This window comes from Corylus avellana, chromosome ca11, assembly GCF_901000735.1.
Source record: "Corylus avellana chromosome ca11, CavTom2PMs-1.0".
Taxonomy (NCBI): domain Eukaryota; kingdom Viridiplantae; phylum Streptophyta; class Magnoliopsida; order Fagales; family Betulaceae; genus Corylus; species Corylus avellana.
This window is the reverse complement of record NC_081551.1, coordinates 20994422-21056669: the sequence shown is the minus strand read 5'-3', so window position 1 is coordinate 21056669 and position 62248 is coordinate 20994422. Positions and strand designations below refer to the sequence as shown.

The following is a 62248-nucleotide window of genomic DNA, read 5'->3' as shown; positions in this document are numbered from 1 at the left end:
ATTTCAAATTTTTTTTTTTTTTTTTGGACTTTTTTATTTTAAAAATGATCAAAACGCACTTTTGGCGAAAGCTTAAAAATAAAGCTTTTGTTAAAAAATGATTTTTGACTTAAAAAGTCTATTACTCAAACGCAGTTTCAAACAGACTCTTAGACTTTAGCATAAATCACAATAGAATTCCTGTCGGCATTAAATAACTGCACTTGAGAGTTGAGTATATCTATATCGGTTTCTTGGGTAAGTGGTATTCAAGAATTAAGGACATATCATACATCCTCCAACATAGTACATAATTAAGGACATATCATACATCCTCCAACATAGTGTTTATGTACGGTGTTTTTTTGTTGTTGCCAAAAGTACATGAAAAACAAAATTATTTTATCATAAGAATAATGCTATATACTATATTTTTGTCTTCTAACTATCCTACAGAGATATATAGATAATCTGATAGTCTCTACTAACCAACTCTTGGGAAACATGAGTAAGAAATTAAGAAACAAAATTTTGACATGTAAATTTAATTGTGTTAACGGTTGACTTGGACTGTTATGTCCGTTTGTAAATAACTTGTAGTAAAATTATATAGTACTCTAATAGCAATTGCAATTTTAATTTTTTAAAAAATGGTAATGACTTTATGGTCTTCTTATTCCTATCACTTACAGCAGCAATAGAGGAGTTGATGGTTTTGCAAGATGATGTTCATGCCACAACATTGGAAACAATTTAACTATTAATTCATGAGTAACGCTAAAAGAAATTATATTTTTATTTTACAATGCTGAAATGATAGTTTTAATCAATTTTGAATTTTGAATTTTTTTAATAACTACTAAATTACATTAGCATTATTGAACAATAATTGCAAGATAAAAATGTATTTTTCAACTTTACTCTAATTCAACCTTTTTAACTTCTGCATTTGTCTTGGTGCTAATCTTATTTCTCACGGTTCTAAAAAGCAACCAAACAGGCAACAAGTAATCTTCCAATGCACCTCTCTAGCAAGAATGGTTGGTCATGTCTTGTCATTCTAATTAATTATTTAGTTGTAGACTTGTAGTTGATATAATTTTTACAAACATAACTTTCATACTAGACTAACATCTCATTCCAACTAGCTTTAAGACAAATATATAATTTAAAATTTATTTTATTTTTATATTCAATTTATCCAATTCCTTAAAATTATTTTAGATGAATTCTTAGTTTTTCCAAGATATAATGCTATCAATATAGTTCTTTAATTTTGAACTTACTTATACTTCTATGAGAAATTAACACAAAATAAAATAATAAAGTTCAAAAAAGTACGTACAAATATATAATATTATTATTATTATTATTTTTTTTCAAAGAGTAGTACTAGAAACTAGGATTTTATTTTACAATTATATCACGATTCTAACGTAACAGTTTTAATTAACTTTTGAATATATATTTAAAAAAAATCTAAGGATTTTTGTGATTATCACATTGTAGTGGAATATTGAGATGAAAATGTGGTATATTATTCTATTTTAAACAATGTATTTTATAATTTTAAGACATAATATCATATATTTAAAAAATCTTAATTATTGTTATAATTAAATAATTAAAATCCTATAAGTGTTTATTTATCTCTCACTGAGCACAGCTGAGATGCTGTAGTCTGAGCTAAGACTCGTGGAAGCAGAGACTAGTGAGTAGTGAGCACTGAGCAGCAAAGGCTGTAAGTTATCTTCTATCGCTTCAAAAATGGAAACCCTTGTGTGTAATTTCCATCTAGTGCTCCCAAATTCGCTAATTTTCAGAAAACCCCCTTCACCAAGAATTTTTTTTCACCAGGAGTGCATCGTCTCATCAGGCAAGCAAAGTTCCAGGAGAACCTTAAGGATGGCACAGGCTGCACAAAACCCAGGTAACAAAATTCATCATCTCAGTAATACACATCTATCTATGTATGTATCTATGCATTTATGCCCCTGTGTGTGTGTGTGTGTGAATGGGATTACTGTCTTGTTTTGGCTCTGATCAATTCTGTGTATGAGAAACAAACCGTGAAATTGAGCATGACCCATTAACGAATGATGGCAAAGGTATGGCTTTAGATGATAAAGGGTGTACTATATGCGATAGCTATAGCTGTAACCAATGGTTTTGATGCAAGAAATTTTACGATGGTGAAGATGCAGCTCAATGCAAATGAGTAAGAAACGAAATTAATGATACACCCAGTCACCCAGAGATTAATGATTAACAATTTGTGATGTATTTGTGCTTCGTACAAGGTTCTATGAAATGAATCTGATGTGGGTTTGTGGAGAATCAGTGGGATTTGATTTTTGTGACTGGCATTTGAAAAGTTCCAATTTTGTTCCTGAACAACGTCTATTAGCCGTTAATTAGTGGCTAAAGGAAGGTTGATTTTGCCATGGTTATAACTTGATATGGCATGCTCAATTGATGGACGGAAGGATGCCTTCTGAATTATCCATGGACTAAATTGAAATTTTTAAATTTCGAGGAGGAAAGTTGAAACTGGGTCAAATTCAAGGACTAAAAGTATTTTTCAGCCCAAAAATTTATTACTGATTTATGTATTTCACTGTTTCAGTGGTTCAGCGTAAAGTCATAATACCAAACAAATATGGTGAAAAACTTGTGGGCATATTGCATGAAACTGAATCTCCGGAGATTGTAATCATATGCCACGGTTATCGGTCCTCGAAGGTTGGTGTTTCTAATATGCATAAGGGATCTTTTTTGTTTCTTTGTATTTCCTGTTTCTTTTTTTTCTTTTTTTTTTTTTTCTAATACTTTTTTTTTCCCCCCACAATATTTGGATTGTTGGATTTACTATGTAAATTTTATGTATGTATATGCATTCATCATAAATTGTCTTTTTTTGGGGGGGGGTGGGGGGAAAGTTTTAGATTTCTGTTTTTCCACGTCCAGGGAGATAATATTATGGTGAACCTTGCTGTTGCATTGGAAAATGAAAGAATCAGTGCCTTCCGTTTTGACTTTGCTGGAAATGGGTAAGCTGGTAGACTTACAGAATGTAAATGTAAGATTTTATAGATTTTATAAAGATTTCTGATCTTGTATTATTTTTTTTTGGATGAATTTTACTGATGTTTTATTACTTTTATCTTCTTGTTGTTTGGAGATAGTGTGTACATATTTTTACGTAGTGTCGGCTACACACCATAGCTACTACTTTAGTAATAGAAGGCGTATAACTTATAATGGTGAATGCTTTAATATTGTGATATAAAAATACCTAAATGCAAATTCTGAGACTCCAGTTAATGATATTCTTAGCTGGTCTCATCAATCACAAAAGTATCTAGCAGTAAATAAATTTCTCTAGATAATCTAAGATCATGTGCAATTGCATCCTTGCCATCTGCCATAATTTTATCTAGTCAGTCTATGGGTTGCTGAATGGAATCATAAAAAATCCCTAAACTTGGAATTCGTTAGTCTTAATGCAATGATTTGTTTTAAAAGTTAGACTATAAGATTTTGGTTGGGGTAGAATTATTTTAATCCTACAGTTCTAGTGCCGTGGTTATCTGTGCTCTTTGATACGAGTACAGGAAAAATCCTGACCAAATGAGAAGCCATTTTCTCTTGGTTGAGTACGAATGTGAAACTTTTTGTAGGGTTGTATTTTAGCATTTCACTGATTTATCTATTTTGAATTTGTTATTGTAGCTTCTTTGTTTAGTGACGATTTTTAGTCAAATTCTTGCCATGGTTCTTAATGGGAGAGAAACCTTTTCGGACTTATAAGGGCATACTCTATTGGCAAGAAATTTTAAGGCCCATGCACTACACAGTAAGATTGCAGTTGATTTCTAGGAAAAGAAAAGCTAAGAAAGAAAGAGATGAGATTGCAATTGTGGAAAGAATGACTGCATTTATATTTTTGTTCTCCATCTCTATCATGTTTTCTTCTGTGACTTAAACATGTGGTATATGGTCTAGTTTTGAATGTCAGTCATGGGAGTTCTCACCCTACACACTGCCCTTCATGCTGATTTAGTGTTGTATCATGCTTTTTCAGTGAAAGTGAAGGTTCATTTGAGTTTGGTAACTACTGTAAAGAGGCTGATGACTTACATGCTGTAGTCAAACACTTCTCTGGTGCAAACCGTATAATAAGTGCAATCCTTGGGCATAGTAAAGGTATGTTGGATTATCAGACATAGTCAACATATGCAGGTTTACTGATAAGAAAGAACAAGTTTATAGATGGTTTGTCCCCACTTGTCATCATTATCACTGTCATCACCACACCATCTTCTTCTATCTTTATGTTTTTTGTGCCTTAGTTGCATTTGCGAGTCTCTTGGTTTCAAAGCAAGAGCTCTCTCTCTCTCTATATCTCTCATCATTTTTGAGATTGTTGCTTGGATGGAACCTACACCCCGGACAAATGTTTCCTCTAAACGCTTCCCTCTTTCTAGAACAGTTATATTACTAGTGATAATGGAAGCAGCAGTCTGGCTGTTATGGAGGAAATGAGTGTGGATGTGGTGTTTGTTGCAGCGTGCTGCTGCTGTTCATACACACAGCGATAATTGTGCTTTAGTTTGTTCTTGTGGAATATCTCCATAGTAGGAAATGTGAATAATGTCTAGCTACTTCATCTTCCCAAATGCACACATCAAAGTTTTGGTGTAGAATTCAAATTCGGAGATTCACACAGAAAAATGAGATATTTGGAATTTATTTTCTTTATATTCAAATTCTGTATGAAATGGCATCCACAACCCTTGAACAAGAAATCTCTACGTAAATACATAGCCTAGCCTTTGCCCCAAAGCTTGTCCACCTTTCATTTTTGTGTTAGTATGTTTACCCCTATATTTCTTTTAAAGGTCTGTTGCCTTCATTAAATAATGTGTTTTTTAGGTGTAATTTCGTCTCATGTAAGTGCTGAACAAATGTAATTGCAGGAGGCAATGTGGTACTACTGTATGCTTCAAAATATCATGATATCGACACAGTTGTCAATGTTTCTGGACGTTATGATCTGACGAAAGGCATTGAAGAACGCTTCGGGAAAGACTTTATGCAAAAAATCAAGGAGGATGGATTTTTTGACATTAAGGATCAAAAAGGTAACCTGTTAGTTTATGTTCAACACGGTCATGTATGCTTGAGGATCTGAAATGTTTCAGTTTGGTGAGTACTTGTTTTCACATCCTTTTCTGCCTCAACATTTTGGCCTTTGCCCAAGTTTCTTGTTCACTTCTCAGATACTTTTGGATTGAGCATAAATCCATTATTAATTGTAGCACTACATCTTAAACTGATTGTTTTCTTTCATTTGAATTTTGGAAGAGAAAATTAATTGTTACTGGTGTAAGTGACTTACAATTATAACATGGCCTATATTTTGATACTTTGTAGGAGGTGTTAATTACCGTGTGACTGAGGAAAGTTTAATGGATCGCTTACGTACAAATATGCATGAAGCATGTCTTCAGATTCCCAAAGAGTGCAGGTGAGGAAAAAAATTGTCTAACATTTTGCTTTTACTTGTTCTTTCATTTCTTGGTTGACCAAGTTTATCATGTGTTATGAAACATGATGATTCTTAACATATTATTGTGAAAACATGGTTATATAGAACATTTCTTCCTGATGGTTCATGATTGCAAACATTCTGCTAGCAATTATTGTCTTTCGAGACGATTGAGGAAAGCCTGATGGCCCATGAAGTTTAAACCATTTTTTTGTTAATTGCCCCAATTTCAGGCAGTAATTATCAGATTTATGATTAGCTAGCCAAATCTGAAATTTCAGATTTATACTCCAAGTTGTAACAAACAATGAATATCTCAATCTTAACAACAATCAAGATTAATAAAGTTATCAACTTTCAATCCAACCACAAATATCGATACCAAAATCAAGAAAGCTATAAAATAAATAAACACAGAGATTTTGGTAACGAAGTAGTAACCTTTTGAAGAACTCTTCAAAAGTAAAACTACTCCGGGAGCCAGCCAACTCTCAACTCTAAAGGAATTCATTATAAAAGACTTATGTTACATATGGTCTTACTTACAAAACTTTTGTAACTTTGAAGACCCAATTTGCAACTCTGGTAAACGACGCGTTCACCTCCCATCGCAGTGGCTCCAGAACCCCTAGCCTTCTTCTATATGGAACACCTTCATGAATGAACCTTGTTTGCTTCAAAACCGGAACTCTGGTAGTTGCGGGCTATTCTATCGTTTGAAAGGTTAAGAAGAAACTAGGAGAATATTTTGACATGTTTAGGCTCAAGAACAATAATAAACCTCGCCAAAACAATTGACAAACTGCCTCTCTTGCTGTTTGGAAGTCTTGGTATGATATGCTTATATAGAGAGAGGAAAAATCAAGGTTTTAGGTCAAAGTCGGTTAAGTTTAAAACACTCAGCAGTGGGTCTCTGTTGATCAAGCCTTAAGTTCGGTCAATCGAGAAACTAGGTTTTCAAGGAAAAATATGCGATTTCACTACCATGGTCGACTGAGGCATCGACCAACCCTCTTGGGATTTACTATCGGACTATTGTTTATCATCTTGGTCGACCAAGCCTTTGAACAAGTTGACATGTTGTCTAAGCAGCAAGCGTCCAAAACTTATCTCTCTCTCTTTTTATAATATGGGCCAGAAATGTATGAGGTGGAATAGTCTTTATGTGAAACAAAGACCAGAACATGTCTCAGTAAAACACGCATGAAACAGAGGACCAAAGGTCCGTGCGCAACTGGGAGTCTGATGCTGCGGCAATAACGTGGGCTGATGGTGGCGACTGAAGGGGACGATGGTATGGTCGAGCGGCAACTGGGAGTCAGATGATGCAGCAGCGGTGTTGGCTGATGGAGGCAGTGAAAAAGATGGCAGGCGTCGTGCAAAATCAAAGACACTCTGTGCGAGGCGGTATGAAACGATCAGGTTTGGCTTTAAACAAGAATCACAAGAATCACATAGTGAAAGTTGGGAAAAGAGAGGAGAAAGAAGTTAAAACAGGGGAAGGGAGAAGGAAAGTTGTTAAAAGGGGGAGAAAGAATGAAGCTTAAGGGGAGAGAAAAAAGAAGCTAGGGAGGAGAGAAAAACAGAGGAGTATCAATTCCATATATTTTTATTCCATCAAAGTCTGCTTTCAATGGAGTACAAAACACACTTGAATAGACTAATGACTAAACCCTAATCTAGGGCAACACCTATTTATTGAATTACAAAAAACACACTTGACTCTTGAAAATTGAATACTAATAACCCAATTATTAGTCCTAAATAAAATTAAATTAAAGAAATATTTGTGTCTTGCCCCTTGCATTAGTCGAGGGTGAGAATAGATCACTGAAAAGTCTAATACTCTTCTTAAATATTAGGGTTAAATACTATTTTGCCCCTTGTGGTTTAACAACTTTATTTTTTGTCTCGTAAGTTTTAGTTTTTATTACCGGTGGTACCTCGGTTATTTATAAAGACGGAAATGATACCTTCGTCTAACTTCCGTCCAAAGTTTGACGAAAATCCACTTCAACGCCCCTAAAAACTCGACACGTGTCCATGTACCTAATTAAAAATAAAAAAATATTTTTTTAAAAAAAAAATTAAAAACATTAAATTAAATTAAATTTTGTTTTTTAAAAAAAAGAAAAATTTTGTTTGGAAAAGGGGGTACCACCCCCAAGTTGCAAAATGGGGGTGGTTTTGGTGGCCAAAACCACCCCCAAGGCCCAAGGCTATTGAGCCACCCCCATTGGGCCTGGCGTGGTTTCGGCCAAGCCACGTGTTGAGTTTTAAAAAAATTATTATTATTTATTTATTATTTTTAACTGGGTATATGAACACGTGTTGAGTTTTTAGGGCTGCTGACGTAGATATCTCCGTCTTTATGAATAACCGAGGTACTACCTGTGATAAAAACTAAAAACTAGGGGGCAAAAAATAAAGTTGTTAAACCACAAGGGGTCAAATGTATTTAACCCTAAATATTAAGTAGATTTTGGGAACAAACTGTTTACCTCAATATTGGGCTGTAAGCCTGTACCTGTTCTTTTTTGCTTTCCCTACTAGCTAGGGACTTTCCTTACCTTGTAGAATGTTTTAATTTTGATGCTGCGTTTATTTTTTTGTGTGTATAAAGAAATTGGTTGTTTTTATACACCTAAAATTGAGGTAATCTTTTTTACAGCTGACTCTGCTGCTAATCATTATCTGTATAACTGCAGCAATTCACCAATCACGCTATGCATATGCATTTTAGGTTGTTATTGATATATGGTATTTGTACTGTATAGACTCACCAGTATTGTTTATACAGGGTCTTCACCATCCATGGATCTGCTGATGAAGTCATCCCAGTTCAAGACGCATTCGAGTTTGCCAAGATCATACCGAACCACAAATTACATATTATAGAAGGAGCTGATCATTGTTACACTTCACATCAAGCTGAATTAGCCTCAGTTGTTTTGGATTTTATAAAGGCATCTCTCCAGGAGAACAAGGATACCACTATCTAAATACTTCTGTGCGTTCAAGCATATCTAGAATGATATGAAGACAATAGCAGATTTTACAGATATTGAGCTTTCCAACCTTGTGCGGTGGAGCTTAGTGTTTCTGATGTTGATCACCTCATCGTCTTGTTGATGCAAGCTATTTGCTAGTTCTATTATCAGCTGACAAGTTAATTATGTTCTTGAATCATGCTCTGTTGCCTTAACTGTTAAGAGCTTCATAATATGAACCCTTTTGACCTCTTCGCGTGAAAGAGGATTGTGGCATTCTTCGAAGCAACTGCTGTTCAATTTCCAACTACAGGCCACACGTTTTTTTTAGTGGTCACCCGTGACATTTGGTCATTGCATCTGATCATATCTAAAGCATCTGTGATTTTCAACCCACGTTTACAAAGCTTTTAGCTGAAGTTGCCCTTTAGAAAAACAAGATAGTGTTGGGAGAAAGATATTGTTGCCATGTCTCTTCTTTTAAGAAGTTTGTCGAAGCAAAACTCGCTCAAGGGGAAACTGCTCTGCAGATTAGCAGCAGAAACGATTGATGTGGCCATCCTGCATGTACTGAGTAATAGTGAAAATTGAAGGGCAGATTAGCAACAGTATGATTTCTGTAGCAGTATGATAATAGGTTAATTTTCGGTTATGACATGGAGTGAGGGCCGATATGTAATCTTAGTTGATGTCATAAAATGATGTAGAAAATTCTAGTTAGAAATTCATAATAACACGTGTCGCGTTTTTATTGAGTATGATGTGACAAAATAATGAATTTTGTTAAGTTACTTAATAAAAATTGATTTAAGGTAATAGACTGTGATTTTTTATACCACAGGTAATGATTTATAATTTAGAGCATGTTTGAGATTGCGTTTGAGAAATAGGGTTTTAAGTTAAAAAGAGCTTTTGAGCAAAAGCTTCATTTTTAAGCGTTTGCCAAAAGTGCGTTTTGATCATTTTTAAGTTTTTTAGACCTTTAAAAGCGCTTTTAATTTTTTTATCAAACAAGTATTTTTTTCTTCAAACGGGCTTTTTGAGTGTTAAAAGCACTTTTAAGACTTTCAAACGCAATTTTAAACATGCTCTTAGGCTACTATATGAACTTATAAATTATTTGTTATATCACGACGACCAATTTTGCATTTATCCTCAAAATTTGTTCAATTTATTTATCTGTCATTGGTGGGTCCAAACAAAGCGGAGATTCTAGTCTGAGACTCTGACCAAGACTCTTGGAATCGGAGACGTGTGAGCAGCAAAGGCCGTAAGTTACCCTCTATTGCATTGGAATGGAAGCCCTTGTGTATAATTCCCGTGCAGTTCTCCCAAATTCGCTAATTTTCAGAAAACACCCTTCACCAAGAAATTTGTTTCACCAGGTGTGCATCATCTCCTCGGGCAATCAAAGTTCCAGGAGAACCTTAACAATGGCCCAGGCTGCCAACAACCCAGGTAACCAAATTTATCATCTCAGTCATACACATCTATGTATGCATGTATAATGTATCTATGCGTCGTAATGCATGTATGCCCCCGTGTGTGTGTGAATGGGATTACTTTGTTTTGGCTCTGAGCCGCTTATCATGTTTGTGTATCAGAAACAAACCGTGAAATTGAGCACGACCCATTAGCGAATTATGGCATAGGTATAGCTGTAGAGGATAGAAGATGTACTATATGCGATAGCAATAGCTGTGTCCAATGGTTTTGATGCAAGAATCTTTACGATGGTAAAGATGCAGCTCAAAGCAAATGAGCTTAATGAGACACCCACAGATTAATGATTAACTATTTGTGATGGTATTTGTGTTTCGTACAAGGTTCTATGAATTGAATCTGATGTGGGTTTGTGGAGAATTAGTAGGATTTCATTTTTGTGACCAGAATTTGAGAAATTCCAATTTTGTTCCTGAACAACGCCCGTTAGCCATTAATAAGTGGCTAAAGGAAGGTTGATTTGTCCATGGTTATAACTTGCTGTGACATGCTCAATGGATGGAAGGAAGGACGGGATTAATGCCTTTTAAATTATCAATGGACGACATTGAAATTTTTAAATCTCGAGGAGGAAAGTTTAAACTTATGTCAAATTCAAGGACTAAAGGTGTATTTCAGCCCACAAATTTGTTACTGATTTATGTATTACACTGCTTCAGTGGTTCAGCGTAAAGTCATAATACCAAACAAACATGGTGAAAAACTTGTGGGCGTATTGCATGAAACTGAATCTCCGGAGATTGTAATCTTATGCCACGGTTTCTGGTCCACGAAGGTTGGTGTTTCTAATGTGCATAATGGTTCCTTTTTGTTTCTTTGTATTTTCTTTAATTTTTCCTCTTTTCAATTTGATTAAATACTCTCTTTCAATGAGATTGGTTTGTTACTTATAAAAAAAAATTGATTAATTACTCTCATACTTAATGTCTTGCAAAAATCAACTATGCTTTGTGGTTGTTTATTCTTGTTATTTTTTTTCGCAATATTTGGATTGTTGGATTTACTATGTAAATACATGTATATTTTATGTATGCATATGCATTCATCATAAATTGTCATTTTTCTGGGGGGGAAAAGTTTTAGATTTATGTTTTTCCACGTCCAGGAAAACAATACTATGGTGAACCTTGCTTTTGCATTGGAAAATGAGAGAATCAGTGCCTTTCGTTTTGACTTTGCTGGAAATGGGTAAGCTGGTAGAATTACAGAATGTAAATGTATAAGATTTTATGCTTTTATAAAGATTTATTTTCTTGTAGTACTTTTATCTTGTAGTTGTTTACAGATAGTGTTTACATATTTTTATGTGGTGTCCGCAACACACCATAGCTACTTTTTAGTAAAAGAAGACATATAACTTGTAATGGTGGATGCTTTAGTACTTTGATATAAAAAAGGGAAAACGTCACTGATTATTCCTGATCTTTCACCACTTTTGCAATTATACCCTTAAATTTTAAAAAAGTGTCAATTTAGTGTATCCATCTTTCAATTTCACTCATCCGTTAAGATTTTTCGTTAAATCCTATCAAAATTTCCAAAATACCCTTTTTTTTTTTTATAGAATATATATATTTCAAAGATTCAGGTGTGAATATTTTTGCAAATTTCTTTAAATCTTGACCAACGCCTAAATCCTTGCAATTTTTTTCTCTTTTTTTTTTTTTTTTCCTAAAAAAGTGAGGTATTTTTGGAATTTTGACATCTCTTCATTAGGATTTAATGGAGAAGAAAAGATTGCATTTGATTTTCTGGGAAAGAAAAGCTAAGAAAGAAAGAGATAAGATTGCAATTGTGGAAAGAATAACTGCATTTATATTTTTGGTATGTGCTTGTTCCTCCATCTCTATCATGTTCTTCTTTTGTGACTTAAACATGTGGTATATGGTCTAGTTTTGAATGTCAGTCATGGTACTTCTCACCCTGCACACTGCTTTTCATGTTGATATAGTGTTCTATCATGCCTTTTCAGTGAAAGTGAAGGTTCATTTCAGTACGGTAACTACTGGAGAGAGGCTGATGACTTACATGCCGTAATCCAACATTTCTCTGGAGCAAACCGTATAATAAGTGCAATCATTGGGCATAGTAAAGGTATGTTGGATTATTTGACATAGTCAACATATGAACTTTTACTTATAAGAAAGAACAAGTTTATACATGGTTTGCCTCCTTGGTGATTACGTAGGACTAGAAGAGAGCTTATCATCATCCCCACTTGTCATCATCATCTTTGTCATCACCACCATCTTCTACTTTCTCTCTCTCACACTCACTCTCATCATTTTTGAGACTACGTTGTTTGGAAACCACATCCAGGACAAATGTTTCCTCTAAATGCTGTCCTCTTTCTAGAACAGTTATGTTACTAGTGATAGTGGAAGCCAGCTGCCGGCTATTATGGGAGAATGTCTTGGGGGGTACTATCATTGGGTTGGGGGGCTTAGTGGTTGTCAGTGTGCTGCTGTTGTTCATACGCGGTGATAATTGTGCTCTAGCTTCTGCTTGTGGAATATCGCCATAGTTGGAAATGTGAATAATGTCTAGCTACTTCATCTTCCCAAATGCACAGATAAAAAATTTGGTGTAGAATTCGAAATATATTCTAAGATTCACACAGAAAAATGAGAGATTTGGAATTTATTGTCTTGAGACTCAAATTCAGTATGAAATTGCATCCACAATTCTTGAACAACAAAATCCCTACTCATTACGTAAATAAGTTGCCTAGTATTTGCCCCAAAACTTGTCCGCCTTTCATTTTTGTGTTAGTATGTCTACCCCTAGTTTTCTTTTGAAGGTCTGTTGCCTTCATTAAATAATGTCTTCTTTTAGGTGTAATTTCCTCTCATGTAGTGCTGAAAATGTAATTGCAGGAGGCAATGTGGTACTACTGTATGCTTCAAAATATCATGAGATCCACACGGTTGTCAATGTTTCTGGCCGTTATGATTTGTCAAAAGGCATTGAAGAACGCCTGGGGAAAGACTTTATGCAAAGAATCAAGGAGGTTGGAATTCTTGAAGTCAAGAATAAAAAAGGTAATCTGTTAGTTTATGTCCAACACGGTCATGTATGCTTGAGGATCTGAAATCTTTCAGTTTGGTGAGTACTTGTTTTCACATGCTTTTCTACCTCAACGTTTTGGCCTTTGCCCAAGTTTCTTCTTCGCTTCTCCGAGGCTTTTTGATTGAGCATAAATCCATTATCAATTGTAGCACTACATCTTAAACTGCTTATTTTCTTTCATTTGAATTTTGGAAGAGAAAATTAATTGTCACTGGTGTAAGTGACTTAAAATCGTAACCAGACCTATATTTTTATGCTTTGTAGGAGTTGTTAATTACCGTGTGACTGAGGAAGGTTTAATGGATCGCTTAAGTACAAATATGCATGAAGCATGTCTTCAGATTGACAAAGAGTGCAGGTGAAGAAAAAATTCATCTGACATTTTGCTTTCATTTCTTGGTTGACCAAGTCTATCAGGTCTGATGAAACATGATGCAATATTCTTAACATATTATTGTGAAACCATAGTAATATAGAACATTCTTCGTGATTATTCATGATTGCAAACATTCTACTAGAACTGCTGTAATTTTTCTTGCTGCTGACTGATGCTAATCATATCTGTATAACTGCAGCAATTCACCAATCACACTATGCATATACCTTTTAGGTTGCTATAGACTCACCAGTATTGTTTATACAGGGTCTTGTCAGTCCATGGATCTGCTGATGTTATCGTCCCAGTTCAAGATGCGTTAGAGTTTGCCAAGATCATACCGAACCACAAATTACATATTATAGAAGGAGCTAATCATGGTTACACTTCACATCAAGCTAAATTAGCCTCAGTTATTTTGGATTTTATTAAGGCAGCCCTGCCGGAGAACAAGGATACCACTAGCTAAATACTTGTGCAGTGAATATGTGAACCCTTTTGACCTCTTCATTTGAAAGAGTATTGCGGGTGGCATTGTCCGAATTAACCACTGTTCATTGTCCAACTCCTGGCTGCACATTTTTTGTTGTCACCCGTGACATTTGGTCATGGCATCTGATCATATCTAAAGCATATGTGATTTTCAACCTATGTTTACAAAGATTTTTGCTGAAATTGCCCTTCAGAAGAACAAGATAGTAAGCGTAGGATGAAAGATATTGTTGTTTTTTATTTTTTTCGGGGTATCTAGGAACAAGATGGTAAGGTGCCATTACCAGTGTTTGGCTTACTTCAGTGAAAACATCATTGGAGATCTTCCTATACAAAAATTAACGGCCCAAAAAAAAAAAAAAAAAAAAAATCAGTTATCTATCATTGTCGGAATTATCACCGTTAATTTTTGCACAAAAAAAAGAGATGCTAGAATCCAATAAAACTTTTACATTTTACCCATCAAAATTTTAGGGGTTAAAGTGCCATTTGCTATCAACTTGGATCATGTGCCCTTTTACATCAACTTGGCAAATGGCACTTTACCACCTAGGATTTTGATGAGCAAAATGTTAAAGCTCTGGTGATTTTTTGAAGGGAGGTAAGTCAAACTCCAGTTATCATTATTATCATCATTACTACTACTACTATTGTTATTAATATTATTACTTGGGAATGTCTGCTTCCAACTAAAAATTATTAAAGTAAAACAGGGGAAAAAAGAAGGAAAAAAGAACAAAACGTAAGTCTTTGCTGAATCAATTTATATACAGCAAGAGATTTTACATGATTGCAGTTGCAAATATTTAGAAAAAAAAAATTGCTGATAACATTGTAATTATCGAAAAATCCTATCCCTACAGCAGCAGAGAAATTGAAGGCTTTACAAAATGATGCCATATTGCCATGCCATTTAGACAAACCCCCCATAAACATGCATCTGCAATGTATATTTTCTGCTATCATCTCGTACAATGCTTGGCCTCTGGAACTGATGAATTTCTTTCAAGCATCTGCAATGCTTAATCTTCTTAGCAAAAATGGATGATTAAACAGGTCCAAGCTCCATATCATGACTCCCATTGTCATATATCTGAAGATATGCCTCTTCCCCTTTATCCTGAGTCCAAGGAAAAAAAAAAAACCCGCCTAGCATGAGGAATTTAATCGGAAGAGGTTGGAACAAAGTGTCTTAAGATAAAAGAAAATATAACAAGGAAAGAAGAAAGAGGGAAAAAAAAATGAGTTCATAAATGGCTAGACTACCGAGGTGTCCAAGGGCGCATATTCTAACGTGAAACTTAATAAATACTTTTAATACATAAAAAGCTGTGAAAAAAGAAGAAGCTGGTCTGTTTTTTAATAAAAACCTCAAAAAGTACTTTTTGACTTTTTGCTCTTAAAAAGACTAAATACTTTTGAAAAAAAGCTTAAAAATGAAGATTGTTTTGAAAAAATTATTTCTAGCTTTAAAAGCTATATTTTCTAATAAAATCCCAAACAGGCTAAGAACTAATTTGGGCTAATCTGCAAAATTGCTAACTGATATTATTGGGTTGGAGTCAAATCCAAAGCGAAAATTTCACAAGAGGCACTTTGCACTAATTCATATAGAGAAGACTAGAGACTAAATGGTCAATCACCTCTTCCATGTCAGCATCAGAAACATTAGGATCATCCAATCTTGAGTACAAGGTTTTTGAGTCATCAATCTCCTTTCCATTTCTCAAATCTTCCTGAAATCAACATCAGAAATATATAAAGTAGTCGTAAGAAAAATACAATTCTTTTAGCCAAGTATTTTCTGGTAAACATCAGTCTTTGTGAAGCAATGGCTATTATACCAGTTCAGACTTCACCAACTCAATTCTCTCCTGTAAGTCTGAGATATGATGCTTAAGTGCCTGCAAAATAGGAAATCAATTAACCGGAAGCCCAAATCATATCATTTTGTGAAGAAACGCATAGGACCAAGTATTATAATTTTACCTCACGCCTCTGAAGTTCTATTGACCGAGCCAATGCCTGTCTTCTTGTCAATAGATTCTTGGGTTTTAGTGGTTGAGGCTGTAAGTAGTTTTTCCCACGATACACAATTATTGCATATCCGTTGGTAGTTTTATCTAAAGATACTAGCACCCCGCCACTCTCAGCTTCCAAAGAAATTGCAACATGCTTGACTTGTTGAAAACTTTTTCCTCTCACAATTATCTTTACCAACTCCCGATACTTCCAGTGTAAGTGCATATTTTCTACCGTACCATCATAAACCCCACGCCTACCTGAAACAGAAACACAGGATATTTGACTACTCCTAAAAACCATCAAGAAGAGAATTAAAGTGGCTGTTTTTACCTAGAAGCAGGTAGGGCTTCATGCTCAAACCCATCTTACGAAATAAAAATCTCTCCTGATCGGTTATGGTTTCTAAATCACTTGGGAGATCTGCTGGTTCCAGATACTCCTGCACTTTTGCTAAAGCCTTCTCAGCCTTTTTAAGCTTCCCTTTGCCCTAGGACCATTCAGAATTAGATATACATAAGAGCTTGGAAAAGGTTTAGAATTTTGTCTGTCTAGACACTAGAGCTGGAAAAGGGAATCTTGTAACTTACAAGAGCTAGTTTGTTCTGAAGGTATCTGACTAACAAAGCATGTCTAGTCAAGGCTGAATCTCTAATCATTTTCTGCACATCTTCACTACTTGGTTGGTTTCCCCAGCGAGATGTCGCTGCCATGGTTTCAGCAAGGGTTCCAGCAACCAATGGGCCTTTAGAAGCTTTAGCCTTTGATTCGATTAAGGCCAAGGCCTTTTGTCGTGCTTGATCTTCCTCATCTTGTTGGAGATCTGTTTGTTTCTGCCTCTCTTTCAATGCCTCTGTAACAACTGGAGGCAAGTAGTCATTACCCCTGTAAAAGACAATAAATTCCTTGTTTCTAGAAACTAGTGTGCCCCCTGTCAATTTCTGCATGCATAAAAATGAAACTGTCAAGAGAAACAAGAGATTACTGTCAAGAATGGAGTATCCACAATCTGATATGCTACAGGTCAGAAGGGATTAGACAGCTTCTAGAACAGAGAAGACAGACCAACAGTCTCAAAAGAGCTTGCAAGAAAGAATATACTGAATAGTAGCCTGTCCTTCAAGATAAGATAAATGAATAGTTGAATAGTATATCTTTAGCACTTATGAAGATGTAGCCAGAAGCAGCAGTTCTTTGGTATTCAAGTCTTTCTTTCTGGTACTAAGAACTTAGTTTTCCTTCAAATTTTCATAAAGTCAGATATCAAGAAAAAAAATCTTGAATTTGCTTAGAATTTGAAATGATATGGCATATGAATTTCCCAGTAAATTGATGAGTACTTTCCCACTGACTGCAATACTTGAATCATGAGTTAAATTATATTTCACCAAGTTATATGCAAAAGGAAAGGGAGTTTGCCCCTTCTGCTTTATATTACTTCATAAACCAATTGTATCATATAGGACTTGAGCAATGGAATAGTAAATAAAACCACAGAACTCATACTTATTAAGTCTCAGTATTAAATTTTTATTCATAAGTTCCAATCTCTTACGTGTTGCACACTCAATATATTACAATAGAGTAATACAACTTTTCACACTGGCTGACGTGACGTGGGAAGCCACTTAAAACACATTATGTCAGACAATGTGAATTAGGTATGAAGAGTCATAACAATTCCTAGACTGTATCAACTAGCTAGGGTAATGAACTACTCAAGCAGGTATTTTCTGAAAGGAGATTAAAGTTATCACTATCAGTTTTTACTAATTGGAGCCCACAGATTTACAGTTTGCAGCAATATTTAAGAAAACAAAAATCCAGATAATTGAATTCACATTGAAGTGGGATAATTATCTCAAAACAAATATAAATGATTCAAGATACTTGACACTCTACTCGAATATTCTTTTTAGCAAGTACGGTTTTGTTGAAAATACTCTTTATTCATGAAGCGGCAACATTTCTGAGGTCTCACCTTGAGTTCTTCTGCCATCCTCTCATTACGTGTATTCAATACACCACGTTTGATGGCTATCTTTGCAATAGCACTTCTTTCCCATAGCTTTACCATAGCCCTAGCCAGACCTTGCAGTTCTCTGCTCCTTCCTAAGAATAGTTAAATAAATTCAAAAGCAGCGAAAACATGATTTAGTGAATATAAACACAATAATGTCCATTAAGTATTACGTACCTAAAGCAAAATGAGGAGGCATCATTCTGGCAAGTCTACGGATAGCTGTCATCTCCCAGTTTCTTAGACAATGGCATACCCCATAAGCAAAAAGTCTCAATGGAGGTTTATATCCAGGAACCACGGCAGGAAGCAAGTCTGCATCAACAGGCAATGGCTCACGACCTGTCCAATCGGTAAACCGCGGACCCAACTCATCTAACAATTGGTTGAGATCACTAAATTCCATCAGTTCTTCTTTAGATAGATCCTTCAAATACATTGCAGAATCGGGGATAAAAGGTTCTGTAGCTCTAATTGTGTCCTTCGTGGTATTAGGCGTAGCACCACTCATGGCACCTTTTGAATCTTCCAACATATTCATATTGGTCTGGTTTTGTTTGGTATATGATTGTACACAAGAAAGTTTGTAGGCTGTTCCCCTGTACAACACAACAGAACTGCCTGACCTCCATATAACTAAACCTCCGGTTTTACGCTGATAGAGACAAAGAAATAATTAACATGAGATACTAGCAGACTCAATTTCGCAAATATCTGATAGTAAAACACAAGAAGACAGTATATGCATAATTTAAAAAAACAAAGAAAATCATAGAGTATCCAATTTAACTATAGATGTACAAGTTCTATATCTTTTTTTGATGAATAATGTGCAAGTTCTATCATTAATTGCAGTCAAATCATGATTCAATTGGGACATGAAAATATGTAAGACCCTGCAATTCACTTAAGCATAAAGTCACGAAGTCATTTTGAAACCCCAAAATCCTTGAAATGGTTCCACATGTGATATTCCAAAAGCAAAGAAACAGAAAAGATGCAATGAACCAAACAATATGCAAACACCGACCTCTAAAATCTCATGGGTCCTTTTCATGTCAACAGTAAGAGGCCCTTCAAATTTCAACTTCACCACTTCAGCAGACTTCCACTTCTCATGTATAGCATCCACCACTGCCTGTGTGATACCAGCAACTCCAACCTTTGTCCTCTCCAGCATCCTCAAAGCTACATTTCTTAGTCTCCGCAGCTCGTGTTCCGGAAGTGTTTTCTCCGCCAACTCCGTATTGCTCCTGCTCCTCCTCCCCATATCACCTTCTCCTCTCTTCCACGGTAACCCAATTGAGCCACTATTGCCATCAACAGAACCCACCATTTTTACAAAATTTTCGCCTTTCCCAGATGGCTTTTCCTTCCAAGAAACGCCATTTCCGCCACTCAAAATCTTTGTCTCCTCGTCTTCTGAAATCCCACTTGAAATTTCATCAAACACCTCACCTTCTCTCTCAAACTCGCCATCACAATCTTGTTCATGAATTTCCAATCTTTCAACAACGCCATTTGCAATACCATTCCCACAAGGCCCACCAGACCCACCAAAAGTTTTAATTTTCTCACGACTCTTCCGTGGAATTTCAGGTTCAGAATCAATCTGGAGCTTCCTGGTATTGCTTCCATGAACCCAAGGAGGCGGAACATACCGGTTCGGCAGAACAAAACTCACTGGGTCACTCACCGATTCTTTAGCACCAACTTCTGAGTCAGATACACCAACCCCAGAAGATTGCTGGCTCTCCTCTTCCTTTTCTTCCTGCTTCTCTAGCTTTTCTTGTTGTTCTGGTTCCTCCCATGGAAATCTCTCTCTCGTGGAACCGAGTTTGAGTGACCATTTCTCTTGTATTTGCTCGGAGAAGCTCGGCCTGGGCTTCCTCTTCTTCTTTGTGGTCTCAGAAGCTACCACTCTGATTCCCTGTGGTTGCTGGGTGTCAACCTGGACCGTCTGATTAGAGCAAGAAACTCTGAACCTGATGAGGGTTCTGGGATTGCTCGAAGATTGTGTTCGGGGTTGGAGAAGAAGGAAGTGGAGAGAAGGGGATAAAGGGTAAGAGCAAGCGCAAGAGGAAGGACAAGAATTCAGTGAAATTGGTGGGAGCGCCATGCTGATACGCAGAAACAATTTTAGCCATTTCTAGGACATTTCTCTGCCAAGTGAAAACTCCTAAACGACATGTATCACGAAGGTTAATTTTTTGTAATAGTAAATTTATTTTTTCAGTTAAATTACTTGCCTTGTCCAATTAGATTTTATTATAATTTTTTTCATAAATTCCATAGAGATGAGTTTTATTTTATTTTTTTATTTTTTTATATGTTCACACAAGAGAAAGAAATTCTAACTAGTTACCTCTGTTTCATGAGACATGATCTCTAATCAATTAAACTACCTCTTAAGAACAAGATGAGTGTTATATAAAGTAACAGGTGATAGACAATATTTTAGTAGTTAATATAATAAATGTCATATGGATCGTCAAGTCAATTTGTAAATGTGGTAAATGTCATGTGGATTATCTCATGACAATATAAATTTTAGTTATTAACATGATTGTTCATGTGGACTGCAACTTCGGTTTGTAAAGAATTTATAATAAAAAAAAGGAAAACTTCACTATCCCCCTGAACTTCCACTTAATTTAGAAACTTCCCTTAAACTTTCAAATATCTCATTTTGGACCTCTGAACTTTCAATTACTGTAAATGTGGACCTTTCCGTCAGATTTTAAACGTTACACGACGTTTATACCCCGCATTTTTGTATAAAATTCCAACTTTTAAAACGTTTTTTATTTAAAAAAAAAAAAAAAGAAAATCAAGGACATTTTGGTCTTTTTTTTTGTATTTTTAACTACTAAAATTAACGGAATGATACTAATTAAGAGTAATTAAAAGTTCAGGGGTCCAAAATAAGAGATTTGGAAGTTCAGAGAGTTTGTAAAATCGGATAAAAATTCAAGGGGCCAAAGTGAAGTTTCCCCTAAAAAAAATTATAATATCTCTAGGGGCTCTCCACTTACAAATCCAATATCATAATTAATTAATTTAAATAATAAAAATTAGAATAAAAATCAACACGTGTTAAACTCAAAAGTTTAGACATAAAATTAACAGATTCAAAATTAACAATAATAACTTTTCATAAATACTTCGCTGAAGTCTTTTATCACGAATTGTTCACCGATTAATACTTAATTAGCTTATGTGTATTTCTCTTCTAGTCTTCTCTGTTTTAAAACGCTTGAAGCACAAATATTTGCTTCTTCAGTAAACGACTTGTGCGTAGCTGCTTTTACCTTTTTCACTATTACCAAAAGTCGAGGTGTTACATAAAATAAAATAAAAGTAAGTCAGAGGTGTTACATAATAACACTAGTAATTTAACGTAAAAAATGAGATATTGCTTTGTACTTACGACTTAAATAGTAAGTCAAGGTGTTACATATACATTCGCGATCATTAACTGGGTTTAATCGAATTCATATGAGTATGTCTCGTTTAATAATTGAGAGTATTTTTTTGTTCATAGTCAACTCATTTGTTAAACAAATCGAGATCGAGCTAAATTTATCTGAGTTGAGACAAACTGCCTCTTCAAGAGTGGCTCTGTTTATTTAACAATATTAAACAAAGGTTTATGCGTGATGAGATTTAATGGGCAATTTAATATGAACTACCATGTTTCACTCGATCGAAGGTAAATTTGTTTAATCAAACTCAAATTTTAATGTTTATGCCAGACATTTAAAATATAAGGGGCTGATGAAGGAAAAAGTATATTTCTTCCTCACCCTTTGTTTGGGGAGGAAGAGATTCAAGGATGAGTCTCCTTTGCACTTTTTGTTTGTTATGTTAGAGTTTTTGTGTTGTTTTGTTGTCGTGTTTATAGGGTAATAATTTGTCATATATTGATGGTATTATTGTTGTTGGTGGTGAAGTGGGGATTATTTGATGTTTGATGTTGTGATGTGGAGTTTTGTATGGAAACTTTCATAGTATATATGTTCGTTGTGTTGAAATTGTAGTGATGATGTTGTGATTAGGTTTGTGTTTTTGTTTTTGTGTTTGTGTTTTTGTATTTGTGGTCGAGTAATGGTTATCGTTGAAGTGTGTGAAAAATGAGGAGTACTGAGGTTTGTAAATGGGGTTTTAAGGTTGTGTGAGGATTTGGGTTGGCGTAGTATGGTTGAGGGAGAAGTGTTGAGAAAAAAAAAAAACCAGGTGTTGGGGAGAAAATATCTCCCCATGACACATGTCCACCTTTGTTGCACCTAGGACTTTTTTCCTCTCCTACGAATCCTTCTAAGAAGGGAGGAGACTCATTTCTCCCCCTCTCCTTCTCAGAAGGATCTCTTCATCACTCACGTCTCTCTCTCTGAGACTCATCTCTCTCTCTTACGTATCTCACTAGATACACACCAATTTATGGAGATTAGATGCAAACTAGTCCTATATTTTTATTTACGTATAAGATGCTAACTTAAACAACGGAGAGTTTACGGCTTTAGCCAAAAATCCTCAACCAATTGGTTGACCAAAATGTCCCCACAATCAGCTAAAGAGGGCGGTTAAATCACCCAAAAGACCTTGAGGACGGTGCGAGGGGCTTTCACATTGGTGCAATGGTCGCGTTTCATTGGTGATTGCAAATATGCCAGACAGATGATGGTGGAATTACTGTGCGTCAGTGGGTTTTGGTGATAGTCAAAGGTGGTTAGGTCTCAAAATGGAAGAGAGAATCAAGGCAGTGTGATTGAATATTTGAATCTAGGGGCACAGAGAGGCAATGATTTATGTGAACTGCTTCTTGAATTTATAAGAAAATTATAATAAAAACACTAGTCTTCCATTAACGGACCATCAAGCGTAAATAATACATGCATATTATATATAGTTTCTACATCAAATTTCTGAAAACTACGAACGACACATACAAAAGCCCATAATGAAAACGAAAAAAGACCAAGTACGAGAAACATAAATGTAAAATTCAAACTACAAACGAAAAAGGATAGCCTTATATTTTCCCTGCAATACTTTCAATCGATCACATGTATTTATGCTTATAAATTTAACTGTTATTAAAAATTCTTTGTCCTGGTGATAGTATCATTTTGGGGTCAAATAGAGCCTTTCTCTCAAGCACAGTTCTCCACTTGATGCCAAAATGCTTTTCCCATTCTTCCTTTGTCTTGTGGTTAGGAAGATACTGCTTAACCTTAATACCAGCATCATAGCAAAACTGAAGTATGTCTTTGTTTTGTGCATCAAAGGGTTCCCACTCATCAAGCCCACTTGAATGCAAAAACCCTATGGTGTAGAAAACATCTTCATCTGGTGTTACCGCAGTCATCCTATCATCCCACCTGCAAGTAACATAAATTATATTAATATTACATATTTATTTATTCATATGTGTGTGTATATATATATATATATATGCATTCATTTACATGGTATTTCAGAAGACCTACTTGTTTCGGTTCATGGGGTAAAAAAGTACAAGTCCTGTGGTAATATTGCGCTTCAGAACAATGTCCATCAAAACACCATAATTGAAATCTGAGATCTGAGATTTTGGTACAAAGAGATTTAGCCACGGTTGAGCAAGCTTTGGCTGATCATCATCATCATCTTCATTTCCTCCAACTCTACTAATAAAATCTACATATGAGACGTCTTTCTCAAACATATATCCTGTGATAAAGCTCAACCCTTCGAATAAAACTTGGAGTTCCTATCAAGTAAAACACACACATATATTAAGAGAATATTCTAAATTAATTAAAGTAATTAATTACTGGCTGTTGATGATTATAATATGAAAAATGTTAAACTTACAAACAAATCTTTTTAAAAAAACTTTTACAACATGATGTGGCACAATATAATTGAGTTTCTCAAAAGTTAAATTTATCTCATTTCCAATCATGTTGTAAAAGTTTTTTTTGTAAAATTTGTTTGTAAGCCTAGCATTCCTCTTATAATATATGTATATATACCTCGTCCACAGACTCAAGAGTGTGATCATCATAATATTTGGCGACTTCTAGGCAGTAGATAATTCCATATTTTTTAATTAGAGAGATAATTCTGGAGTGATCGTTTGATGGAAAAAAGGACAATCTCCAATCACCAGGAGAGCCCAGAGAACCCTGATTCATGAGAAGTTGACCTTCCAGGTAATTGAGTGCATTGCTTTGCTTCCTTCCATTGGTTGAAATCAAACGTTGTTGGTCTCTAGCAAATGCTGAGAAGTCATTGTAAAGCATTCGAACCCATTTGACCTTTATAACAATATTAACAGCACATGGTAATTAATTAATAATTAATTATGGATGTAGATCTTAATCATATATAATAATGTGCTTAATTTGTAAGTACCCTCTTTGGTGATGGCTCCAGGGGGATTCTCGCTCTGGTTATAATTCCAAATTGACCTAAACCTCCAAGAACTGCATAAAAGAGATTCGTATTCTTTTCTGGAGAGCAAGTCACAAAATCTCCCGTTCCTGTATCAAACAAAGCACAAACCGGCTGATAAGTAAACCCTAATTATAGATATAGCTGCATGCAGATGCAGTAAAATTACAAGGTTACATAAATTAAGATAAATGTTTGATTTTCATTTTTTGTTCATCTTTATACAAGAAATTGTTAAATCTACCATTAATACGTGAGACTATATATAAGTCTTATAGATTCAATAGTAAATTATGAACAAAAAATAGGCAAAAGATGTATGTATAATATTTCTCTAAACTAAAATATTATATAGTGACGTGGTGTGGATATAAATAACAATAGTCCCACTCAAACAATTACATGACAAATAATTAGACAGTTCTTCCACATATCAGACAAGTCCATCAGGAATGATCACCTCTAAAGAACCTCTCCTTAAAATTAAGGGTCACTATTCTAGAAAATAGGTATATGTGCCCACTACAATCCTAAAAGGTCTTTTCGTGGCAAATAATAATTAGATAGCTTTAATTTGCACAAATTATACAACTCCATCAGGGATCACTTCCTCCAAGAAGCCTCACGTTAAAAGGGTCGTCACTATTCCAGAAAATAGGTATACGTGCTCACTAACCCGGCCTGAAAACGTACTCTCTCCACGGCAGGCAAATAGTTAGTTTTTGCACAAATTATACAACTCCAATATAAGGGATCATTTCCTCCGGGGAGCCTCACGTTAAAAGGGTCAGTATTACCAAATAATTAGACGACTCTTGCACAAATCAGACAACTTCACCAGGAATCACCACTAGGGAGTCTCACTTTAAAAGAGCCACTATTCCCCCCTTAACAAAAAAATGCATGCTCACTACAACCCTAAAAACTCTCTCCATTCAGTTTTAATCTCAAAACTATGGCCGTGTTTGTCAAGGGACTTGAAAAATGAAGTTGATTCAAACGGTAGCAGATTTGATTGATGTAAGAAAAAAAAATAAGAATGTTTTATATGAAAAAGTAAAAAATAAAAAAATAAAAAAAATAAAAATTGTTTTATAGTGATTTTTTTATTTGAATAGTAATAAAAAGTGGTTTATGTGACGTAAAAAGTACAAAAATTAGGGTTAATTTTCACAAAAATAGTAGGGTACACCAAGACTGACATTTTTCTGGTGACTTTTTCCTTATTTTACAGGAACCTGCAGTACATACATTCGGCCGTGCAAAAATCTGCTGAAACACAAAATCATGATTAAACCAAACTAACTAACCACAAATTAAACAAATGAAAGGATCCTCGTATTAGTCAACATATATGTTCGACTAGCTAGGAGCGTGGAAAAAACCTACCGACTTTTGGTTTCCAAAAACTATTTTCATACCAGTGATAACATCCATTTCAAACACGTTGTTGATCTGTGGACCAAAACGGAAGGTTTGCCCGCTAATCCCGGCATTGGATAGTGTCCCCCCAACAGTTAGGTACACGTAGTCAGTCCACGACACCGGTGAAAGTCCATGTTCTAGTGTTGCACGCAACACATCCCCCCAAAGCTGCTCCCCTCCCACATCGGCAAAAAATCCCAACGAAGGGCTCCACGAGACTACAATATTTCCACGCTCTTCCAAGGCTCTCATATTCACCACCACCCCATCACGAGCCATTGCCTGCCCGCGGACAGAATGGCTCTGCCCTGCAGCAGCTATATTAAAATGAGAAGAATTATTGTTCGCAAATTTTATCAAGGATGCAATATCATTTATGGAAGATGGGTAAAGAACTGCGGCTGGGATCTCTTTAACGATATTGCCGTAATCGCTAGAGGCTTGATTAATGGCATCAGGGTCATTGCGGAGCGTGGTTGATATGGGAAGGTTTTGAAGCTTTGGTGGGCTTGACATGATCAGAGGGCTTATATATATAAATATTATGACCATGAAATATGCTATAATTGGAAAGTTTTCTGCCATTGTTGAGAGAGGAAGAGAGGAAATGATTGAAGAAGGAGGTGATGGTTGTGGAGGGAGAGTATAAAGATTGGGTGATATATATAGAGGAAAGTTGCATGGAAATGGATGAAAGCCTTTGGCGTTTGCATATAGGAAATGAGGTCATGATCTACGTACTGTATGTTTGTTCAAAGATACGGAAGGACAAGATCTTGGATTCATTCTTCGCATCGGGAAACTACCACTTGCCTTCAATAATTTAGTTACCTCGAACTTAATTTGTAATTTTTTTTTTTTCAAATATTTTAATTTTTGAAATGTATCTTACTAATCTATTATTCAATTTGCAATATCTCTCATTTATTAGTGTTAACTTACGCAGCATGCACATGGCATGTCAGTACGTACATGTGATGTAAATTCTTGTTTTACAACCATAAAATTTATAAAATACAACTATCATGTCTCTCATAAGATGAGAGAGGTGTGTAGGAGGATTCAAACATGTAGTGACCTACCATCAAGGGTAGTGGTTAAATGGTTCAATGGTTCAAGAAAGTTTTCAAGTGGTCAGGGCATGTACTAGGGCGTGGGTTCGAATTTTTGCAATGAAAAATTTGCACATATGTTTGATTAATATTAGTCATTTTAGATTCTCATTGATGCACTGGTGGGGTTGGGTCAGATTATGGTTCAGTCAGACTTGAGAGAGAGCCTGCGGTTCTCACCGTCTAGGCCCTTCCTGTGCAGCTTTAAGCGGGTAAGTGTTAATATGATCATGTCTAAGTAGGATAGCCACAATTGGTCTTTTCGGCCTACCATTTTTGAATAAAAAAAAAATAAAAAAAATAAAAAAATAAAAAAATAAAAGAACAACTCCCTTAGAGGTCACTCACATTGACCTTATTTATTGGTATTCATATCATTTTTCTTTATTAAATGTTTTGATAATTTTTAATGAATAAGTTCCACATCATGTTGGTATCCAGTCATATATTAATAAAAGAGTTAGTATTTCTAACATTTCTCGTATTGCAAAAATGAAAAGTTTGAAAAGAGATTACAAATTTGATGGTAAATGGAGGTGAAGTTTCCTCCTCTGTCTTCCGGCCCCTACAAGTCAACGACAAAGAATTAATGCTTGTACGTAGGATTGAAATTTACATGTTAAATGTTTTTGTGTTTATGTAGGCTGTATATATGCATGATCCTGATCATCAATGAATTAGATTGGAAGCAGGAAACTATTGAAGAGGGTGTTGGGGAGGTGTTTGGTGGTACCGGCCGGTGTAGGTGAAAGTCGCAGGAAACTAGGACGCAAGAGTCTTTGGCTTTTGTATAGGAAATTAATGACGTCGTATTCTGACGCATACATGCATGTTTATTCAAAGATACGGCGGTAGGACAAGATCTTGTTCTTGGATTTCATATTTTTCTTCTCTGTCTTCCCCCAACGATATGAATTAATGCGACCGATCCTTTTACAGGATCAAATTTTGACATGTTAAACGTTTTTTTGTGTGTTTGTGTATGCATCATCATGATCATGAAGATTCGAAGCCAAACACTGGAGATTTTCTCACCAAGATCTCGATTCCCTTTTCTCTCCAAAAACGTACGTCACGAATTGATTAACATTTATATATATATATATATATATTTTTTTTTTTTATTCATGATCATGAAGATTCAAAGCCACCCACAGAAGGGGAAATAATAGGTGTTATTCTAGTATTCTTTTAGTGTTCTCCTAATTGTGATGTGGCTTTTAAAATTATTAATAAATTAAAAGTCAATAATGATAATCTCAAATTTAACGATAATTTTAAAAGTGACATCACAATTAAAAAGATACAAAAAAAAAAAAAAAAAAAAAACCTAGAAAAACGTACACTTAATATTTCCCCCACTTAAGTCTTTATTCTTGTGGGTCTATCAATGACCAACCCAGAAGAATAGAGTACCGTTTGAATCATAATCTCATGTCGCTTTTGAATGTTGTTTGCATATCTACGGGATATATGAAAACGGTCAAATTTTCAAAATTCATCACAAGGATCTTGAAGATTTCCTTTTGATTTGGCTCAGGAATTGTCACAAATCATCGGTGGGAAAAGAAGAATATTCGGGTAGACATCAAACCAGATTTTCTTCATTGTAGATGATCTTGTTTGCCTCTATCTAAGGGCTACAGGTTATCCCACCAAGTCAATTTGGATTCCTGTGATAATTAATCACCCAGGCCCAGCCGCCCGTACGTGTTGTCTCACTCCAAATTCAACGACCCTGTCAATTTTGAGTTAGGGGGCTCTTAGGCTCTGTTTGCCCATGGTAGAAATAAATAAATTCTTATACTATTTCTCTCAAAATTAACTTTTAATATTTTTATTTTTTACGTCACATTATTCACTTTTTATTACTATTTAAATAAAAAAAATCACTACAACATAATTTTTTTTTTTTTTTCACTTTTTTCATACAAATTAAAACCTTTTTTTTTTTTACCATATCAATCAAATCTGATATATAGTTGTAGACCACTTCCTTTTTTTAAGGCCATTGACAAACATAGTTTAGGGTCTTTTTACTTTTTATTTTTATTTTTTTTGTAACTATAATTTTTTACTTAAGAGTTAATATATACACATCAAAACTACATATATATCGATCTTTAATGGCTTATATACTAAAATATGCTAGTTGTTTTTTGAAGACAAGTATAAGAAGAAGTATATACCTTGATGGGGATAAGTATTCCTTGTGGGTTCCACTCTATTTGTCTCTACATACAAGATAATCAAGCTGTCAAAAGAAAATAAATCAGAATGTTCCTTCCTCATGAAAACATTGCATTAATACAGCAATTAATGCAATATATATGGAGAATCTCAATCCATAACTACAGAATCACACCCATTTAATAAGGAATACAAATTCCAAGATATCATAGACTCTCTTAGATATGCTATCTCTCCAGCTACATTGAGCTTGTAATTCAACAAGTGTAAAAACCTATACGATTTCTTTATTTTGTAGGTTGCCCATAGGCTGCATACAAAAAATACTGCACCAAAATACGTAATCTATGTTGATGACTTATTAATATAGCAAAGAAATATGATCAAGCCATAGGCACGCGGGAGAATCAGGTGGATTAACTTACAAGATTTGGTCCTGTCAGTGTACGTCAATGTTATATATTTATAACCATAGATTTTAGTTGAAGATCACAAAAGATTTTAGTTATAAAGATGTAGGCACCATGCGTCCCTATTATTTTAACACTGAAGTGTACAATTGAGAGTTGAATGTCATGCATGCGCGCGTATTCATGCATTCAAAGTCTACGTGGCGTGGTACTCTCAGCTAAAAAAGGACATAAATTTTTTTTAAATTGGTTTGGAAGAAATTTCCTTTAACCTACTTCAATAGGTGACAAGTATATATAATCTTTCACATATTTTTTAAAATATTTTTAAGAGCCATTTATTCTCATTCTACTAACCTAAGAACCTAAACATTAATCTTTTAAAAAAAAAAAAAAAAATATTGAATGACACTTGCCACTTATTGAAATAGGTTGAAGGAAATTTCCTCCAAACTGGCTTGGAGGAAATTTGTCTCCGCTAAAAAATCAATCTTCATCCACTAAATGTTATGAAAGACCATATCACATAGACTTTGGGTGGATAGGGGTAATGGGTGATCGATGTATAGTATTACTCATACGTAACCTGTTACAAAAATAACTCGTGGTTTTGTTTCGGCATAAAATATTGGGATAAATGTAAAATTGGTCATTGTGGTTGACCTAAATTACAAATCACTCTAGGTAGTATAACAAATAATTTATAGGTCCTTCTAGTTAGCCTAAATTATAAATCATTCAATGTGGTATAAAAAATAATTTATAAGTCCTTAGGGTAGGCCAAAATAACAGTTTAGTCCATGAAATCAATTTTCTTGCTCTAAAGACAAATGCCAGTTTAATAAAAAGAGTAATCAAACTTTCTCCAACTTAATTTAAAGGAAAACTTTGCCACAATTTATTAACTTGAATGTTGTTTTTATTTATTTTTTAATGATTAGAAGATGTGACTGTCAAATTATCGCAAAATGCTCCCAAATCGTGGCGAGGAAGATGAAAATGAGATAGGGTTACGTACGGAGTAAAATTTTGGGGATAGAAGAGATTATGTTAATTTATTGTAGCAGTATGACTTGAAGTGATGACTGATGTGTAATCTTAGCTGGTGTCCTAAAATGATGCTAACATATGTCGTGTTTTTATTGGGTATCACATGACAAAGTAACGGATTATGTTAAGTTATTTAATAGAAATTGATTTTAGGGAGTAAACTGTTATTTTGGCCTACCCTGGGGACCTATGAATTATTTTTTATACCACAGAGTTATTTGAAATTTAGGCCAATAATATATAACATAGATTAATTTTGCATTTATCCCTAAAGTATTTCATTCCAATGAAAATATGTATTCTTTTTTTTAGAAATATACTATTTTTTTTTTTTAAATGATCAAAATTTGAAAAATAATATCGAAACTATTTTTAGCTATTTGGCTTTCGTAGGAAATTATTACCACACCACCTAGGACTTAAGCTTTAAGTAGGACCGAAACCACCACCAAAAACCATCCCTCCATGCTCCCAAATTACATCGATTAGTAAGTGTATATAATTCATGAAATACGAAAAATATTCTTCAAAAAGAACTTTAGCTTAAAAAAAAAACAAATACATTGAACTATATATATATTTCACTAAAGACTTATCCTTTGTTACTATGTTCCACTTGTGTCATTCGATAAATGAGGTGGCTTTTAAAATTATAATTTAATTAAAAATCAATAATAATTAATTACAAATCAAATGGTAATCGATTTTAGAATAACTTCTAACATTACTCATGCATAAGTGTTTTCTTTTTCTAAGATATTTCTTCACCAAATGCCCAAGACCATGACTATCAAGTATCTGGCCCATTAGTGAAAGTTCTGAGCAGCAGGCTATGCCCAACTAGAAAACACGAGGCTGTTGTACATATTAGAGAAAATTCCAAGCAATATTAAATTATATATATATATATATATATATATATATATATATATATATGGGCTTCATAAAAATTGATAAGCTTCAAAAGGCAGCTTATCGTTATTTTAAAAAGAAAAAAAATATATATATGAAGTGTTTGTTGGATAGATAAAGTGTTTTTTTTTATAAAAATAAAAATAAAAATTGAGTTTAATTAAAGGATTAATTTCCTTTAATTTATCCGTCCTCGTGGCAAAAAGGGCTAAAAAAGCAGGGGTATATATGATATGAGAAACATAGTAGTTTAATAGTTGCAGGCATGTTATGTTATAGTCAAAGATCTTAATAATGAGGTTGTCCGAATGTTTGGATCCTGTCATGGAATTAGAGTGAAAAAGGCAGAAAAAGAAGGGTATATTGTATTAAGCACTTGAGAAAAGTCAAGGATGATTTTGGGTGGAAATTACTCATGATGTTTCCTGGTTGCCCGCGAGCTGCAATACGAGTTGGAAACATGCTTTATGGATTTACAATTAAACGTCTGTAAAACAAGTTTGTCTGTAATTAGCCCGCCTTCAGGCCGTAAAGCATGTGTTTCTTTTTTCCTAATTAATCATTACCAATTCAACCCCTCTCTCTCTCTCTCTATATATAGGCTCCCCCACCCTAGGCTGGGACTGCCTATCACTAGCTTTGGAATCTTGCCCCCTTTCTTTTTTTTTTGGATGTTGGGCAAGCCTGTGTTTTTAATTCCCTTTAATCATTATATAAAGGTTAATTTAGTGTTTATTACTGAAAAGAGAAAAAAAGGTTATGGGGATCGAGAACTTTACCTGAATTTGTGTCAAATTTGGGTGTGATTAATGACTTTTGTATGTACTAATGTACACGTATTAGTAATCTATACTCACATTTAATTTTTATTTCATTGAGTTGATATGACAATTAATATTCCTCCGCTTTTGGATCCTGCCTTATTAAAAAAAAAATTGAAAATTTGATAAACATTACCGCATCAATCCAATGAAATGAGAGTGTAATATTTAACATTGAGTAATGTTAACTAGTAGAAGATTATTATTCAACTGAGATAACGTGACAGTAAAAATTAACTCTTATTTTAATTTATTATTATTTTTTTTTTAAGTGTTCTCATCAAATTGTATAGTAATCATATAAGAATGCTAAATATAGCATTACTCTACAAGTGCCACATGACATAACACAGTAAAAAAAACCGAGTTATGCTATAAATCATATTTTTATCACACAATTATCTCACTGTGCTGATATAGAAGTCTCAACCAACCTTTGGATAAGTTGTTTTTTTTTAAAAAAAATAAATAAATTCAATAATTGATTAGGATCGATGCGATGTTAGCATTATAAGATAAAAATGTTGTATATAACAATAAAAAAAAATAAAAAAAAAAAAAAAAAAAAAGAAAAATTATGGTACTCATAGCAACCGTTGGTCTCATTCAGGTTAAAGCTCACGTAATTGAAAATAGGGCCTTTGTCATGTTTTTCTCCATAATCCTCCTGAATCCTTAACAACAAATAAGCTAGCTAGCTTAACTTCTTATCCACAGCCAGCTACCTATATATGATCACCCTTAACCAGCAAGCTAAAGATAATTGTGATAGCAACCAAGACTTTTTTTTTTTTTTCCTCGGCAGACCCGTAAACTTTTATATATATTCCTCAAACAAAAAAAGAAATAATAAAAACTTATATATATATATATATATATATATATATATTCCATATGAAGCCAACATTGTTTAAACATTACGTTATCTACAGGATTCCCATCATTAAAAACAGAACCGTGTATCAGAAGTTAGGTAAGCAACAACAGTTTGACCAAGAAAATAGCATCAAGGAAATTTTCAATGGTCATCAGTGGGTACTCCAACTGGATTTGGGGACCATTAAGTTCGAACTACATGCATGAACAATCATAATTAATATCGTCCGATAAATAAATAATTAATAAAACAAAAGGCAAGTAGAGTGAAGAATATATATGTCCAATAATATATAGCCATTAATTAATATGGACCCTCAAGAGTACAAAAGATATATTAATTATATCTCCTACATGAAATTCCTGAAAATTAAATTAACTACTCATCAACAGTGATACAAAAAACCCTCAACAAAAGAAAAAAAGGATAATTATTATAATAACCCAATTTCCCCTTCTAATTAATTCTAATTAAACTCCAATTACTGGTACTAATAATTAATAGTTGATGCACTAATTGTCATTGAAAATTCTCTGTCCTGGTGATAGAATCATTTTCGGATCAAACTGATATTTTCTCTCTTGAAAAGTTCTCCATTTCTTTCCAAAATGTTTTTTCCATTCTTCCTTTGTCCTGTAATATTTGGGAAGATATTGCTTAACCTCAATTCCAGCATTATAACAAAACAGCAGTATCTCTTTGTTTAGCACATCAAGGGCTTTCCAGTCATCAAACCCACTTGAATGCAAAAACCCTATGGTGTAGAAAACATCCTCATCTGGTACAACCGCAGACATTCTATCATCCCACTTGCTGCGGTTCAGGGGATAAACAAGAACAGGCCCTGTTGTAATATTACGGTTAAATACAATGTCCTTGAAAACACCAGAATTGAAATCCGAGATTTGAGATTTCGGCACAAAGAGATTCAGCCACGGATGAGGAACATCCCATAGTCCTTGTGACTGAAGCTTTAGCTCTCCACTTCGGACTCTATTGAGAAAATCTACATATGAGATATCTTTCTCAAATTTATATCCCGGGATAAAGCTCATTCCTTCAAACATATTTTGGAGTTCCTATTAAGAAAAAAAAAATTATATTAGATTATTAATTAAAATTAATTTGCTAGAAGGATATTGATGATGTATATATATATATGTACCTTGTCTACAGAATTAATGCTGCGATCATCATAAAATTTGGCCACTTCTAGACAGTAGATGATTCCATATTTGGTTACAAGGGCAATAATTCTGGAGTGATCGGATAATGGAAAAAAGGATGATCTCCAATTATCAGGAGGACCCTGGTCCATGAGAAGTAAACCTTCCAAGTAATCAAGTGCATTCTTTTGCTTCCTTCCATTGATTGAAACCAAATGCTCTTGGTCTCTAGCAAATGCTGAGAAGTCATTGTAAAGCATTCGAACCCACTTGACCTAGAAACAAATAAATTCACAGATATTAGCCAACAATATTGCCGTGCTATTTTTTATTGACTTAAACTTTTAAGATAAATACTGATGATTTAACATATATATATATATATATATATATATATTAGTATCCAAACCAATGTTATAAGTTCAAATCTTAATTCTACCGCTTAATTAAAAGAGTTTGCGAGTTCAAATTTCCTCAACAATATATAACGACAACAAGAGCAATTTACCCTCCACCCCAAAAAAATAAAAAAAATTGTGGTCCCTAGCTTGTTAGAATATATATGGAGTTAATTAATAGGACAAGAAATTACTTTTTTATTGGCAAAGTAAAAGAGAGAATGAGATGGTTTTTAGGCTTGATCCGAATGCTTAATTATGTGATGTACACAACCAGATCTATATTAATTGGATTTGCTTAGTGAATTTAATCGTTATATCTTGATAATAATGCCAAAAAAAAATTTAAAAAAAAAAAAAAAAAAAATTGTGGAGTAGTTGGGGATGGATTTTTATCAGTCTTTATCATCATCATGACAGTAGTGATGATGATGATGATAACACATTACTGAGTTAAGGAAACTTCAAAAATCGACATTAGACTGGACAGCGGGAACGACAAAAATAAATCTAAGTCAATGGTGATCTGCACATGTACATACCCTCTTTGGTGATGGCTCTAGGACAATTCTGGCTCTGGCTATAATTCCAAACTGCCCCAAACCTCCAAGAACCGCATGAAAAAGCTTCGTGTTCTTTTGTGGTGAGCAAGTCACAAAATCCCCTTTCCCTGGATGCAAACAAGTGAAAAACCTCATCAGTTAACTCTAACTATATAGTATATATATATAGCTGCATGCTACATGCAACAAAATACAAGTTTATATATATATATATATATAAAAGTAAAATATTAGTGAATAATTAAACCAAACCAACCAACCAACTAGAAATTAAACAAAACGACAATTTAAGCTCTGTCTAGGACCCCGTGTGAGCTAATGTCCAAAAACTTTTCAAACGTAGGCCCCATTGAGAAGACTCATTATAATATGAGTCAATATATCTTTAAAAACCCACTATATACATATATATATCGATGTCATTTTCCGCTTTAAAAATTGAGAATAATACCATTGATGACATCCATTTCGTACACATTGCTGATCTGAGGACCGTAACGGAAGGTTTGCCCACCAATCCCGGCATTAGAGAGCGTCCCCCCAACCGTTATGTACAAATAGTCGGTCCACGACACCGGTGCAAGTCCATGTTCAAGCGTGGCATGCAAGACATCTACCCAAAGCTGCTCCCCCCCTACGTCAGCATAAAACCCCATGGAAGGGCTCCAGGAGACAGTGATTCCGTAGCCATTTCTGTGGTTTTTTAAGGATGTCATGTCCACGACAACCCCATTTCGAGCCATTGCCTGTCCTCGAACAGAATGGCCTTGGCCTCTGGCAGCTATAGTGAAAGGAGTGGAGCTAGTGTGCGCAAACTTTATTAAGCTTGCAATATCATTGACGGAAGATGGATAAAGAACAGCGGCTGGGATCTCTCGAACAATATTGCCATAATCCGTAGAGGCTAGTTTGATGGCATCAGGGTCATCGCGAAGCCTGTTTGCGACTTGGAGGGTTTGAAGCTTGGCTGGCAGCAAATTTGTCCACGGGTTTGGATTTCCTAAGGTGGGCATCAAACGGCTTATGTATGTTAAGAAAATGACTATGAGATATGGTATTGTTGGAGAATTAGCAGCCATTTTTGGAGAGAGGAAGAAAGGAAACGAGTGAAGGAGTTGGTGGTGTTTGTGGTTGTGGTGAAGAGAGAGGGAGAGGTTGGGTGGTATATATAGAGGAAACTTCTTTTTTTTTTTTTTTTTTTTAAACAATTAGATGGGGAAAGTGAAAATTACAAGGTGGCCCTTACCACATATGAATGGAGAAAAAGAGGGAAAAGGAAGTGTGAATGCTTCCAAATGTAAGATTGGTGGCAGCCCACTTTGTAACATAATGTGCTCTAAAATTAACACTCTAGAGGCTTTAGAAGCTACCTAGGAAGCCAGCTTAGATAAAATGTCTTCAATAATGGGAGCAATGATCCATTCCAAGATAAAGATGATCCTTTGTAATTGCTAGGATAGCACATAGGGAATCTCCTTCCAAGAGAAGATTGCAAATTGTCATTAAGGAGGCAAGGTTCATAGCTAACATGGCAGCATGGGCTTCACCAGTAGCAACATCAATATAAGAGAGTTTATTAGCGACAACACTTAAGATGTTTCCTTTATCAATAGAAAGAATATATGAAGATGTTCCATTATGAATCTTATTATTCCTCGGTTAGCAACAACTGGCATTCTTATCTCTCTTTCTAGAGAGAGAAGTTCCTCCTTATCTCTAGAGTAAAAGTAGTCATTTCTACTTGTGAGGTTCTCCGCCGCCTACTACGATTGTTCCGGGGGGAAGAGGGATAGTGTAACACCCATCCCATTGACACACAATATTGTCCGCTTTTGGCTTCCCCGAACCAAACTTCCTAGGAAGTCACCCATCTTGGTATTACTTTCGCATGAGCTCGCTTAACTACAAAGTTCTGATAGGATCATATGATAAAGCAAAAGAACCCGATATTTTTCTCATTGTGACCATCACGGCTTTAAAACGCATTGTTACCATAAATGGTGTAAGTATACATTTAAGCACATCTCCATCTCTATACCCAAGCGATGTGAGACGCCACAATCACCCATTCTTAGAACCCAGCGTCCCCCCTGGCGACCCTCGTGGGATTAACTCATTCTTGGCGTCCCAACGAATGCCCACTAATGACCTTCATGGGCTTGTACACGCTCCCCCCATCTCAGATTGGGCAATAACTCTGATACCATTTGTAACACCCCACCCCATTGACATACAATATTATCTACTTTTGGCTCCCCGGAACCAGACTTCACAGGAGGTCACTCATCCTAATACTACTCTTACATAAACTCGCTTAACTACGGAGTTCTAGTAGGATCATGACCATCACGGCTTTAAAACACGTTGTTGTCATAAAAATGCGTAAGTATACATTTAAGCACATCTCCATCTCCATACCCAAGTAATGTGGGACGCCGCAGATAGAGTCTTCTCTCACTACTTCTCCTTCTTCCCCTTCCTCCTTTTCCTTTTTTTTTTTTTTTTTCCTTTGGTTTTTCCCCATCTCCTTTTGGCTCTTTGGTTTTTTTCCCTCCCTTTCCAGCAGCGACATCTCCTCTGTGCTTCACCATTCCTCCGCCTCTAGTTCATCGGCCTTTGCCTTGCCACACACCATCTCTGCTCCTTTCCGAGCCTGCGGATTGCACACCAGAATAGTTTGAAGACTAGAGCTTGGTTATCTAAACCTAGATCTGGTCTCCTTGGTCCATTTTACCCTCTGACGAGCCTCCCCACCGCTTACTTCAGCATCTCCACTTTCATCCACCCCTCCCCTCGCTCCAATTTGCCGCCTGTGTGTGACCTTCATGCGCCGGCATGTGATTCTCACTCACCGATGCATGGATCTCCCGAGTCGTGTGAGATGCAATCTTTTTTCAAGGGCCATCTTCATCCACCATTGTAGTTGTTGTTGTATTTCTATTGTTAACTTTTGGTTGTATTTTCGTACTTTCTTTTGTTTTTTACCGCTCTTTGTTTTTAATAGATTACTGTCTCCTAGTTCTTATGTGGTTTTCAGCAATAACTTTTCCTCAACAACCACTTGATCACCTTGGTTGTTGTTGTTACCACTCGGGGATCCTCTTGGTGTCCCTTTTCTATCTATTCTCGTCTCATGCGGTCCTTAGAAATGCAAGAATCATTAACGGTCATTTTAGGATCTTTACTGGATATATTACCTACTGTTTGGTTCTACCCTTGCATTGTGTCCAATCTCATGCTCAACGTGGTGGCTAGATCTGATACGAAATGATGCAAACTTCAAATAAAACTCACAATTGAAAATCGGCTTACAAGGAGAGGTACTCAAAAGCATATATACACATAATTAAGATTGTACTTAAGTCATATGAGACGCTTAAGATTGTAACATAACCATTTAAAATACTTCGGATCATAACATACCACTATGCTCTGAATTTGACGTCCACCGTAACTCACTCTATCCTATAGGTCGCCCCCACCATGACTCAAATTTGTTACATGGTGCTTGGCTCTAATGTCAAATGATACAAATCGTAGGTAAAAACCACTCTTGAAAACTAGTTTGCAATGGGAGACTTTCAAGTTTATACGCATGATTAAGAGCCTATTTAAGATTGCGTTTGAGAAATAGAACTTCTAAATCAAAAATCGTTTTTTAACAAAAGCTTTATTTTTAAGTTTTTGTCAAAAGTACGTTTGGATAATTTTTAGGTTTTTTAGACCCTTAGAAGAGCTTTCAATTTTTTTTTTTACTAAACAGCTTTTTTTTTTTTTTTTCTTCAAATGGACTTTCGAATGTTAAACACATTTTTATGTCCCTCAAACGTACACCCAAACAGACCCTAAGAATATTGTACTTAGAGCATTTTTTGGATTGTGTTTGAGAAATAAAGCTTTTAAGTAAAAAAGTGTTTTTTGGCAAAAGCTTTATTTTTAAGCTTTTGCCAAAAGTGTGTTTTGATCATTTTTAGAGTAAAAAGTTAAAGAAGTATTTTTGGAATTTTTTACCAAACACGCCAGCTTTTGTTAAGCACAACTTTTTAAATACTAAAAATATTTTTAAGCTCTTTTAACGCCCTTAAAATCATAACAGATTATGAATCTGGCATTGACCGAAAAGTCTATTTCTTCCCGACTAGGGTCCCAATCTTTAAGAAACAATGGATGGCCTTTAATATTATGAAAGGAAGAAAATCTTTGGCTTTTGCATAGGAAACGACGGCGTTACCTACCATATGTGTATGTTTATTCAAAGCTACTGTGGGACAAGCTAAGAGGACCACGTTGGACTCATTTTTTTCTCCCTCTTTCTTTTCCAACGCCACGAGTTGCTCGTGTCATAGACTCATATATAGGATTAAAATTTTAATTTTAATACGTTTCTATATGTGTTTGTTTATGCATCACCATGATCATGAAGATTCTAAGCCATCAACAGAAGTCTTCATTCTGTGGGCCCAACAATCAATTAAGGACCGACAAATTAAGTATAGATCTAGACCGTTGATCATACATATTCTCATGGTCAAGATTAATCTCTTTTTTTTGGGGGGGTATGAGCACGAATAGTCAAGTTTGGTCAATTGGTGCTCTTTCTATACGTACCAAATTGTTGTTTTTAATTAGAAATTAATTAGTCGTTTCCAAATCCTGGATGAAAAAGTGGTCAAAATTAGGTAATCATCAAAAGGATCTTGGAGATTTTCTTTTTGGTTTGGAGCAATTCTTACGAATCAAGGCCTTATCTTCAACCTAGAGATTCACTGATGGAGAAAGATCAATTGGGTGTGAACATCAAACCAGAATTTTCTTCATTGTAGATCTTGTTTGTGTGTATCTAAGCCAACATGTAATTGGTGGAAGTCAATTTGGATTTTAATGATGATTAATTAACCAGCCCATGTTGTCTCAGAAGTCACTCCACCAAATCTCAATTCTAGATCTTTTTTTTTTTCTTCAATGGGACAGGCCAGGAGCAAATTAGATATTGTTTCAAAAAGAAAAGAAAAAATTATGTTTCTAATTTCAATTTTAAAAGGGAAATTAAAACTAAATAAATAAAACTGCTGATCAATTAGTTATACTAATTAAATACGCTAGCTAGCTGTTTGCATATATACTTCAAAGGCAATAATAATTAAGATGTACTCTATATATATGTATATATATAAACTTTGCTGATAAGTTAATATTTTTAATATTCAGCATCTTGCATGCATTTATAAAAATATAACAAGAAATTAAAACAAATCCCATGCCATGCACACGGGAGAATCTGGTGGAATAAGTTGCAAGAAATATATAGCCCTGGCCCCTGCCAATGTTAAACATATAGTTATAAACATAGTTTTAATTTATTTGTAGAAGAATAATTAACAAATTAAAGTACAATCAATTATTTATATCTTATTAATTATTCTCTTGCAAATATATATATATATTGAAGGTAGATACAGTATAGACAAAGATATCATCAGGTCTGGAGGCAAAGATTTTGTTTGGGAATTGAGATTAGACTAAACAAAACCGATCCATCCAACAAATGAATATCTTTGACCTGAAGATCTCATAGGTAGGAGGAGCTATCGGATAGCAAGACCCCCCACCATGCTTCCATATTCTATAAAAACCCTATAATTTATAATTCAGAATACATGGCATGCTTATGTCTGCCCCATGCATGTCTAATCTATACGTAACCCATGAAAATGAAATGCTATATTTTATTTTCAAATAGCTCTAGCCAAAAAAAAAAAAAAAAAATCTCTTTAAAGTGATAACTTGTATAGGTAACTTACAAATGAATAATATAAAATGAAGAAACTTCGTGACACAACTAAGCATGCCTTTCCACATGGCCAAATAGTGATAGTTAGGTCCTCTACCTAACCAATGGTATAAAAAGTTGGTCGTCCTATATTCTCTTGGAATATATAACTTATAAACAAAAAAAAACAAAATAAAAGATTATCTGCAATCATGCTTGGAAAATCATCTTTGTACAACAATATCTAGAATAATTCAAACATTTGAAAAGACAAACCACGTGCATATACATATATGTTGTCTCCATAAGCAAGCAAAAATGTGGGAATCTTTGAAACTATCGGGTCTATGATTTTGTGTGGTACAATACCATTAATTAATTTCCATAGAAATTTCCTCAAATGCTGATGACAACTCAGTCTCAATGTATCTCCCGATTCTCACCCCCTATAATATCTGATAAAATAGATTTGGTTGTCCACCAAGATACGAATTTGGACCAAGTTTTTTACTAGACTTTTGGGGAGGCAAGGAATTCAAAGGATAAGACGATCTACAAACTTCTCAAAAGTATCTATCTTCATTCAATTCTCATTTGAAAAAAGAATAAATAATGGGATATATATATAAAATGTATTTAAAAGTTTGTTGTGAATAATGGTTTAATTTGTCTTAAGGTAAAAGGAGATTACAAATTGAGTTTTGATGGGTCATGATTGTTCGGCATGCAAAGCACACAGAGAGAGAGAGATGGCTGTGCAGAAAGACATGGATAAAGACTAGGAGGGTGCTCGTGGAGAAGGTGGGGGGGAGGACTATTCTAAGATATTGGAAATCTTTCTGGGGATCCAAGATTGCCAGCAAAGAGGATCACGTGGTCCAAAACAACAACTATATCCACCGCCAAAACCATCTCAATTTGATTGCCCTCACGTACTGCAATCATATCCGTCCACACGTATGTGCATGAAGGTCCAGCAAAGTGAAAGTCATAAAGTACGAAGACACGACACATCAGGGTCCCTTTTGGTCCTCCTTGTCTCTCCGGGGAAACTACACTTAAAACTTTTTCTATTTATTTATTATATAATTAATCCACTAGCCTAGCCCTACTTAAAGGTAAAAAATAAACAAATTTAACAAGTAAATTAATTAACCTGTAATTTGCTTCATTAATTCAATTACTTGTCTTCATTTTCTTCCCAAATCCAACGACAGTCTAATTAACATTTAATTAAGTTACTCTTAACTTGGAAAAGAAAGCAAAAAGCATACTTCACATATTCTCCTTTGATACACACATATATATTATGTTCTTAATTACTTACTTAAACAGATTTAGCATTGGGATTTTCCTTTTCTCTGACATATATGGTAGAATTATTTCTTTATGTGCTTTTAAATTAATGATAAATATATGTTTGAATATATTTAGGTACTTACTTACGTACCTCATGATATAAAAAAAAAAAAAAAAAAAAAAAAAATTATTATTCTAATGCATCAATATCTATTCTAATATATATTTCAGATAAATGCTAACACAAACTATATAAAAACAGTAGATAAATGCTTATTCACATTCTAGTCCCTTGAGTTGACAGAAATGTACGTGAAATGAACGCTGGAATATAAATAAGCATTATTTTTATGTAAACAATAAAAGTAATTCTACTATTTACACTCATTTTGCACCAATTAACTTGGCACGTTTTAAATGAATTTTATTTTTTTCAAATGATTAATATAAGATGTCACTTGAAACATGATACATGATTAATATTTAATATAAAATAAATGTGAAGAATACACAAATCATTGATGTAGTAGATTGCATATATAATCATGATGGAATATGGATGGATGGATAGAAAAGCCTAGGTTTGGGTATATAAATAAATAATGGAGGGGCACGTAGCTGGGTCGGTGTAGGTGAGGCATGGAGGCTGCTCCATGTCCGATCGACAAAATGATCAAGGAGGAAGGTAATGTACAGGAGTTATGACAAAACTAGCCCACTAGTGCATGCCACTTGCTCGATGGTTTTACTCTTAGAGCTGTCGTGCTTTGATACTGTCTGTACTATGGGGCGCCTACTGAGAGATTTGATGAGCCAACAGAATAGACGTTTCCTCAAAGATATGGAATCATATCCCTCCAAAGTGCGTCTAGATGCTCTCTCATTTTTTAATTATACGCTCCTGCCCGTGAAGCCCGGCATGCAACGGTACCTTTGCTTCCTGTGCCCTAATTATCACCTCCATCTCTCTTCTTTGGAATTTGTACCCACCACAATAGATATTAATTACTCTCAAACTTCTTTTTTAATTAAACTTTTAAACCCATATATACTTATCCAATATTAATTTATAAGGATGGAAATAAAGAAGCAGCTCAAAATCAAATGGGGAAGGATTCTGAAAATGAAAACAAGAGGGCATCGATCTCAAGTGCATGTCATGTAGGTCAAATTTTGATGAAGCTAGCTAGGGGTGTCAGTTCTTGTGGAATTTTCTCTCCATATCAATCAATCAATCAATCAAAATGCACGGTGGGTTGGTTCATGTGTGTATCAAGAGAGTCCACGAGAGAGATATGCAATCAGCCAATCAAACCCATGTACTTTCTAGATACTATGATATCCGTCAGCCCCATTTAGTTTCAGGCCAACCTAATATGTACTTGTCTCTCTGTTTTTTTTGGACCTCGTGTCACTGTTTCGCTTTTGTCTAGGTGCAATGTTTCTGTGTGAATCTTGTTTCGGAAAAAAACAAGTGATTATAAATGAGTCAAAATAATAATAATAATATGAATTATCATGTATATTGAAAATATATGATCAGAATTATGACTACTAGCCACTTAATTATTGCTATCGCTTCAACTTTTGTGTTTAGTGGCTTTTTAATATATTATATATATATATATATATATATACATATTTTATTTTGAAATTAAGAGTTTAGTAATTAAGGTGAGTATTACACGACGGCTATATGGTGAACTCTAATGAGGTTCTTGATCTATTGTTAATTACCATGATAACGCATCGCTAGCTTGCATGGTTGGGAGCATATGTTGGGCTCTTATATATGATGCGTGAATGCTTGGCAAAAGGAACTCTTGTTTAAAAAGAGAATGTAGTCGATATGGTGATAGATCAACATGTAAAAGAAAGTATATTTCTACGTAATTAGGAATATATCATAAATATTAGTGGTTAATATATTACAATTTGGCCCAAATCTACAATAGCAAAATCTATCTTAATATCACCCTAAAGGTTGTAATTCAAATAATACTATTTCCACAAAATTTCAATTTCTACCCTTAATTTTACAAATAAAGTAGAGTTATTTGGGATGGACATGAAAATTGAATTCAAATAAATTCCCAACCGATAGAAAATGGATAAAGCACATGCAACATGATGGCCAGCAAACAAGTAGCCCCTATATATCCCCTATATATGTAGCCTAGCTATCACCAAAGTCGAGGTTCAAGACAAAGTAAAGTTTGATAACAAATAATAATGCATGTGGGATTTTATACGTCTCTCTTCTCATAGTTAAATACTATTTATTTCAATGTTAATATTATATTTTTAATTTAAAAAATCATTCTTCTTGCTTTTTAGAATGCAAAATTACTAATTAAGGTTTTTTAACATCTTCTTTTCAATTAATAATATGGCTAATCTATTGAATCTTTCTTGTAACGTTGTCGATCTTAAGTAGGATTTTATCAATTTTAATATTAAAAATTTATTTCTACAAAATCAATTGCAACGGGTATATATTGTCAATAAAATTCAATAAACGATACATGCATTTGGACAAGAATAAAATCTTTTATATATGATTTAATGTGTTAATTGGAGCATTTTTCTATTTGTAAAATTTCTTTTAAAAATTTAAGTTACAAAAATAAATATAAACCATCAATATCATAAGAGATATCATATTTTAGAAGATTGTCAAGATCAATTTTTTTTGCAAACTATCATAGTCAATGACCTGAATTGCATGTGAACGGTGGGTTTCACATATTCTATAGTAGATTTGCACATCTCTTATACGGAGATAGACAAAAGATGTGCAAGTGAATAAAAACAATTTAAACATTTTTCTATTCTATTGGGGCCCTTAAGCAACTGTCTAAATTGCAAACGAGAAATGTTTGATTTCATTATCCTACACATCTCTTGTCCATCTCCGTGCAAGAAATGTGCAAATCTACCGCTAAATCTCATGCAGGTCTTGCAGATTTAATGATAAATTTTAAAAAATGGGCAACAAATGCGTAAAAAAATGACACAAAATACATTTGAATTGCCTAAGGCCTCCGCCGGCCCTAGTACTGCACTTGTAGAGATACCAAATCCTCTAGCTCAGTCCTTGGTGGAGATAACTCACGCGCCATGATATATGTACCTCTAGAGATACCAAAATCTTCCTCTGCAAGCTGTCGCTTCAGCACAATACTAGCGAACAAATATAGTCTGGTCTTATTAGAGATATGACCCGACAATTATATTCGATTTCTTCGATGAATTTGTGACACAGCTGCTTACGACGACACAAGCCCAGAAGTTTTTGCAGACGTGAAAAAACAAAAGAGCAAATATACTCATAGAGAAGGAGTACAGAGTACTTGCCACTAACAAATTTGTAAAGAGAGAGAAAGACACATGTAAATTACTCTTAAATATGGGTTTTTGAAGCTGCAAACATGTTGGAAGGAAAATGTACGTAGGAATGAATGACAGTTTAATTAGGAAGAAATGATTTTTTGGATAATATATATATTGAGAGGAATCAGAAGTCATATAGACGCATAATATGCTGAATCAAAGCATTCCCAACAAACTCCCTATAAAAGAGTATATTTTTTATGTGTAAGAAATATGTCCAAAAAATCGCAAAAAAATCTCACATCGAACTCTCTAAATGAGCCTCAACCATGAGGATCACTACAGTAGAACCCAAAGTATAGTGTTCCACTATTGCAATCCTTATAATTATTTAAATAAATAAAAATGTTTCTCTCTCTTCTCTACTCTCTCCTCTCTCCTCTTATATATATATATATATATATATATATGATATAGAGAATAATTAAAGGAAGTTATTGAGGTGTATTTTGACATAGGGAAGCAAAAAGTAGTTTTGATCTTTAAATGTAGAGAAAATAACTAGGAATGCTCTCAATAAATCAAAATTAGATGATTTACCTAATTAATTTGCTGGATATGACAGCAATAATAGTGAACTTAGATAAAACCTAATTAATGAATGAGAGCCTCAACATTGGCTCGAGAGAGTGAGGGAGACAATAACGATTCTAAAGGTTTGTTTGGGTCAGCGTTTAAGTGGCTTAAAAGTGCGTTTAACACTCAAAAAGTTCGTTTAAATAAAAAATTACCCGTTTGGTAAAAAAATTAAAAGCGCTTTTAAGGGTCAAAAAAGCCAACAAAAAAAAAAAGAGCTAAAAAACGTTTTTTAACTTAAAAACTATATTTTTCAAACGCAATTTCAAACATGCTCTAAGTATTTTACATGGCCGACTTAAGTATAATCTTAGTTATGTATATATAAGCACTTAATCACACCTTTTTTTTGCAAGGCGACTTTCAATGGTTGATTCTTTTATACAAAAATAATAGATCGAATGAAGAGAGAGAAGATAATATATGGAATAATTATTAGGGTTAAATCCAATTTTACAACTTGTGGTACGCAGCTTTGTACAAAAGTTACCTAGGGTTTCAAAAATGACTATTTTACTACTTGGGTTTAAGTTTTAACATGTTTGCCAAATTATCATTTTCCATCAATTTTCCTTCCGAAAAACATGTTGCCGCGTGGGAAAATAGTCACATTATCTCTTTTAAGATTGTATCGAGCGTACACCACACACTCTCTTATAGTACTTGGCATGTCAGCATCACTTGCAGATCCAGTATTTAATTATAATAATTATATATAATTAAATATCCATATGATCATATTCAATTGTGATTTTAAAAGTACTTATAGGCGAATAAAAATTATATAAAAAAGTGAGAATAAGTGTAATATTACTCTAAATTAAAATATACCCTTATATTAATTTTATTTTTTATTTTTTATTTTAAAAAAAGCCAGTCGTAAATCTCCTCCCATATATGGCAGGCCACGTAAATCCACTCGTCACAAAGAGAGGAAACTCGAATTAGGGCCTCCCAGCTAGGAGGTGCATGGTATATATCATCCACCAGTCGATTCACCTGACCTGAAAGGGCACTTGGAGTATTTGATCGAGTACTCCACAAAATGGTGGTAGATGCCATTCTTTTGAGTATAGTCAAACGGTAGATGCCAATTAAAACACATTTTCTTTCTTAGCAAGATGGAGGAGTACTATGAATTGTTAGATTTAGGAGAAATAGTGGTGCAAAAATCCAAATCAAAATCATTTCATAAGATCCTTATGAGGATCCACCCTCAAGAAAGGATAATTGGAAATCAAGTGCAATAATAAAGACAAAATAAAGAAAGTACATGTACATATATATATATTGATTAATGTGCGTGCATGTTGACAGCCAATACTACAAACTTGAGTACTCGATCACTTGCTGATTTACCCTTTTGACAATCATTTTACTTCTGAATTAAACCACAACTTTTAGATGTGAACGTGCACCAAGTCAGTCAATTAGGCGTCCCCAAACAAGCATGCTGGAAGCTCTTGCTAATTTTCAAAAGAAGCCAAAATTTAAAGTGTTCACATTGAGGAATTTCAAGACCAAATATAATGTCGAAACAACAGCATGGGCCATTGGGTCTGGTCTCAACCAGGCTGTTGATCATCATGAGTGTTGTCTGGATGACAGTGGAAACAAAGCTTGCAAAATAATGCTGGCCAACATCGGCTTCTGCACACGGGAAACATGACATGAAAGGGGCTCCAAATCATGAGCTGGTTATGCTTATGATCAATCCACTATTGCTTATTAATCCCATATGCATCACATTGGAGGACTATTTTCATACCATCTATATCTACCATTAAATTTGTGTGAGATTCACAAAAATTCGTAAATCCAATGGTAGATCTATTGGATTTGTAAGATGAGATATAGCCGATTAAAAGAATTATGTGTAACATGCTTCATTCTTGATTTTTGTATTCAGTTAATTTGAGTTCATCAATCTTCTCAAATACATTAAGGTATTAATTAATAAAGTTTTCACAAATTAATCGAGCCAACTTAACTATCTTCTAGAGTAGTAGCTAGGTAGCACATTGTATTAATTATCCATGCTCTATGTTTAAATCATAATAATTATTAGCCACAAACTCACAATTAGTGTTGTCGAACTTTATAGATCCTGAAAGACTTCTTTTCCCTCAGCTTCGGGATCTGTACGTAAAAGAGGCCAATGATACCCCATAGTTGGCCTGCGTGTCTGAACAAGACACAAAAGGTTTTGAGATTGGCCCCTCTGCCCTCTTGCTCCAACAAAATGATTGAAACTTCCTAAGTTCATATACTAATAATACCACTCCAGCTCAGGCCTTAGATATGATTTGTTTTTTTGTTTTTTTTTGTGTAAACCTAAGATGAGTTAGGCTATCATTTAAGGCCCCCAATTATGGTAAAAATATTAATTACTGATTGAAAGTCTCGTACTTTACAATCACAGGAAGTCTCAATGTACATAAATTCTTGGAAAATCTCACTTATTTTTTTTTTTAGAGTCTCATTTTATGAAGAGAAATGTTTAATGTCAATAATTTGCCCATATTTTTCTCATATTCTCATACAAATTCAATAGATCAACTTTTAAATGTGTGGGGTCTATCATTGACTTGTGTGAGATTCAATTCACATAAATCCATAAATCTAATTATTGATTTGTAAGATGAGCTAGAGAAAATATGGAAATATATATATATATATATATATATATATATATATATTGACACAGCATTTCTCCTATGGTTGATCTCACAAATTTTATGGTTGATCTATTGAATATGTAGAAGAATATGAAAAAAATACTGGCAAATTAATTATTGACACCGGCCAAACATTCATCCTTTTTTAACGTCCGGCGCTTTTTTTCCGCATCATATATAGTCTATTACAAATCACTCTTTATTATAACTTCTCATTTTTCTCTTTATTTTTTCTTTCACATCTTATTCAAAAATTGAATTCTTCTCCTCTTCTCCAGTTTGATGATTTTCCAACAATTCACAATTCAGGTCCTTGAAGATGATAGTTTGAAGGAAAAAAAAAATTCTAAACTTGAAAGTTTTCTAAAACATGATATCTATTATGATATTGATTTACTTAGGTTTATTTTGAGAATTAAAATTTTAAAAATAAATTTTACAAACAAAAGAAAGTGCTACAATTGACATATTAAATTACATAAAAAAAAAAAAGATTTGATTCTTTTCCAATTAATGCATGTTATATCACTTGTAAAATTTTATTGTAAATACATGTTATATAGTTGTTTTTGGAGAAAAAATCATTTTACAAACCAGGTTTTAAAAGCGATATGTGTATAAGCTTTAAACTATTGAAAAAGCATATGAGAATTTAACCCAAGCTAATTAACGAAACATGTAATTTTTAAAACCGGTTTGCATTGTCACATGTGTGAACGAAGAAAATGGATAAAATCCTACCTAAAATTTAAAAATAAATATTATTTAGATTTTTTTTAAAAAAAAGTTGGCTGCTTTAACGAGTCGGCCCTAGATTCCCACGGATATAAAATTGTAGGGCAAAACATCCGTAGGACCGACTATAAAGCAGTTGTCCCTAGAGTTGTAGATAATATCACTCGTTTCAATCATTGTTTTCCAACTTTTTGTTTCCCATTTGGCATGCTTTGGTTTTGCATGGTGCTAAACAGAAGGTGGCAGGCTTTATCTATATATATATATATATAGATAATATAATAGGTTAAAGAAATAGGTTATAGATATATATAGATAATATATATATATATATATATATATATATATATAATAGGTTATAGATAATTAATAAATGTTGTCAGGATTAATAATATAATAGGTTAAAGAAAAACGATTCATGATTCTATATATTATTTACTCATTTAGGCATATAATAGCAATAAATTAAAGTTCTTATTTTGTCTATAATATAATTAAGAAAAAATTACACTTAATTATAACTTTCCTTGAGGTTTTATAAAATTACACCAAAAGTCTCTATTGTTTTGAATCAGATATTAACCATGCATGCAGTACCCTTAAATTGAAAAATATTTATATTCCAATTAAATATTTATGGAATAACTAACTAGATCTTTTGTTGACATAAAAAATTTTAATTGAAATTTAATTAGTTAAAATGTGTAAAATACTATTTCTGGAGTAATTATTGCACTAACAATTTGACCTTAATTAAGTTACTTAAGAAAACATGATCCTTTTGAAGTTATTATATTATTTTTCTGTTTGGTGAAAACCATTTTGTTTCTTGTGAAGACATTGGTTTTCAGCTCTGAGGATGGCTGATGTATATATATATATGTTGCTTTTTCATTAAAAAAAAAAAAAAGCTAATATATGCCTAGTACAAAATGAGGAGGCATGAGTGACACTACAAACAAACAAAAAAGACACAATTAGTGATGCATGAAAAGTGAACTTTATATCCCCCCAAAAAAAGAGAGTCAATTTTCAAGTAGTGACGTTTGAATAGTAACACTTATCAAACATCACAAAACGTGGGGTTGAGATTCAGGAATAGTGACGCTTGTGGTTGAAACATCACTAATTAATTGAAGGCTTTTTTATCAAGTGATACATCAGCAAAGGTGATGCCACTGTTCAAATGTCACCTCCAAAATAACTTCAAATCTTAAATGGAAGTCATTAGTTTTGATTAAAGCTTTTCAACAATTTTTTTTTTTTTTTGGTTGAACAATTTTCAACAATAATTAGAGCTAAACACTTTGTGCCTTGCATATACTGAGCTTGGGCCAAAACCTAGCCCAACATGCATGTAGCCTAAGTTTTACAAGTTTGGTTGATTAGCAAAACCATGTTTTGAAACTATTAATTAACTAGTGCATTATATGGGCATTACACTTCCTCAATAAACAGACATATATACTGGCCCAAAATCAAATAACGTACGGCTTTGAACGTACGACTCGTACGTACCATGCATGCATGATGTTTAATCAAAACAACTTAAACAACTTGTATCTTATATTGGTAAACTGGGTTTGAGAATATATTGGTAAACTGGGTTTACCAACATGATGTTTAATCAAAACAACTTGTATCTTATATTGGTAAACTGGGTTTGAGAAAACTCTAATCCCGTCTATTAATTTGACATGCTGTCTTAAAGCATGTAATTCTCACATATATACTTTTAAATTAAAAATGCACGGGCTGGGCAAAGTGCTTCAAAGACAACAAAATATCCACAAAATGTTCCATTTTCCATTTGCCTAGCTAGCTCATGTATGAATAGAATTTATCTTAATTAATGCAAAATGAGGGATTTGTTTTAATTAAATAAAAACCAGAATTAATGTATGATCACAAGAACATGTGGCTGACTATTTATTGAAAATTCTCTGTCCAGGAGCTAATATCATTTTCGGATCGAACTGAGCTTTTCTCTCTTGAAAAGATCCCCATTTCGAGCCAAAATGTTTTATCCAAGATTCTTGCGTCTCGTAATGTGAAAGATACGTCTTAACCTTAATGCCAACATTCTCACAAAATTGCAATATTTCTTCATTTTGTCGATCAAATGCCTCCCACATATTGAAGCCACTTGAACGCAGCAAACTTACAACGTAGAAAACATCTTCTTCCGGTATAACCGCAGACATGTTATCATCCCACCTGCAAATGAAACATTTAACGTCAATTTATATGCATGTTAAAATATATATGTTAATAATTTTAACTTGTAAATTAAAAACTTACTTGTTTCGGTTCATGGGGTAAAGTAGGACGAGTCCAGCAGAAATGTTTTGTTTAAGAATGATGTTCTTAAAAACACCCGTATCGAAATCCGAGATACGAGATCTTGGTACAAAGAGATTCAACCATGGATGAGGAATGTCCCATAGTCCTTTCGATCTAAGTATTTGCTCTTCCCTTTCCACTCTATTCACAAAATCTACGTACGATACATTTTTCTCAAACATGAACCCCGGAAGAAAGCTTAACCCTTTCACCAAAACTTGAAGTTCCTATACAAGAAAGGAAATAAAACATCGTCGTGAAAATCATATTAATAGACTAATTGGTCGAAGAAATTTCCATCGACCCAGCATGGAGAAAAACCTTAAACTTGATAATTAATGTACCTTGTCAACCGTATTAACCGTGCGATCATCATAATATATGGCTGCTTCTATGCAGTAGATGATGCCATGTTGGGTTACTAGGGAGATTATTCTCGGCTGATAGGGTTCTGGGAAAAAGGAAACATCTGGAGGACCTTGGTTCAGAAGAAGCATGCCTTCTAAATAATCAAATGCATTGCTTTGCTTCCTTCCATTTATTGAGATCAAATGTTCTTGGTCTCTTGAAAATGCAGAGAAGTCGCTGTAAAGCATTCGTAACCACTTAACCTACAAAAAAAACAAAGCTAATATTGTAATTAAACGCGAACATTAAGTGTCACGTTGTATTACTTTTCTTATAACGTGACACTTGCCGTATCAACTACTAAAATACAAACCGTTACATTTACGTGAATTTATTAGAAGTTTTAGTAATAATAAAACAAGACACAAATTCCGTTGTAAATTGTACCCTTGTTGGAGCTGGCTTTAGGGCAATCCTTGCTCTGGTTATAATCCCAAATTGGCCTAAACCTCCAAGCACAGCGTAATATAGCTCGGAGTTGTCCTTGGTGGAGCAAGTCACGATATCCCCTTTTCCTGAACAAAACAAAAACAACCTCGTAAGTTAGCCCAAGACAACTAAATTCATGAAAACTAATATTTATATATATGCACTCTCGAAACCAACTAATTAAATTGAACTCGTTGTCAATGGGAAGTAATTAATTAGTTTAAACCCACAACATTTTAGCTAATAAAATCAACGGAACTTCTTTTGCCTTTCCCTTTTGCAAGAGTCCTAACACCTATGAATAGAAAATAATAATAATAATAATAATAATAATAATAAAAGTTCATGGTTTTATCCATTTTGAAATTACTGAGATTAATTATCAGAATATGGAATGAAGTGATTGTTTATATTTCGTTGACCAAATAATGAGAGGAGGATCAACACATTTTAGTTTTCTATGCACAAAGTTTGAACATAACCGATTCATTCAATCTAGCTCTTGGATTGCCCATAAAAAAAATATGCTTGCTTAAAGGAATTCCTAGAGTATTATATTAGAATTGATTTATTCAAATCTCAAATCATTGTTTTGATAGATTTTTTCATATCAATATTTATTGCCATATTTACTTTGTATTAACTAAGCTAATGGGTGGCCTACATATATATTCAATGGTTAATTTTCAAAATGAGAGGATGGGAGAATACAATAAAGCATTCATCAAAATAAATATAAGATTCTTTCGATCTCTTCTTAGATATTAATGTTATAATGCAATAAAAAAATCTTTTTTGACCGATAAAAGTCTTAGGTGGCAAGAGGTCATAGACTCTATCTGTAGTTGCTGTGGTCCCATTCACTAATGGGCATGTGGCTTCTTGCCACTTAAGACTTTTATGCGCAAAAAATGGTTTTTTTATTGCACTATAACATATCTCTAGATTAATACTCCAAGAATTTTAGAAGATCTTGATCCCAATCTCTCTAGATTCACACATTATTTTTTTTTTTTATAATCTCGTTAATTTGAGCATATCATCATATTGTTTTCTTTATATATGGAACTTTCTTACAACGTGTGTTTTAAGGGTAAATTAAATTTGGGTAAAGTCCACTTAACCCCTTCAAATTATCACCTCAATGACAATCTACCCTTCAAACTATCAATTACGACAATTTACTCCCCAAACTACCAAGACAATGACAATGTACCCCCCAATGCTAGCAAAATGACGAACTTACCCCTATAAAATTTTCAAAAGGACAAAAATACCCTTAAATTTTTGAAAAAAAAAATTAAAAATTAAAATTTAGTATTTTTATTTTTATTTTTATTTTAGTAAGGGTAATTTCATCATTTTTTTTTTAATTGAGGGTATATTGTCATTGTTTTGGTAGTTTGGGGGGTAAATTGTCGCAATTGATAGTTTGGGGGGTAGATTGTCATTTGGGTGGTAGTTTGAGGGAGTTAAATGGACTTTATCCATTCAATTTTTAAAAATGATAAAAATCATTATTCATCCCATTTTTCACTCATCTTTGTATAGTAGATGAGTGAATTCACTATAGAATTTGCCAAAAAATTAAGGTACATTTTACTCATGAGTAAAATGTACCTTAATTTTTTTCTCCCAATTTAGCATCACTTGACCTCCAAACTACAACTAACTACAATCCGAACCTATACACGGCCACAAAGTTTCAAATTTCACATGTCAAAATTGGTCGTTATTTAGAATGGAACACATTAGCGTGTTTCATGCACGTGTGCCTAAATTACCAAACTACCCTATTAAAAAAAAGACACAAAGATATATAACATGTGGCCAACATGAACATGTGAAGAATAATCACGAGATCATGGAGATGACCGCTCAACCACCTCTCTAAACAGGAAAAGTGGTCTTGACATTCTCAAAATAGGAGAACACTCCTTTGAACAAACGATGTTGGCCGTTTCTTTTTAATGAACAAAGGTAGTCTTGCAAGTTGCATCGATCAATAAGGTCAAAAATGTGAAAAATCCGTACAAATAGAGAGATAATTAATTAACATACCGGTGATAACATCCAATTCATAAACATTGCTGATCTGAGGACCAAATCGGAAAGTTTGGCCGCTAATCCCTGCGTTGGAGAGCGTCCCGCCGACGGTGAGGTACAAGTAGTCGGTCCACGAAACCGGCGAAAGTCCATGTTCTAGCGTTGCATGCAGCACGTCGATCCAAAGCTGTTCGCCTCCCACATCGGCGAAAAAGCCCAAAAAAGGGCTCCGTAAGACTGATATTCCGGACCCATTTATTCGATTCTGCAAAGACGTCATGTTGACCACGACCCCACCCCGAGCCATAGCCTGCCCCCGAACCGAGTGGCCCCGACCCCTGGCTGCTATGGTGATCATGGGAACAGCGTTATTATAATAATTGTACGCGAATTTTATCAAGATTGCTGCATCATTAATGGAGGTTGGATGAAAAACTGCTGCTGGGATTTCTTGAACAATATGACCGTAATCTGTTGAGGCTAGTTTGATGGTTTCACTGTCGTTGCGAAATCTATCTGCAATGTCATTGGGTGGGAGAGATATTCCCACGGTGGAAAGTATCAGAAAACTTATTATTACAGTAGATATCATGATGGCGAAGTGTTTTGGAATATTTGCGAATATTTCTGCCATTTTTTTCTTTCTTGGAGAGAAAAATGAGGTTGATGGTGGAGGAGGAAGAAGAAGTGTATATATATATATAGAAGGAAATCTTGGTGGTTGACTTGGGAAATGAGGTCGGCTCAACTTGTCGCTTTTATGGATACACGCAACGACGCCGGAGAAGACATCGGATATCTACGAGTAATTTTAGGTGATCTATTTGTATTTTACTTATGTCCTATTAAGAATGATGTAGCTATTAAAATTATTTTTTGATCAAAATTCAATAATAATCAATCACAAGTTCAATGGTGATTTTAATAGCAACATCATTCTTAGTAAGACACAAATAGGCCACATAGAATTACTCGATATTCACAAAGTAATTCTCCAGATTGAATTGGAAGATTTCCTAAATGAAAATGACAATACATGGCATGGAATTTAATGAAGCATGTGAAATCTAATTTTAACCATAAAATTACTCCTTTGTTTTTTTAGATGAATTGAATGAGTACTTACTTTAGAGAAGGATCTTAATGAGTAAATAATTCCCGAAATTAGCATTTACTTAACTTGTCTTAACGGGCATATAACACCGACATTACCATAATAACGTTGATTGGAAGATACATAAAAAAAATAAAGTGTTCAATGCATGCTTTTGAATATGACTATCCGGCCAGGCTTGCTCAATTAGGGAGCATTTAATAAATATTTAACTCCTAATTTAGAGCATGTACAGCGCCGACCATACCATAATAACTTTTGTTAGAAGATACTTTCACGTTTGACATTGATTTAATTATAATTAATGAGAGTTTTTAAACCATTCATGCAGTTTAAGAGTTCTAATTAAATCTTTTATTCTCATTTAATATTCTTTCCATCTTTTGACTTCCAACTTCATTTATTCAATCTTCCTACTTTCTCTTTCGGTTGGGATACAACTTAATTGAGGGCTACTCTTTTCTTAGTACGTACACCAATTACTAATTAGCTAGCTAGGGTTGACATTTCAACCTTATCTTTTATTTTTCTTTTGTAATATTAATTAGGGTAGACTCAATAAATTTTGAAGCCTAAGCAACAAATTTAAGTGAGATCTTTTTTTATATTTAAATATTAATTATTTAATTTTATAATTTATTTTATAGTAAAGTCCACATACCTCCTCTCAAACTTTCACCTAATTAACAATGTTCCCCTCCCAAACTTTGAATGGTAACAATAGTCAATATACCCCTTCAAACTACTAAAACAATATTGTCAATGTCCCTTCAAGACTAGCAAAAATATAAAAATAAATAAATAAAAATGTTCCTATAGATTTCTCGATAACACAAAAATACCCCTATAAATTTAGAAAAAATAAATAATTTTTTTTTAAAAAAAAAAGGAAAAAATTTAATTTAAAAAAACGATTTTTTTTTTTTTTAAACGAAAGTTTTCAATATTTATTAAAAAAATCGAATTTTTTTATTTTTTTTCTTATTAAAAAAAAAAGAATTTTTATTTTTTTTTAGTTTTAGGTTTTCTCTAGAATTTTTTTTTTTTTTTTTTTTAAGGTTAGTTTCGCCAATTGGGGGCATTGACAATGTTTTGGTAGTTTAGGGGAACATTGTCACAATTGAAAGTTTAGAGAAGACATCGTCAGTTGAGTTGTAGTTTGAAGGGGTATATAGAGTTTCCTATTTACTTTATTTAAATTACACTAGAATTGTTTTTTTTTTTTTTTTTTATAAGTTACACTAGAATTGTTGTTCATATTTTTATTTGTATGTCTTGAAAAGCAAACTAGCAAAAAGATATTAAAGGTATATTAATGTTTGACTTTATGAGGTTATTAAAGTTGTTTTTATTTCTGAAGGGCTTTTTAATACTGTGTTTTTAATTAGGCAACTGCCTTTGCTGCCTAGCCTTTGAGCCACACGTAAGTAATACATGCTATTGAGAATAAGTACTTAACAAGAAGATAAAGAGAGAAAATTAAAGAGGCAGGTTTTTTTTCCCACCATCCAACCAGATATATAGGGACGGCACTAGAGGTGGGGACCATGACCGGATGGCCCCCTCCCCGGCCCTCACCTAGTTTTGAATATATATATATATAGTTAGTACATATAAGCCTAAAAATTAGACTTGACCCCTATTAAATTTAAACTTAATTAAAATTAGACTTAAATCCTCGTTAATGCATAAGAAATCAGGTTAATTCTCGCTCCACTTCTATGAACCTTTTTTGTCCTCCAAGTAGAAAAAAAAAATAGTTGAAATAAAAATTAAAAAATTTATTTTAAAAAAAAAACAAATCCGAGATAAAATCAAAAAGGGTGATGCTAAACATCACGCCTGGCGTGTTGCACGCCGGGATGATTTATTATTTTAATTATTTAAAAAAAAAAAAAAAAAAAGCCTGATGTGCATGACTGTTCACGCACGCTGCGTTATTAGAATCATGGCCAAATGAAAAAATCTTGCAGTCGACACTAGGATATCTGCGTGGGAGAGCTTAGAGTCACTGACAGACAGTCACCCTCGAGAATAAAGTTGGATAAATCCAAATTTGTAGCCTCATTGACAGCCATTGCTTTCCCCTACAATTGGATAAACGGCTATCATTCATATGAGAACATCATGTAGACCATAACAATGGAACGATTTTTCCTTTAATAGCTTTTTTTCTATTACTTCTCCGTAAGATATTATGATTAACAAGAATACACAACAAAGGCAGATGGCAAAGCACATCCATTAATATATAAAACACAGTTTCAAGCTGCAAAAACAATTACTATTCTTTGGCATAAAGATAACAAGAGACTGTAGAGAGGGCCGAAAACTCTCACTGGGAGTAGATCCTTGTAACATTAACTAGTAATTCTGGCCCCCCTTTACTTTCTCATATACAGGAAATCAGGTTACGAGTCACAAAAGGCAGGATGAAAGCAAGGTACCACACTCCATTTTATTTATTCGCCTTGATTCCAAAATCAAGCAGCTGGGACCTTTCTTCCATCTTCAATAAAGAAAATTGCAGTTTCTGGGACCTGAGAAGAAAAAGAAAAGGTATAGTTTAACAAATATGGAATTGTTTATGAACAGAATACACAATATGAGAAAATAATCATCGCATGGAAAAAAATTCAAGGGGAATCAAGCCCAAAATAGTAACTAAGATAACACATCACCCAAAACAACCGGACAAAGAACCTGCAAAATAATCTGAGCCTTCGTTCACTGTTACAAGTTCAACTCATTACACCCCCAATGAAAAATACATCACTACAGCCAATATCATATTCAGTTTTCAAATAATCATAAGTCATACCTGACAACAAAACAAAACTCCCAAATTTATAATGTCTTCAAGGTACAACAGCTATAAATTGAATACTGTATTCCACCATTAATCCAAATTCAGAAGCGACCGAAGTCAACATAACAAATTTCAGGTTTGTTGAACTTAGCTCTCTATAGAAAAAGAATTGAGCAGCATTAGTTTAAAACAGGGTTTCGACCTTTCAATGAACAAAACAGGTGAAAACAATTATACCCAGATGCCCTCACCACAACCTAGGATCGCTATTAACAAATCCCCAATCATGATTAGCAAATGCAAAAGCCCAATTGAGGTTTTGGAGAACGTGAAATCCATGCCTCTGACCACCAAAACAAAGAAACTAGTCCAACTATGTGTGTCTCTGATACCAGCGAAATCAGCAAACTCATTTGCAAATGAACATACAACAAGAACAGCAAGTATTTAAAGTGCATTGTCCCTTTGCCTAAAACCTAAACTTTGGCCAGAGTTTATTGAGGTTTCGGTTGAAGGACACATATTATTCATATTCTTATGTTGATAAGCCATGTTGGGATGAGAATATATTACTCAATACAGGCAGCCCCATCTGCTTAGTTTCTTGTGACTCCAGTTTTGGCTGTAAGTTCTCTATATACAAAGGCATGACCTTTCTAATGGCAATGAGCAAGTAGAAATTTTATGCTGTTTAAATTCCAACAATATGAGAAAATAATCAAGCACATGTCTAGCCAACACATAACATTTGAAGAAAGAGATAAGGTATCTTACATCAGGCCAGGTCTCTGTAATGAACTCCACAACGTCATAAGATATGTCTCCTTGAACATCAATCTGCTCCTTCTCAGTAGGCCCCTGAAAAAATCATTCGAAACATATTACAAAAGATCAGAACCATTTTTCACCAGAACAGATATTTGTACTTACTGCCAAAACCTATCATACCTTAACAACAGAAGCACCTGTAGCAAACTTTTTCCCAAGCTTCTTTGAAGCATCACTAAGTTTGACACCTGGATGTAATCATAAGAACTGTGTTAATGATGGCGATGAGATAACAAATTTACAATTTAAACCAGCATAGTGCTCACCAAAAAGCTCCAGCCCTTTTACAGTGGTGATGCATTTTCGCTTGTTACGTACAACCTTTTCAATAACCACTTCTTGCTTCTCCTACAGAAATCAAACAGCAATTTCAATCATATTGAATTCAATGTTTCCCAACATCTTATAATAAATTACCATTTTCATGCGAACCAGGTTGCATGAAAACAGAATCCAATGGAACAAATATTTTCAGAGCTCTTACTTTTTTCTTTATCTTCCCACCAGGAAGACGTTTAACTTCTTCCTTTGGCGCTGAAGTAAACCCAACAACCCAGAGAGAGAGAGAGAGAGAGAGAGGTAAAGAATGTCAGCAAAGTTTGAACTTGCAAGTCGATGCCAAACTTTATGAAAGAAATAGAACTGATTAATATCATGAAACATATATATTGTCCAAAATTCAACCCCGACATCAAATTACAACAATAAACCAGGTAATGTCACATCTAAGTACAGAGAAAAGTATTCAACACCTTGAACCCTATAAAACAAATCTTTTACAGTGCCAACATAAAAATAAATAAAGAATTATCAGCTTAAAAAAGGCATAATGATTTTCTTTCAAAAAAGAAAGAAAATAATTTTGACATTTTAGTAGCAAAGTGCATCCAGCTAAACTAATAATACAAATTTTTAATCTCTTTTGTGCATATGGCTTTTCAAAAGAGATATGGCCCTCATCCTAGTGGTTGGTACCCTGTCCAGAAAAACAAATTGATGCGCAGAATCCCTTGCAATGATGCCTCATGTGAATGCTATGAGTACTATAAATTATTTTGCCATGTAAAACCCAGAGAAACAAAATACTTTGTCAAGTTAACACAACACAGCTATTAAGTTCATTAGTCATTATTTGCAAATTGGCTGCCCCTCCAAGAAGGGTTTTGGCCAACTAACACATATGAGTCTCTAACAAAATGAGAGGTCATTTTCAGAAATCAGAAAGCATCATTATAAGTAAGGATAAGGGCGATTCATTGTTTCCTGACTCTTTTGCTGATCAAACTTTCCCAGTTTTCAACCATGAGTTGCAAACCACAAAGGGGTCTGCATATTGCACGGTATCAAAAAAATTGTGATGCTACAGGCACAAAAAAACCTCAACACAATAATAAACATTAATAAAATGTCCATAGAAGCCCATATTAGCAGTGCCATGTGCCAAGTCAGTTTGTAAAAAATATTTATTTTTGGTTTTATAATTTCACAAAGAGCATTTTTTTTTTTCTTTTGTAATAATTCCACAGATCGGGAGAGCAACTATGATGGGCATCCCCAGAGCCTGTGCTTAGGATATCAAATCACATAGCTATTGTTGCTTCTTCTTCTTCTTTCAGTCTAAAGCAATCAATTAAACTTTCTCCAAATGAAAAAAGAAATTAAACGAAAGAATCAAAACCAGTAACAAAAGCATACCTGAAGGAGTAGCCCCATCCGAAGATATACCGGTGGACTGTAACTGCTCAGTAACTCTATCAGCTTCCTTCGCATTCGCCTCTGCGCACAAAAAGCACATATAATTACTTTAAAAAAAATTCCAAAAAAAAAAAAGAGCGGAATTAGGGTTAGAGTTTTGGCGAGACCTTTGATGAGATCCGGGTAAAGGTTCGGAGCGTTTCGGATCAACCAGGGCTTGCATTTTTCGAAATCGGGTCCGAACTCGCAGTACTCCGCCGGCAAACTGCACACCGAACAATACAACACGCGAATCGGTTGGGGCTTCTCCGACATGATTGCTCTCGCTCTCTCTCTCTCTCTCTCTCTCTCCCCCCGAAAAGTGATGGTTAAGGATCAAAACGGTGCGTTTTGGCGACGAAGTTTGTTTTGTATTGGTGCTGTGCCGCCTCTTCTGGTTCTGGGCCTCGGCGAGGCGTTAAAGCAAAAAGGTTGCGTTTCGATGGTGAACAGGTGAAGCATCTGAGGAAAAGACTCGACGTCGTTTTGGACATGGACCTGTTTCCAGGTTTAGATATTTTGGATCCTACTTTACCAGCCCGAACTTATATTTTTGGGCCTGAACCCCAAAAAATAATAGCGAACATTTTAAAACTTCATTACCAAGTTGTCTTAAAAATTTGGCCCTAATGAAGTTCGGAGGCAAGGACGAGCCCGTTTTAGTTTATGATGGAATTTCATGAGACGTAATTCTATGTTTAATGATTTTTTAACAAAAAAAA

At 34.2% G+C, this 62248-nt stretch overlaps 8 protein-coding genes across 11 annotated transcripts in view; 3 read left to right on the top strand and 5 right to left on the bottom strand.

Annotated features, from left to right (window-relative positions):
• The first annotated feature begins 1642 nt into the window (after nt 1-1642).
• On the top strand, nt 1643-8805 carry LOC132164911 (putative uncharacterized protein YDL057W). 2 transcript variants are annotated; one of them, XM_059575427.1, is made up of 8 exons: nt 1643-1720; nt 1837-1909; nt 2606-2721; nt 2947-3029; nt 4064-4185; nt 4959-5123; nt 5416-5509; nt 8331-8805. In XM_059575427.1, exons 2-8 carry the CDS (start codon nt 1885-1887, stop codon nt 8530-8532), a joined length of 807 nt encoding a protein of 268 aa, XP_059431410.1. In that variant the 5' UTR covers nt 1643-1720; nt 1837-1884; the 3' UTR covers nt 8533-8805. The 2 variants fall into 2 exon arrangements, with proteins under 2 accessions (XP_059431410.1, XP_059431411.1); XM_059575428.1 differs by lacking the exons at nt 1643-1720; nt 1837-1909 and having other exon boundaries at nt 2632-2721; nt 2919-3029.
• A 909-nt stretch (nt 8806-9714) lies between these two features.
• On the top strand, nt 9715-14115 carry LOC132165726 (uncharacterized). 3 transcript variants are annotated; one of them, XM_059576400.1, is made up of 8 exons: nt 9715-9790; nt 9906-9978; nt 10683-10798; nt 11129-11211; nt 11996-12117; nt 12900-13064; nt 13357-13450; nt 13736-14115. In XM_059576400.1, the coding sequence occupies exons 2-8, from the start codon at nt 9954-9956 to the stop codon at nt 13935-13937; spliced, it is 807 nt and encodes a 268-aa protein (XP_059432383.1). In that variant the 5' UTR covers nt 9715-9790; nt 9906-9953; the 3' UTR covers nt 13938-14115. The 3 variants fall into 3 exon arrangements, with proteins under 3 accessions (XP_059432383.1, XP_059432382.1, XP_059432384.1); XM_059576399.1 differs by lacking the exon at nt 9715-9790 and having other exon boundaries at nt 9797-9978; XM_059576401.1 differs by lacking the exons at nt 9715-9790; nt 10683-10798 and having other exon boundaries at nt 9797-9978.
• A 583-nt stretch (nt 14116-14698) lies between these two features.
• LOC132166353 (CRM-domain containing factor CFM3, chloroplastic/mitochondrial) lies at nt 14699-20149 on the bottom strand. The gene is made up of 9 exons (XM_059577154.1): nt 19033-20149; nt 18180-18657; nt 17964-18094; nt 16573-16923; nt 16316-16472; nt 15950-16242; nt 15805-15864; nt 15604-15696; nt 14699-15080 (listed from the first exon to the last, which is right to left on the bottom strand). The coding sequence occupies exons 1-9, from the start codon at nt 20119-20121 to the stop codon at nt 15009-15011; spliced, it is 2724 nt and encodes a 907-aa protein (XP_059433137.1). The 5' UTR covers nt 20122-20149; the 3' UTR covers nt 14699-15008.
• A 2917-nt stretch (nt 20150-23066) lies between these two features.
• Nucleotides 23067-26450, bottom strand: LOC132166621 (cytokinin dehydrogenase 3-like). The gene is made up of 5 exons (XM_059577470.1): nt 25862-26450; nt 24402-24529; nt 24020-24304; nt 23492-23754; nt 23067-23383 (listed from the first exon to the last, which is right to left on the bottom strand). The coding sequence occupies exons 1-5, from the start codon at nt 26448-26450 to the stop codon at nt 23089-23091; spliced, it is 1560 nt and encodes a 519-aa protein (XP_059433453.1). The 3' UTR covers nt 23067-23088.
• A 7198-nt stretch (nt 26451-33648) lies between these two features.
• Nucleotides 33649-36476, bottom strand: LOC132166434 (cytokinin dehydrogenase 3-like). The gene is made up of 4 exons (XM_059577249.1): nt 35816-36476; nt 35344-35471; nt 34403-34678; nt 33649-34316 (listed from the first exon to the last, which is right to left on the bottom strand). Exons 1-4 carry the CDS (start codon nt 36441-36443, stop codon nt 33750-33752), a joined length of 1599 nt encoding a protein of 532 aa, XP_059433232.1. The 5' UTR covers nt 36444-36476; the 3' UTR covers nt 33649-33749.
• Nucleotides 36477-51601: 15125 nt separating this feature from the next.
• On the bottom strand, nt 51602-55694 carry LOC132166383 (cytokinin dehydrogenase 3-like). Its single transcript, XM_059577187.1, has 5 exons — nt 55057-55694; nt 52954-53081; nt 52503-52769; nt 52117-52385; nt 51602-52032 (listed from the first exon to the last, which is right to left on the bottom strand). The coding sequence occupies exons 1-5, from the start codon at nt 55673-55675 to the stop codon at nt 51741-51743; spliced, it is 1575 nt and encodes a 524-aa protein (XP_059433170.1). The 5' UTR covers nt 55676-55694; the 3' UTR covers nt 51602-51740.
• A 2689-nt stretch (nt 55695-58383) lies between these two features.
• On the bottom strand, nt 58384-61959 carry LOC132165610 (translation machinery-associated protein 22). Its single transcript, XM_059576243.1, has 7 exons — nt 61655-61959; nt 61488-61568; nt 60277-60326; nt 60059-60140; nt 59913-59980; nt 59739-59822; nt 58384-58695 (listed from the first exon to the last, which is right to left on the bottom strand). Exons 1-7 carry the CDS (start codon nt 61800-61802, stop codon nt 58639-58641), a joined length of 570 nt encoding a protein of 189 aa, XP_059432226.1. The 5' UTR covers nt 61803-61959; the 3' UTR covers nt 58384-58638.
• Nucleotides 61852-62248, top strand: part of LOC132165218 (LOB domain-containing protein 7-like) — a 2175-nt gene continuing 1778 nt past the window's right edge. The window contains exon 1 of the mRNA XM_059575704.1: nt 61852-61979. Within this exon, the coding sequence (XP_059431687.1) occupies nt 61852-61979 (128 nt within the window). The remainder of the gene's footprint in view (nt 61980-62248) is intronic.

Excerpts from the sequence above, each read along its gene's own strand:
- LOC132164911 (XM_059575427.1), top strand. The coding sequence starts at position 1,885 with ATGGCACAGGCTGCACAAAACCCAG. Across the intron at positions 4,186-4,958 it reads AATCCTTGGGCATAGTAAAG|GAGGCAATGTGGTACTACTG; the intron begins GTATGTTGGATT and ends ATGTAATTGCAG. Across the intron at positions 5,124-5,415 it reads TGACATTAAGGATCAAAAAG|GAGGTGTTAATTACCGTGTG; the intron begins GTAACCTGTTAG and ends GATACTTTGTAG.
- LOC132165726 (XM_059576399.1), top strand. The coding sequence starts at position 9,816 with ATGGAAGCCCTTGTGTATAATTCCCGTGCAGTTCTCCCAAATTCGCTA. Across the intron at positions 9,979-10,682 it reads CCAGGCTGCCAACAACCCAG|TGGTTCAGCGTAAAGTCATA; the intron begins GTAACCAAATTT and ends ACACTGCTTCAG. Across the intron at positions 13,451-13,735 it reads CAGATTGACAAAGAGTGCAG|GGTCTTGTCAGTCCATGGAT; the intron begins GTGAAGAAAAAA and ends TTGTTTATACAG.
- LOC132166353 (XM_059577154.1), bottom strand. The coding sequence starts at position 20,121 with ATGGCGCTCCCACCAATTTCACTGAATTCTTGTCCTTCCTCTTGCGCT. Across the intron at positions 18,095-18,179 it reads GCCTCCTCATTTTGCTTTAG|GAAGGAGCAGAGAACTGCAA; the intron begins GTACGTAATACT and ends AACTATTCTTAG. Across the intron at positions 15,697-15,804 it reads AGTTGGTGAAGTCTGAACTG|GAAGATTTGAGAAATGGAAA; the intron begins GTATAATAGCCA and ends TGTTGATTTCAG.
- LOC132166621 (XM_059577470.1), bottom strand. The coding sequence starts at position 26,450 with ATGGCAGAAAACTTTCCAATTATAGCATATTTCATGGTCATAATATTT. Across the intron at positions 24,530-25,861 it reads TGAAATGGATGTTATCACTG|GAACGGGAGATTTTGTGACT; the intron begins GTATGAAAATAG and ends TGTTTGATACAG. Across the intron at positions 23,755-24,019 it reads CTCTTGAGTCTGTGGACGAG|GAACTCCAAGTTTTATTCGA; the intron begins GTATATATACAT and ends TTTACTTGATAG.
- LOC132166434 (XM_059577249.1), bottom strand. The coding sequence starts at position 36,443 with ATGGCTGCTAATTCTCCAACAATACCATATCTCATAGTCATTTTCTTA. Across the intron at positions 35,472-35,815 it reads CGAAATGGATGTCATCAATG|GGAAAGGGGATTTTGTGACT; the intron begins GTATTATTCTCA and ends GTTTGCATCCAG. Across the intron at positions 34,317-34,402 it reads GCATTAATTCTGTAGACAAG|GAACTCCAAAATATGTTTGA; the intron begins GTACATATATAT and ends TTTTCTTAATAG.
- LOC132166383 (XM_059577187.1), bottom strand. The coding sequence starts at position 55,675 with ATGGCAGAAATATTCGCAAATATTCCAAAACACTTCGCCATCATGATA. Across the intron at positions 52,770-52,953 it reads TAAAGCCAGCTCCAACAAGG|GTTAAGTGGTTACGAATGCT; the intron begins GTACAATTTACA and ends TTTTTTTTGTAG. Across the intron at positions 52,033-52,116 it reads TACCCCATGAACCGAAACAA|GTGGGATGATAACATGTCTG; the intron begins GTAAGTTTTTAA and ends TTTCATTTGCAG.
- LOC132165610 (XM_059576243.1), bottom strand. The coding sequence starts at position 61,802 with ATGTCGGAGAAGCCCCAACCGATTCGCGTGTTGTATTGTTCGGTGTGC. Across the intron at positions 60,327-61,487 it reads GGATGGGGCTACTCCTTCAG|CGCCAAAGGAAGAAGTTAAA; the intron begins GTATGCTTTTGT and ends GGTTTACTTCAG. Across the intron at positions 59,981-60,058 it reads AAAAGGGCTGGAGCTTTTTG|GTGTCAAACTTAGTGATGCT; the intron begins GTGAGCACTATG and ends GATTACATCCAG.